Here is a 72,089-nt window from a genome sequence, read left to right on the forward strand (position 1 = left end):
ATAGATTCCTGTCTCACGTTGGTTGAGGTCTTTTATCCATTTCGAGTTTATCTTTGTGTACGGTGTAAGAGAATGGTCGAGTTTCATTCTTCTACATATCGCTGTCCAGTTTTCCCAGCACCATTTATTGAAGAGACTGTCTTTTTTCCATTGTATATATTTTCCTGTTTTGTCGAAGATTACTTCACCATAGAGTTGAGGGTCCATATCTGGGCTCTCCCCTCTGTTCTACTGGTCTATGTGTCTGTTTTTATGCCAGTAACATGCTGTCTTGGTGATCACAGCTTTGTAGTAAAGCTTGAAATCGGGTAACGTGATGCCGCCAGTTTTGTTTTTGTTTTTCAACATTTCCTTAGCAATTCGGGGTCTCTTCTGATTCCATACAAATTTTAGGATTATTTGCTCCAGCTCTTTGAAAAATACCGGTGGAATTTTGATCGGAATGGCATTAGAACTATAGATTGCTCTAGGCAGTATAGACATTTTAACAATGTTTATTCTTCCAATCCAAGAGCATGGAATAGTCTTCCATCTTTTTGTGTCTTCTTCAATTTCTTTCATGAGTGTTCTGTAGTTCCTCGAGTACAGGTCCTTTACTTCTTTGGTTAGGTTTATTCCCAGGTATCTTATGGTTCTTGGTGCTATAGTAAATGGAATCGATTCTCTAATTTCCCTTTCTGTATTTTCATTGTTAGTGTATAAGAAAGCCACTGATTTCTGTACATTGACTTTGTATCCTGCCACGTTACTGAATTGCTGTATGAGTTCTAGTAGTTTGGGGGTGGAGTCTTTGGGGTTTTCCATATAAAGAATCATGTCATCTGCGAAGAGAGAGAGTTTGACTTCTTCCTTGCCAATCTGGATACCTTTTATTTCTCTTTGTTGTCTGATTGCCGTTGCTAGGACTTCTAAGACTATGTTGAACAAGAGTGGTGAGAGTGGGCATGCTTGTCATGTTCCTGATCTCAATGGGAAGGCTGCAAGCTTTTCCCATTGAGGATGATATTTGCTGTGGGTCTTTCATAGATAGATTTTATGAAGTTGAGGAATGTTCCCTCCATCCCTATACTTTGAAGGGTTTTCATCAGGAACGGATGCTGGATTTTGTCAAATGCTTTTTCTGCATCAATTGAGAGGACCATGTGGTTCTTCTCTCTTCTCTTATTGATGTGTTCTATCATACTGATTGATTTGGGAATGTTGAACCAACCTTGCAACCCAGGGATGAATCCCACCTGGTCATGGTGGATAATCTTTGTAATGTGCTGCTGGATCCTGTTTGCTAGGATCTTGTTGAGAATCTTTGCATCCACATTCATCAGTGATATTGGTCTGAAATTCTCCTTTTTGGTAGGGTCTTTGCCTGGTTTGGGGATCAGGGTAATGCTGGCTTCATAAAAAGAGTCTGGAAGTTTTCCTTCTGCTTCAATTTTTTGGAACAGCTTCAGGAGAATTGGTGTTATTTCTTCTTTGAAAGTTTGCTAGAATTCCCCAGGGAATCCGTCAGGTCCTGGGCTCTTGTTTTTTGGGAGGTTTTTGATCACTGCTTCAATCTCGTTACTAGATATTGGTCTATTCAGGTTGTCAATTTCTTCCTGGTTCAATTTTGGGAGTTTGTAGTTTTCCAGGAATGCATCCATTTCATCTAGGTTGCTTAGCTTATTGGCATATAACTGATGGTAATAATTTCTGATGATTGTTTCTATTTCCTTGGTGTTAGTTGTGATCTCTCCCTTTTCATTCATCATTTTATTAATTTGGGCTTTCTCTCTTTTCTTTTGGATTAGTGTGGCCAATGGTTTATCGATCTTATTGATTCTTTCAAAAAACAAGCTTCTAGTTTCATTGATACGTTCTACTGTATCTCTGGTTTCTACCTCATTGATCTCTGCTCTAATCTTGATTATTTCCCTTCTTGCATGTGGAGTTGGTTTGATTTGTTGTTGATTCTCCAGTTCTTTAAGGTGTAGAGACAGCTGGTGTATTCTGGATTTTTCAATGTTTTTGAGGGAAGCTTGGATGGCTATGTATTTCCCCCTTAGAACCGCCTTTGCTGTATCCCATAGGTTTTGGACCGAAGTATCTTCATTCTCATTGGTTTCCATGAATTGTTTAAGTTCATCTTTGATCTCCTGGTTGATCCAAGCATTCTTAAGCAAGGTGGTTTTTACCTTCCAGGTGTTTGAGTTCCTTCTGAACTTTTCCTTGTGATTGAGTTCCAGTTTCAAAGCATTGTGATCTGAGAATAGGCAGGGAATAATGTCAGTCTTTTGGTATCGGCTGAGTCCTGCTTTGTGACCCAGTATGTGGTCTATTCTGGAGAAGGTTCCATGTGCACTTGAGAAGAATGAGTATTCTGTTGTTTTAGGGTGGAATGTTCTGTATATGTCTATGAGGTCCATATGGTCCAATGTTTCATTCATGCTCTTATTTCTTTATGAATTTTCTGCTTTGATGATCTGTCTATTTCTGAGAGAGGCGTAGTAAGATCTCCTACTATTATTGTATTCATATCAATATGACTCTTTATCTTGATTAATAGTTTTCTTATGTAATTGGGTGCTCCCATATTGGGGGCATAGATATTCACAATTGTTAGATCATCTTGGTGGATAGTCCCTTTAAGAATTATGTAGTGTCCTTCTGTATCTCTGACTACAGTCTTTAGTTTAAAATCTAATTTATCTGATATGAGAATTGCTACCCCGGCCTTCTTTTGAGGCCCATTGGCATGAAAGATGCTTCTCCATCCCTCCACTTTCAGTCTGGGTGTATCCTTAGGTTCCAAATGGGTCTCTTGTAGACAACATATGGATGGGTCTTGTCGTTTTATCCAATCTGCAACCCTGTGTCGTTTTATGGGTGCATTTAGGCCATTCACATTGAGAGCAAAGTAAAATGTTTTGAGAACTCTTCAGGAACATGTAAATAAAATGTTAAAAACATGTAAATAAATTCTGAAAGGGAATCAGTACAAATTGGTAAGGTCTTTGATAACTGAAGAGCGATGATGTTATTCACATTTGTAAAAGTGTTAATGATTACGCAGATTGAATACCACTTGTCTATGAGTCAGATTTGGCCACAAATTTGCAACCCCTGATCTAAAATGAGAGAGTCTGATTATGTATTTCTAAAGAAATACATCTAAGTACTAGATTTTGGTTTCTGCAGGAAAAAAAAATCCTTTATGTTCAAAATTCTAATATTTAGTTAAATCTTTTTGTTTTAAATGATAAGTTTAGGTTTTGACTTAATTTTGTTTAAAAATTAAGAAAAAACTTAGTTTTTTAGAAAAATATATGAAGAGTTTGGGGTGGGGGTTTGTTTTGTTTTGTTTTTACTTCACCTATGTCCATAAACAAAGATCAACTGAAAGTAATTATGAATTTGCCAGGAAGCAAGTAGTAGGAATTTGTTCCTTTGCTTTAGTATTTATCTATATTTATATAGATATATTCCAGTTAAAAGAATTCTTAAATCTTTTATTAAGTTGAACCACATGAAATTGCCATTTTAAAGGTCAGAAATAGTTGAATGTCAGCAATCTCCTATATAAATCAAAAACTTTTCTGTAAACTTCTCTGTGCTTTATTTCAAAAGGCCCAGATCTTTCAACAGGCGAGTAGGAATAATACCATTGAAGTGATAATACTCATATGAATTAGTTTGTTTTTATTAGCTGATTCAAACTTCTTGCTTCCTGTTTTTGTTTATTTGATTGCCAACTCATAAGAGAGCCAGGTTTTAGTTGTAGCCTGCAAAGGAAATAAGCCATATCTGCTTACAATGTCAAAATCATTCAAAAGTTATACTCTCTTCAGGGATGCCTAGGTGGTTCAGTCAGATAAGCATTCAACTGTTGATTTCAGCTCAGGTCATGATTCCAAGGTGTTGGGATCAAGCCTGCACCACACTCAGTGGGGAGTCTGCTTGAGGATACTCTCCTCCCTCTGCTCTTCCTTCCCACTCATGCTCTCCCTTTTTCGCTCTCAAAAATAAATAAATCTTTAAAAAATAATTTTTAAAAAGCCCTACTCTCTTCAAAAATGCCTTTTGGGCTCTGAGTGGAAATAATAACACTGACAGGCAAAATACGGTGTGTTGCTCTGAGGTATGAAACATTACCTGTTTGGTGACAACATTACATAACTGCTGTACCCAGCCTCTTCCACCAAATGATTCATCAGTTTCATGAAGTCATTTGTCAACATCATTATCTTGGTCACTACCAATTAGAGTTTGTAGAGCATCCACACAGAGATGACACTGTACTTGGTGCTTGATAGAGTACAAGGAAAACAAAGAGTACAACTTATAAAGTAAACTATCGGAATATGAAACATAACACAAACATACCTACAAGACCAAGCCTACCTGGATCATACATGGTAGAATAAACTCATTGAAACTGAGCTGCACAGTGATTATTTGTGTTGCATCAGAGGATGGAGCAGATGGTTTTTCCACATGAAAGATCCTGAGAAAGGTTCCCAGTTTCCCTGGGGATCATAGAATCAAACTTAAGTTTTGGGATGGCTTTTGCTGACCATTAATCTGAAATCTCCAGGATTCTTCTACAACACCCCTGGCCTGTGAGTGACCACCAAGTCTCTAAAGATTTGGAGAATTTGAAGATTCCAAAGAAGATTCAGTAGGTTAAGTCGTGGGAATTTCAAAGAGTTCTATTAAAAAAAAAAAAAAAAAACCCTGGAACAAAAACACATTTGAAATTATCAGAGGAGAACTGTTGTACAAATGATTTTGCTTACTAGCTTTAATTAGAGACTTGAGATGGGACTATTTTTTACCACTGTCATCATTCTGATTTCAAATTATTCCTTGCTGCATTCTATCTTCTTCCATTCTATCTTGTACTAGATAGAGGCAGGATTAAAAAAAAAAAAAAACCTGAACCAAAATGTCCACTAGTGTCTGTCTGAGAAGCTCACTCAAAGCTTTCTAGGAGATTAAAATAGGGTAGCCCCAGTTGACAAGCAGGTTGTGTGCCCTTAATGGGTGTCCAATGGGCTGTTTGGAAAATAAGATGTATTTTCCTCAGGGACTGAGCTCTTGGTGGTCAGGCACTGAGGCTGGTACAGGACAGCCCACTTACCAGGTGATGCACCGGAAGTAGTGTCACATGCTATCACCTAATAGAACCTAACTTCCATGGGTTACAAGATCTCCCTGGGAAGCCAGGCACATATCCATCCAGTGCAGTTGATCAAGGCTTGCCCTTTGAGCTGACTAGTGTGGGGCAGCAGGAGATATGGGCCTGGAACCCCAACTGACAGTGCAGCCTGTGAAAGGGGAGACACTGGGATGGCATCTGGTGGCCTCTGGGGCTGGAGTGACCTTGCCTCTCCCAGGAGTTTTCCCATCACCCTTTGTTTCTCCAGGCCCACAGACATGCACAGGGTTCCCTTTTTACTAAGGATATGGAAGTTGTCACTTCAGAGAATGCCCTGGCCTGTGGAGGTTTCCTGAGTTTTTATGGCAAATAATGAGGCAGAATGAGATGAAGATGACAGTTCCTCCCTCGCCCCTTGGTACATCCTAGTGCACAGGTCAACAAGGAGGCTTAGCTACAGATTGACGCAAATCCAGGCTTTGGCTATGAAGGGTCTCTGGTTCCAGGGTTGAGGGCACAGACTCAAAGACAATGTGTGGGGCCAGGCCTATACCTCTGCTGCTGGGAAACCACCCCCCACATGGGTGCCAAGGAACAGAGGTAGAAGCAAGTGTTCTTTCCTCTCCTTTCTCTCCCAAGGCCCCACCTTCTTACTGGGCACTGGGAGAAACAGGCCAGCATATGTACCTCCACAGCAAGCTGGCAGATGGAAAGGAGAAAGCACCTCCAGGGGACAGAGTGAGAAAGAATGGTAACATGTATGGCCATCAGTTTCAAGTGGGCCATTTGGTAGAAGACACTCAAGCAGCTTTAGAAAAAATAAAGGCAGCTTCCATATCATTCACTGACTTTAAAAATGTACTTCTATAAACTTATAATGAAAAGATCAATGATCCAATAGAAAATGGGCAAAGGACATAAACAGTCTATTTTAGAAAAAAATACAAATAAGCAATATGAAATGATAACAAAATGCACTAATAATCAAAGATCTGAATCTCAGAAGTGTTGTGCTAAGTGAAAGAACCCAGACACAAAAGAATACAGGCTGTATGATCCATTTCTGTGAAATTCTAAAAAGCAAAGCTATAGCAGCAGAAAGCAGCGATTGCCAAGTGCAGGGCTTGGGAGAGGAGATGGACGGCAAGGGGCAGGAAGGGAACTTTGTGTGGAGTGATGTGGTAGTGACACTACTGGATTCATTTGTTAAAACTTGTCTCCTTAGGGGGAGGAGTCAAGATGGCAGAGAAGTAGCAGCCTGAGACTACATCAGGTAACAGGAGATCAGCTCGATAGCTTATCTAAACATAGCAAACACCTACAAATCCAACGGGAGAGCGAAGAGAAGAAGAACAGCAACTCTAGAAACAGAAAATCAACCACTTTCTGAAAGGTAGGACTGGCGGAGAAGTGAATCTAAAACGACGGGAAGATAGACCGCGGGGGGAGGGGCCGGCTCCCGGCAAGCGGCGGAGGAACGGAGCACAAAATCAGGACTTTTAAAAGTCTGTTCCACTGAGGGACATTGCTCCGGTATTAGAACGGAGAAACCGGCTGCAAAGACAGAGCCGAGGACTGAACTCTCAGCTCGGGGTTACCTTGAACTGGTCGCGGGCTGGGTGAGCTCGGAGCGCGGCTAGAGGCTGGGGATACGGGAGTGATTGGGTCCTGTCCTCTGGGGGCGCACTGAGGAGTGGGGCCCCAGGCTCTCGGCTCCTCCGGGCCGGAGACTGGGAGGCCGCCATTTTCATTCCCGTCCTCCGGGACTCTACGGAAAGCGTTCAGGGAACAGAAGCTCCCAAAAGCGAACCCGAGCCGATTACTTAGTCCGGCCGCCGGTAAGGGCGGTGCAATCCCACCTCGGGCAAAGACACTTGAGAGTCACTACAACAGGCCCCTCCCCAAGAAGATCAACAAAATATCCAGCCAGGACGAAGTTCATCTATCAAGGAGAAAGCAGATTCAATTCCTAAGACAGCAGAGCAATTCCAGAGGAGGAGAAAGCAAAGCACGGAACTCATGGCTTTCTCCCCATGATTCTTTAGTCTTGCGGCTACTTCAATTTTTTTTTCTTTTTTCAATTTTTTTTCTTTTTTCTTTTTTCTTCTTCTGCTAAATTTTTTTAAAAACTTTTACCCTTTTCTTTTTTAACGTTTTTTGACTAGTTCATCTAAATATATATATTTTTTCTTTTTTTATTTTTATTTGTTTTATTTTTTTAATTTTTTTCTTTTTTTTTTTTTCTTTTTTTCTTTTTTTTTTTTCAGAACCTGTTTTTTATCCCCTTCCCCCCCCCCCCCACAATTTGGGGTCTCTTCTGATTTGGTTACAGCGCATTTTTCCGGGGTCTTTGCCACCCTATTAGTAGTTTATTTGCTCCTTCATATCCTCTTATCTGGACAAAATGACAAGGCGGAAAAAATCACCACAAACAAAAGAACAAGAGACAGTACCGAAGGCTAGGGACCTAATCAACACAGACATTGGTACTATGTCAGATCAAGAGTTCAGAATGACAATTCTGAACATTCTAGCCGGGCTCGAAAAAGGCATGGAAGATATTAGAGAAACCCTCTCTGGAGATATTAAAGCCCTTTCTGGAGAAATTAAAGAACTAAAGTCTAACCAAGTTGAAATCAAAAAAGCTATTAATGAGGTGCAATCAAAAATGGAGGCTCTCACTGCTAGGATCAATGAGGCAGAAGAAAGAATTAGTGATATAGAAGACCAAATGACAGAGAATAAGGAAGCCGAGCAAAAGAGGGACAAACAGCTACTGGACCATGAGGGGAGAATTCGAGAGATAAGTGACACCATAAGACGAAACAACATTAGAATAATTGGGATTCCAGAAGAAGAAGAAACAGAGAGGGGAGCAGAGGGTCTATTGGAGAGAATCATTGGAGAGAATTTCCCTAATATGGCAAAGGGAACAAGCATTAAAATCCAGGAGATGCAGAGAACCCCCCTCAAAGTCAACAAGAATAGGTCCACACCCCGTCACCTAATAGTAAAATTTACAAGTCTTAGTGACAAAGAGAAAATCCTGAAAGCAGCCCGAGAAAAGAAATCAGTAACATACAATGGTAAAAATATTAGATTGGCGGCAGACTTATCCACAGAGACCTGGCAGGCCAGGAAGAGCTGGCATGATGTATTCAGAGCACTCAATGAGAAAAACATGCAGCCAAGAATACTCTATCCAGCTAGGCTATCATTGAAAATAGAAGGAGAGATCAAAAGCTTCCAGGACAAACAAAAACTGAAAGAATTTGCAAACACCAAACCAGCTCTCCAGGAAATATTGAAAGGGGTCCTCTAAGCAAAGAGAGAGCCTAAAAGTAGTAGATCAGAAAGGTACAGAGACAATATACAGTAACAGTCACCTTACAGGCTACTAATGGCACTAAATTCATATCTCTCAATAGTTACCCTGAATGTTAATGGTCTAAATGCCCCAATCAAAAGACACAGGGTATCAGAATGGATAAAAAAACAAAACCCATCAGTATGTTGCCTACAAGAAACTCATTTTAGACGCGAAGACACCTCCAGATTTAAAGTGAGGGGGTGGAAAACAATTTACCATGCTAATGGGCATCAGAAGAAAGCTGGGGTGGCAATCCTTATATCAGATCAATTAGATTTTAAGCCAAAGACTATAATAAGAGATGAGGAAGGACACTATATCCTACTCAAAGGGTCTGTCCAACAAGAAGATCTAACAATTTTAAATATCTATGCCCCTAACGTGGGAGCAGCCAACTATATCAACCAATTAATAACAAAATCAAAGAAACACATCAATAATAATACAATAATAGTAGGGGACTTTAACACTCCCCTCACTGAAATGGACAGATCATCCAAGCAAAAGATCAACAAGGAAATAAAGGCCTTAAATGACACACTGGACCAGATGGACATCACAGATATATTCAGAACATTTCATCCCAAAGCAACAGAATACACATTCTTCTCTAGTGCACATGGAACCTTCTCCAGAATAGATCACATCCTGGGTCACAAATCAGGTCTCAACCGGTATCAAAAGATTAGGATTATTCCCTGCATATTTTCAGACCACAATGCTCTGAAGCTAGAACTCAATCACAAGACGAAAGCTGGAAAGAACCCAAATACATGGAGACTAAACAGCATCCTTCTAAAGAATGAATGGGTCAACCGGGAAATTAAAGAAGAATTGAAAAAATTCATGGAAACAAATGATAATGAAAACACAACAGTTCAAAATCTGTGGGACACAGCAAAGGCAGTCCTGAGAGGAAAATATATAGCGGTACAAGCCTTTCTCAAGAAACAAGAAAGGTCTCAAGTACACAACCTAACCCTACGCATAAAGGAGCTGGAGAAAGAACAAGAAAGAAACCCTAAACCCAGCAGGAGAAGAGAAATCATAAAGATCAGAGCAGAAATCAATGAAATAGAAACCAAAAAAACAATAGAAAAAATCAATGAAACTAGGAGCTGGTTCTTTGAAAGAATCAATAGGATTGATAAACCCCTGGCCAGACTCATCAAAAAGAAAAGAGAAAGGACCCAAATCAATAAAATCATGAATGAAAGAGGAGAGATCACAACTAACACCAAAGAAATAGACAATTATAAGAACATACTATGAGCAACTCTACGCCAACAAATTGGCCAATCTGGAAGAAATAGATGCATTCCTAGAGACATATAAACTACCACAACTGAACCAGGAAGAAATAGAAAACCTGAACAGGCCCATAACCAGTAAGGAGATTGAAACAGTCATCCAAAATCTCCAAACAAACAAAAACCCAGGGCCAGACGGCTTCCCAGGGGAATTCTACCAAACATTTAAAGAAGAACTAATTCCTATTCTCTTGAAACTGTTCCAAAAAATAGAAATGGAAGGAAAACTTCCAAACTCATTCTATGAGGCCAGCATCACCTTGATCCCAAAACCAGACAAGGATCCCACCAAAAAAGAGAACTACAGACCAATATCCTTGATGAACACAGACGCAAAAATTCTCGCCAAAATACTAGCCAATAGGATTCAACAGTACATTAAAAGGATTATTCACCACGATCAAGTGGGATTTATTCCAGGGCTGCAGGGTTGGTTCAACATCCGCAAATCAATCAATGTGATAGAACACATTAATAAAAGAAAGAACAAGAACCATATGATACTCTCAATAGATGCTGAAAAAGCATTTGACAAAGTACAGCATCCCTTCCTGATCAAAACTCTTCAAAGTGTGGGGATAGAGGGCACATACCTCAATATTATCAAAGCCATCTATGAAAAACCCACCGCAAATATCATTCTCAATGGAGAAAAACTGAAAGCTTTTCCATTAAGGTCAGGAACACGGCAGGGATGTCCATTATCACCACTGCTATTCAACATAGTATTAGAAGTCCTAGCCTCAGCAATCAGACAACAAAAAGAAATTAAAGGCATCCAAATTGGTAAAGAAGAAGTCAAACTATCACTCTTCGCAGATGATATGATACTATATGTGGAAAACCCAAAAGACTCCACTCCAAAACTGCTAGAACTTGTACAGGAATTCAGTAAAGTTGGTCAGGATATAAAATCAATGCACAGAAATCAGTTGCATTTCTGTACACCAACAACAAGACTGAAGAAAGAGAAATTAAGGAGTCAATCCCATTCACAATTGTACCCAAAACTATAAGATACCTAGGAATAAACCTAACCAAAGAGACTAAGAATCTATACACAGAAAATTATAAAGTACTCATGAAAGAAATTGAGGAAGACACCAAAAAATGGAAAAATGTTCCATGCTCCTGGATTGGAAGAATAAATATTGTGAAAATGTCTATGCTACCTAAAGCAATCTACACATTTAATGCAATCCCTATCAAAATACCATCCATTTTTTTCAAAGAAATGGAACAAATAATCCTAAAATTTATATGGAACCAGAAAAGACCTCGAATAGCCAAAGGAATATTGAAGAACAAAGCCAAAGTTGGTGGCATCACAATTCCGGACTTCAAGCTCTATTACAAAGCTGTCATCATCAAGACAGCATGGTACTGGCACAAAAACAGACACATAGACCAGTGGAACAGAATAGAGAGCCCAGAAATCGACCCTCAACTCTATGGTCAACTAATCTTCGACAAAGCAGGAAAGAATGTCCAATGGAAAAAAGACAGCCTCTTCAATAAATGGTGCTGGGAAAATTGGACAGCCACATGCAGAAAAATGAAATTGGACCACTTCCTTACACCACACACGAAAATACACTCCAAATGGATGAAGGACCTCAATGTGAGAAAGGAATCCATCAAAATCCTTGAGGAGAACGCAGGCAGCAACCTCTTCGACCTCAGCCGCAGCAACATCTTCCTAGGAACAACGGCAAAGGCAAGGGAAGCAAGGGCGAAAATGAACTATTGGGATTTCATCAAGATCAAAAGCTTTTGCACAGCAAAGGAAACAGTTAACAAAACCAAAAGACAGCTGACAGAATGGGAGAAGATATTTGCAAACGACATATCAGATAAAGGGCTAGTATCCAAAATCTATAAGGAACTTAGCAAACTCAACACCCAAAGAACAAACAATCCAATCAAGAAATGGGCAGAGGACATGAACAGACATTTCTGCAAAGAAGACATCCAGATGGCCAACAGACACATGAAAAAGTGCTCCACGTCACTCGGCATCAGGGAAATACAAATCAAAACCACAATGAGATATCACCTCACACCAGTCAGAATGGCTAAAATTAACAAGTCAGGAAATGACAGATGCTGGAGAGGATGTGGAGAAAGGGGAACCCTCCTCCACTGTTGGTGGGAATGCAAGCTGGTGCAACCACTCTGGAAAACAGCATGGAGGTTCCTCAAAATGTTGAAAATAGAACTACCCTATGACCCAGCAATTGCACTACTTGGTATTTACCCTAAAGATACAAACATAGTGATCCGAAGGGGCACGTGTACCCGAATGTTTATAGCAGCAATGTCTACAATAGCCAGACTATGGAAAGAACCTAAATGTCCATCAACAGATGAATGGATAAAGAAGATGTGGTATATATACACAATGGAATACTATGCAGCCATCAAAAGAAATGAAATCTTGCCATTTGCGACGACGTGGATGGAACTAGAGCGTATCATGCTTAGTGAAATAAGTCAATCGGAGAAAGACAACTATCATATGATCTCCCTGATATGAGGACATGGAGAAGCAACATGGGGGGGTAGGGGGATAGGAGAAGAATAAATGAAACAAGATGGGATTGGGAGGGAGACAAACCATAAATGACTCTTAATCTCACAAAACAAACTGGGGGTTGCTGGGGGGAGGTGGGATTGGGAGAGGGGGAGCGGGCTATGGACATTGGGGAGGGGAGGCGAACCATAAGAGACTATGGACTCTGAAAAACAACCTGAGGGTTTTGAAGGGTCAGGGGTGGGAGGTTGGGGGAACAGGTGGTGGGTAATGGGGAGGGCACGTTTTGCATGGAGCACTGGGTGTTGTGCAAAAAGAATGAATACTGTTACGCTGAAAAAATTAATAAAAAGGGAAAAAAAAAACAACAAAAAACTTGTCTCCTTAAAATTGACAAATTTTATTGTTTGTAAATGATACCTAAAAGCCGACAATAAAATGATTTTAAAGCCTACTTGTGTAAAAAGCAAATATTTAAATAATTTTAGATTTTTTAGCCTAAAAAAGTCTTTAGAGACCATCTGGTGTAACTTCTTCCTTTTATGTCATAGAAGTAAGGAAATGGAGGTCCACAGAGAGATAATATCACTTATTCAAAATTATATTGCCCGCTAGTGGTAGGACAACAACCCAGCACCCAGTCTTTTTAGATTTCTTTCTGTTCTGTCATCCTCCCCAGCACATTTAAACAGCAAATGTATCATGTCATCACACAACTCACAGGCATCATAAAATACTTTTTAGCTACATAGTAGTTTTAATTCTTAACACACCCCCATGGTGTTCAACCAGAGAGGCGGAACCAGTAAGAGGTATATATAGTAAGAGATTTACTGCGAGGAATTAGTTCATGCAATTGTGGGACCAGCTAGGCAAGTCCAAAATCTGTAGGGCAGGCCATGAAGAGAAACCTGCTAGAACTCTCCAGCACAACTAAGCCTATAGGTGAGATTTCTTTTTACTCAAGAAGGATTCAGTGCTGCTCTTAAGATCTTTCAACTGATTGCCTATCAGGCCCACCCAGGGTATCTGGGGTAATTTCCCTTATTTAAAGTCAACTGAGCTGGACTTTTATCAGCACAGCCAACACCTAGATTAGTGTTCAATTGAATAACTAGGGATTATAGCCTACCCAGATTGGCACATAAAACTGACCATCACATCCATGTAATAAACATGATACTACCACTTCCATTTTTCCACCAAGGGAATGGAAGCACAGAGTACTTAAATCATTTACCTAAGGGCACACAGCCATCTAACACTTGGCTTTTCAGTTGTAAAATGGTTACCAATTCCTACCTCTCATGATTTTTGGGAGGAATAACTAAACTAAATCCATTCTAACTGTGTCCATAAAGTCTCTGGCACATTGGGTTCTCAATGTTGTAAAACAGCAATCAGATCACATTTTTCTTATAAATGAGACGATTTACAAATTCTGAGGAAATGGACATTTTCATTTCCTATAGGTGGGAATATACATTGGAATAACTTTCTTCAGTAAGTAGTTCCATTTTCAGAAGTTAGTTTTATAATATTTGCATACACTCATAAAAACATATGTATAAGGGGCACCTGGGTGGCTCAGTTGGCTAAGCATCTGCCTCTTGATTTCAGCTCGGGTCATGATCTCAGGGTTGTAAGATCAAGTCCCATGTCAGCTCTGTGCTGGGCATGGAGCCTGTTTGAGACTCTCTCTCCCTCTCCCTCTGTCCCTCCCCCATATCTACCTCTCTCTCTCTCTCTCTCTCTCTCCTTTCCTCTCTCTCTCTCTTCCCCTCTCTAAAAGAAAAAAAGATACATGTGCAAAAATACTCATTGCAGTAGTGTTTGTAAATGAAAGATAAATCTAAATGTTCATCGTTAAGAGAAAAGGAAAGCACTAAAGTCATTATGATATGGGTGAATACTGGAATGCTCTATATACTGTCATGGAAAGATACCTATGCTATAGTAATAGCTTAAAATAGAAGAGTTTATACTATTTGATGCTATTTATGATCTTAGACATTTTGCCAGTTCCTTTGGTGGTGGGCTGGGGATGGATTTCAAGCCAATTCTGCTAAGATGAACATTTTGCCTCCTGAGAAGAACTCTAACGTAGTGATGTTTTAGTTAAAACTTCAAAGTTTGCTCCACATGCCTCCACCTGTTCTCTCAGATTGGAATACCAATCCTTGTTTTCTCTGTGAATGCAGGAGGACCTGCAAAGTTAATAATGAGGTCACCACAGGAACACTTTGGGCAGAGAGGTAGATAGACTCAATGGCACAATGAGGTGACTCCTTGAAAACAGAGGCCAGACACCAGGTCTCAACAGAATGAGCTAGAGCTGAACTAGGTGATAGATAACAGGTCCTAGAGTTTGGGCAGAAATACCCAAATCCACCAGGCACATTTGATCTATGATGAATATGATGCAGCCTTGGTTGGAATGTCTTTTATTTCATTCAGAAGTCATTCAGGACTTCTGCTTTTCTTGATGAAATCTAGAGAAGAGGCTGCTGTAGTTTCTCAGGCTCCCCCTGTCAGGGGGATGGGATGCTACATGGAAACCTCACTATAAAATAACAAACTGCCAGATTTCCACGTCAATGGCAAATAAAGAAAGTGCAAGTCCAAAGGTATTATCCAAAGGTACCTACTGCTTCATTGGATGTAAGCTTCCCCAGTGCAGGGAGTGCATCAGTGTTTGCTCCTCTTTGATTCCTCAGCACAGGACTTGACATAAAGGGACTCAGTAAGGATTCATAGAATGAATGCATGGCAAAACATCATTTCCTGAATTCAGCTGATGAAGCAGCAGAAGGCAAGCTGAGGACAAAGCTCAAGCTGACACCCCACAACCCCCTCTCCCACTCCCAGGTGGAATATGTGTGACATTCCTCAGGGAAACCCTGGCTGCCCTAAAGCTAAGGGAAGGAGAAACAAATGGTTAACTTTATAGAGATTATAGTCTTGCAGGACTTGAGTATCTTTCAATTTACAAATGTCTTAGTGATTTATAAGAAAAAAGCATTCTCATCAATAATCTAACTTCCCAAAAGGAAATGTAGATGAAATTAAATGTCCTTTTAATCTGCAGCTCACTGACAAATACTGAGGCAGTCCAAGTATAATGGTCCTCCAGAAAGCGCCCAACTGGGTTTTTTTAAAGATTTTATTTATTTATTTATTTGTTTGAGAGAGAGAGCACAAATGCACAGCAAAGGGAAAAGCAGGCTCCCCACTGAGGAAGGAGTCCAATGTGGGTCTCAATCCCAGGGCTCTGGAATCATGACCTGAGCCAAAGGCAGAGGCTTAACTGACAGAGCCACCCAGGCATCCTCCCAACTGTCTTAATGTTAATATGCTTTGCCTTAGGGAAAAACAACCTTAATCTGACAATGGCAAGGCCTCCAGTATATTATAGGTCCATGAAAGTTCTTTTGAAAACTTCCCTTTTCCTTATCTCCCCCCAACTGCCAAGTATATAATCAGTCACCCCTCACAAACCCCTTTGGCACAGCAGCTTTCTGTCCAGGTCCTGTCCCCATGCATTAATAAGATCACCATTTTGCACCAAAGGTGTCTCAAGATTTCTTTTTTGGTTGTCAGCTCTGGACCGCACCCCACCAAGCCTCACCTACATTCCAGTACTACATCACAGACATCATACTATCATTATCCAGAGCCCCTGCCCTTCCCTAATGCCTTATATAAAGTCCCCAGGAAGAACAGAGTGCAGGTCATTTGCAAAGGAAGAAATGGAGAGGACACCCAGTCCCACACACCTGGCTAGAGAGCTGGTGGTAAGGGCAAGGGCCAGTCTTTTGTGCCAGTCTTGGCTCAGGTCTGAAGCTCTCAGCCAGTGCTGTGCAAATTAAGCTAAACTCCTCAAGACCCTTGTCTTATACCTACCACTTTTCCTCAGGTGGAATGGAAGCATATTTTACAATTCTATCACTGTTCTTAGAGGATTTCAAATGCATTCATCAGTCCAAGTGAATCCCTAAAGGGGAGAGCTTCCTAGGACAATAAGGTAAAAAATTTAAAGAAATCTGGCAGAGGACCATCTGCAATGGGAAGAATGGAAGCTCCCATGGTTTTATGGTTATTGAGAACTTTCCCCTGAATCAAGTTACACACTCCTTTAATGCCTTACAGTAGGATTCTAAATATGTAAGAATGGTCAAAGCCATAAGCATGGTCAGTACACACTTATCTCAATGACAACAATTTTTGCTGCCATGTTAGTGTGACTTTGGGTTGAATTATTTTGCAATAATTCATTGTGCCATTGAGTCTATCTACCTCTCTGCCCAAAGTGTTCCTATGGTGACCTCATTAGTAATCTTCGCAGGTCCTCCTGCATTCACAGAGAAAACAAGGATTGGTATTACAATCTGAGAGAACAGGTGGAGGCATGTGGTGCAAACTTTTGTATATTTCTCAGTAATTTTTGGTTGAATTTTCAAGGGACAAATTCTATAAATGGCTGCATATAACATTCATGTTATCTCATTTCATTTTTAATACAACCTTATGAGGTCATTAGTATTACCCACATTTTATAATGCGTGAAACCAGGGCTTGGAGAAAGTAAATTATTTGTGCAAAGTTTATGCCTACTGAAGATGAGATTGGAGTTATCTACATTCCAAAGACAGGGCAATCAGGTGGTAAATTGGGTTCAGACGTACTGAAAATTGTTATTGGTCTGTCACTTTTCCATGGACTGTTTTAATGCAGATATGGTTGTAACATTGAAAGATTTTATAATAGAAGCTTTGTGATGTTCTGTAATTTCAGTGTTCAAAGTTTAGTATTTACAGCAGACATCCTTATTTATCAGCTCTCCTACCTACTTACCAAAATAATAAACAAACAAAAAATCATTAATGGTTTTTCATCATTTCTTCAATCCAAAAAGGTAAAACAAATGAAATTCAGGTAAGTACCCAATTTTTTCCCTTTCACAAATTGGGCAAAACTTCCAAATCATCTGTTTTTATTTATTTATTTTTAAAGATTTTATTTATTTATTTGTCAGAGAAAGAGAAAGCACAATCAGGGGGAAAAGCAGACAGAGGGAGAAGCAGGCTTCCCACTGAGTCAATGTGGGACTCGATCCCAGGACCCCAATATCATGACTGTGGCTGAAGGCAGATGCCCAGCTGAGTGTCCCTAAATCATCTGTTTTTAGATGGCAAACTCCCATTGTGCTTACAGAAAGCTTTCTTCATTGTGCTCAGCAGGGGGAAATACAACAATATTACACCAAATGACTTAATTATGGTAGTATTCTTGGAAATCGCTGGATTAAACACTTGATTAATATGAGTCCTATCTCAACGCTCATTTTTACCATTTCTCTCATGCACCTCCAACTATATCTTTTTCTCCTCAATGAACCACTAGGGTTCACCATGAAGTGGAACAGCAGAAAAGGGTCTCTACTCCCTGGGATCAGGAAAGCAATAGTAGCCACTTGGTTTACCATCCCAAGGGGCCACTCACAGGGACTATTTTCACTGCCCTGGTGAACTCCAGCAGAGTTATAGAATCCACAAGCACCCTAAGGATTGGGGTGCTCAGGACTTAAGAGACACTTGATGGCTAGTTTCTGTGTTAGGGATCTCTACGCTGCCTGTGGCATTTCTAAGCATCTCAAGGACAGTGAAAAGGATCTAGGATTTCTGTATCCTGGGAGCCAGAGAAGTTTTCCAAGTATACCTGAGACCCACTGAGTCTGGGCCAAGTGTAGGGTCTTCATGGAGTTTAATCAAATTGGCAATGATTCCTTTCTTGGTCAAATAATTGCCATTTTGCAGTGATATTTACATTTGCAGTGATATCTATCACATTCTGGGGAACCTCAGTACTATAAAACAAAGTCTTTGTCCCTCAAGACACTTTAGTTGGGGAGACAAGACATGTAACTTAGTTTTGCTTGTCGTCCTGATACAACTAAAACACTTTTCTCACGTCATTCAAATGATTTTTTACTTCCATTTCCCTCTTTGAATTTAAGGGAAAACTCTTCTTTACTACTTTCCAAATTCTTTCTATCAAATTCCACTTACTTTCCACAGAGTCATGCAAACCATCACTGGATACCATCAGTGAGCATTGCATGCCAATAACTTCTATATTGAGCTCATGGAAATTTATAAACTGGGAAAGTGTTTGCAGGGGGTAGGGCACTGTGCAGAGGGATGTGTAGATTTAGAAGACAACATGCCATTTCCACAGTGTAGATGCTAATTAGCTTTGGAATTGCCACCTTATGTGATCTTGCTCCCTGGATGAGAAACCTGGGATGATAGGAAGGAAACACTCAGGCAAGACAACCAGACTCCAAGCCTTACTAATTCAGTGTGTAGTGTGGCTACACACTGGGGGGAGCTGGTCATTCTGCATCGTGCCTGATTTATCCTCCTAGAATAAAAGAATATCATCTGGGCATAGGATTCTGTTAATAATAAAATGTATTTAAAAGAAGTAGTTGTTGGGGCGCGTGAGTGGCTCAGTGGGTTAAAACCTCTGCGTTCAGCTCAGGTCATGATCTCAGGGTCCTGGGATGGAGCCCCACATAGGGCTCTCTGCTCAGCAGGGAGCCTGCTCCCCGCCCCCCCCCGCCCCCTCTCTGCCTGCTTCTCTGCGTACTTGTGATCTCTGTCTGTCAAATAAATAAAGAAAATCTTAAAAAAAAAAAAAAGTAGTTGTTGCTTCCTTGGATCAGGACTGGCTATTCTATTCTGAACTCTTACATGCTATTTCATCGGACCATTCATGAAGACCAGTGATCTTATAGAAAAATCAGATTCTTTATGTTTTTTAAGATTGTATTTATTTATTTGAGAGAGAGAGAGCGTGCGTGTGCATGAGCAGGGTGAAGGGCAGAGGGAGAAGCAGAGTCCCCACTGAGCAGACAGCCTGATGTGGGACTCCATTCCTGGACTCCATGATCATGACCTGAGCTGATGACAAAGGCTTACCTAACTGAGCCACCCAGGCACCCCAAATTCCTTATTCACAGAGTGAGTTAGTTCTCAAAAATAAAAGCTGGGTTCTTTGGTGGACACTATGGATTTGAGGATTAAGTTTAGACATACTCAAGACTACAGTTACAGGTCTGCTTTGAGGACAATGAAACCAAGATAAGAAGGCAGCAACTACTGGGTGGTGGGTGGTGGGTGGTGGATAGCAACAGGCAAGGGCAGAGAGGGAACACAGGACAAAAGAGAAAACAAGGGTAAACCACCAGCGTGGTGTCAGTAACTCAGCAAAATTACCAAAGCTTCTATTTAAAATATTTCCCTGATTTTGATTTTGAAGGAATTATATAGCAAATTGGGGATGTTTGATTGCACAGGTTTATTTCCTTTTCATGGTCTCAAATTTTTTAAGAAGAATGCTTTTTTTCTATGTGTGTTTCTAGAATTAGCGAATGAATGAACCTCACTTTTTTAATACCTGAGCTTCTCAAAACTATTAATCACTGAAGCATTGTCATCAGAGACAGGCTTCAAATCTTACAATGAATTGATCACAGCTAAGGTAACAGAGCTTTTGTTTTTGAGAAATGATTAAGCAAGGAAACACTCAGGAGGCACAGGACAAAACATCTTCCTGGAAGCTGGTGGGGCAGGAAGATGTGGAGGCCCAGCCTAGTGAGGGCAGCAATGCCTTCTGCATGGCTCACCTGTCTTCCTCTCCTTTCAGCCTGATGACAGGTAAATCTACATCGAAGTCCAAGTGGTAGCCTAGCCCTAGGGAACTTTGACACTTTATCTCACCATGGCCTCTATGCTTACTTTCCACTTCTCCTGCTGCCCCCTGTCACCCAGAACCCAGATTGCCAAGTAAGTGATGGGGGCTAGGGCTGAGGGAAGAGGGCAAAGTCCCCTAAAGCCAGCTTCCTTTCCTTTTCTAAACTCTGCTGTCCTAAATTACATTTAAGTTCTTTCTTCACTATAGAGAAGAACCTGAATCACCTTTGATTTTTGTATACCCCATGCTGTGACCATCTTCATCTATAAAATGGGGTATACAATAGCACCCCTGTCCTAGGGCAGTGATTCTCAAAGTGGGTCCTCTGACCAGTAGAACCAGCATTGCTTTGGAATTTCTTAGAGAAGCAAATTCTCAAACCCCTGCCAGACCCACTGTATCAGAAACTGATTCAGAAACTGATGGAGGTCAGCAATAAGTTTTCCCAAGCCCCCAGGGAATTCAGATGCTCACTCAAGTTTGAGAACCACTGTCATAGAGTTGTTGTGAAGAATAAATGACAGAGCAGCTAGAACATGCTCAGAACGGCACCTGACACCCAGTGTTATTTAGCTGTTGCTATCTTCATTTGGTCAATATCATCATCATCTTCACAATTACCATCATTGCAGTTATCTTTTCTAATAATACTTTAGTTTCCAGGAAATTGGTACTCTCCTATGGAGATGCTTTTCCTGTGGAATAAACCCCTGGCACATGTATGTGCAAGGTGACTCTTAGTAGCACAAATGATATTACCATAGGGAGGGGATCTTACTATAATGATTCAGGGTATCATGGGGGGAAAATTTAAGAACATACATTTGTAAGGAAAGACTTTATTAACAGGAACAGTTGCCATAGGGAGATGCTCAATGCCCAAACCAGAAATGTCTTCAGGAAGGGATGAGGGAGCAATGCTTTCACATGCAGAGATGCTGGAATAGATGGCTGTGGAAAGAGTAAGGGGGGTGGGGAGGAATAGGTAATAAAAGCGGCTGTGTGGGAGTCTTGAAACAAAAAACTGTGTCAAACATTGCACTAACAGGAGAGTCAAGGCAGGAAATGTCTGTAGTAAGGGACATGAACAGAGTGGGAAGTTCACACAGTTTAGAGCATAGCTGTCCTAGTCAAGCCAGTCTATATTAAACAAAAAGTTGATCAGCCTTATAAAAAGAAACTAGTTTTTATTTATGTCATGTTGCAGTTGACTAAATAATGGCCCCCAAAGATATCAGATCTTAATCCTTTGAACCTGTAAATGGTACTTTACCATGGCAATATTTTGCAAACGTGATTAAGGATTGTGAGAGGGAAAGATAACCTGGATTACCTGGATAGGCTGTAAATGCAATCACAAGGGTTCTTGTAAGAGGGAGGTAGAGGGAAATTTGACAGAGACAAAAGAGGAGAAGTCAATGTGACAAAAGAGGCAGAGATGGGGTGATGTGCCACAGGCCAAGGAGTGACTAAAGCCACCAGAAGTTGGAAGAGAACAGGTTCTGCCCTAGAGCTCCAGGGGGAGCACAGTCCTGTAACAACTGATTTGCAACTTAGGTGATGTGACTTTGTACTTCTGCCCTCCATAACTGTGAGAGTACAAATTCCTGTTGTTTTCAGCCACCAATTTTATGGAAATGTGTTGTAGCAGCCATTAGAAACTGATACATCTTGTTTCATGAAACGACTGGTTTTTTTGTTGTTGTTGTTTTGGGTTTTTTTTGTTTTGTTTTGTTTTGTTTGTTTGTTTTTCAGATTTAAGGAAGAGATTCTCTGGCAACCAAAGGAGAGTTTGTGGATTATCTTCTTGGTGGTGGGGAAAATCCCACAAGGTCAGCTCTTTTGTTACGTACTATATCAAGATGTTTTGCCATAATCTCATTTAAATGATATTGGTCATAGCTGTGCTCATATGCTGTAAAATCAAGATTATTGTAGTTAATCTCAGATTTTAAAATGGAAAGGCTGAGCTTCAGTGAAGCTGTTAGTGAAGTTACATGTAGAATGTGTCAGGAGAGGACAGTGAGCACAAAGTAAAAGTTTAACTAATTCTTGTTAATTGATTTACTTAAGGAATTGCTATTTAACTGTATAGGAAAAACAAGGTTACAGAAGCTCAAAAAATTATTTCATAAGTGGTTTCATATGAACATCTATCATAAACAGGCTCTTTTTCATGAAATTATAAATTGTAATAAATAATTCTACAAATGGACAGTTGTCTGGACAATGTTTTTAAGAATAAGTCTTAGCTCATCGAATTTAAACAAATTGGAGCAGTTATTATTTTGGGGAGAGTTGTTAAGTGGCCCCAGGGTCTTGAATAACATTAAGTTAGATTGTTTAAAATTTCCAGAGATAAAGTAAAAAATTACATCCTGTTTTACTGGTGAGCCAAAGAAATCTAGACATGCACATAAGAATATATTTTCACAAAGACAGCATTTAAAATAGGAATTGGGAAATTCTAACAACTGAGTTTTATCAAAGTCAGAGAGAGCTAAGTCTTGGTCGCTTGACTAAAATGTGACTATTTTAATATTAGCACCCATCTAAGTTGTTTTGCAAAGGAATAGCAACAGAATAAGAAGAAAAGGAACACAGTGGTTAGTAATACACATTTCTGTAATGCATATTTAACAGATTATGTATAAGTGTATGTTATGAGTTGGAGCAATATCTTCCACTCTCTTGCTTAAATGGCTATCTCCTATAATTCTCCTAAATTTAGATATTTCTTGATTTAATTTTAGGTTTTGAGCATAACTGCAATAGAGGCCATTTCACCCTCCATTGATTTTGTATCACATTCCAGCAAGCAAAGATGATGCCATTCTTTGGAGCAGCACCTGCCAGGCAGCCTTCCGCCAGACTATTGCCTAAAGTGCAGGCATTCACAGGGCAGCAGGTTTTTCCACCCTGTGCAATCTTAAAGAGCTGTGACCCAAGGGCAACTGTAAAACCCACATGTCCTAGAATAATTTAAATTTCTTGTGATTGACTGAGTTAACAAACAATGGCCAGACTTTACAGGACAAAGAACTCTGACCCACAAAAGAAACCTCTCAGGCAACTGTCACTTAACAATCAGGTCTTGCTGAATGGCTATCAGTTTCTCTTTACCTCCTCTTCCAAAGCAAGACCAACCAGAGAAATCCAAATATTCTCCCCAAACCAATCACATAAAATGAGATTCCATTTCTAGTTATTTCTCCTCCAGCTTCCCCATGACAACAGCCTCTTACAGGAGCCTCTCTCTTTTTTCATAATTAAAGTTTTCTTCACTCAGGCTGTTTTTGAATGGTCTCCTTTTTGTATTATGTGGGTGGTCTTCATTTATTTCCACATGTATTGACCACCATGATTACTTTTTTTTTTTTTAAGGATAAAACAAAAAACCAAAGACCAGCCATATGCAATATACTTTTGTAACTACTTAAGAACTTGGGGCCCTTAGCTGTGTGTGAGATGAAAAGGACTCTCCTTTTAAAGGACATAAAATGAAATTTGTAGTTATTGTTGACTTTTAAAAATATTTGTCTGATTTTGCTTCTACAAAGACTTAATTTAATTTTAACTAACTACAAATTGGCATGCACTATGACTCCATTTCTGTAAAAAGAAAAACATATATATAAAGATATGCCTAGAAAAGAGGAAGGAGAGGATAGGGGTGTTCATTTTCTAAAACATACTTTCTACAATGAGTGTTTCTTATGCAATTAAAAAAAGAAAATTTTAGAAGCATTTCTGAATTAATTTCCTTAAATCTCTACATACAGTTGACCCTCGAACAACACAGTTTGAAATGTGGATAGGGGTGTTCATTTTCTAAAACATACTTTCTACAATGAGTGTTTCTTCTGCAATTAAAAAAAGAAAATTTTAGAAACACTTCTGAATTAATTTCCTTAAATCTCTACATACAGTTGACCCTTGAACAACACAGGTTTGAAATCTGGAATTCAGTTACATCCATATTTCTTTTGATAAATACACTAGAATACTGTAACTGTATTTTTTCTTCATTACTATTTTTTGTAACATTTTCTTTTTTCTAGCTTACTAATAAGAATACAATATATAATACATACAACGTACAATATATGTTGCCCTCCCCCGCAACATCCCCGGGCCCACCAAAGCAGGTCCCAGCTGCCCTGGGACAAGTTGAGACCGAGCCCAGTCACGCGCTGGGAGTCCCACGCATGGAGGCCCTGCCCCACAGGCCGCCGCAGCCAATCGCCGGCGGGCAGGCGGTAAGGGCGGGGCCGAGCGGACAGAAATCCAGAGACCTTAAAGGCTGAGTCAGGAGCAACTGCGTCAGAATCCCAAGCCTCGGCTATTTGGAAGGGCTACGTGCGTCTGTGAAGTGCGCCTGCGCAGCTGTGGACGCCGTAGGTCAGCGTCTCAGTGTGGGGACCCACCGCGTCGGGGACAGGGACTAAAGGAGGGGGTCCACCCCGGGGCTCGGGCGAGGGGCGGGTGCGACCCGCGTAAATAAGAGCATCTGCGTCTTTGGAGGTGAGGCGGCTGAGTCGACGCTGCTTGGATCCTGGAAGCCTTGAGGTGGGAAGTCGGGGGAGGACGGTTTGGGGAACGCAGGGAGGCGCTGAGACCACTGGGAGGCCCTGGGCTGTGCAGGAATCGGTCCGCCTCTGCGCCGTGGCGGGCACAGGTCCGATAGCTGGGCCGCCGCGGGACCCGGCCTGGCTAAGGAGTTACATGGCAGCCTGAGTTACGCACTGGCTGCGGGGCCCGGCACTCCTTGCACGGCCGTGCATCAACATCCTCTGGAAGCTGAGAGCATCGAGCCGGATGGAGAGCGCTCCCCCCGCCCCGCCGCCCGGCAGGCCCGGCCCCGCCCCGCCTGGGACCGTGATCTGAGCCCTGGCAGAGCCTTGGCCCCAGGTCGGGGTCGGGAACTGGGGGCTTGGGACTCCTTTGTGCCTCGTGACCACGTCCTCGATTTAGGGGAGTGAATGGGAGTGTTGGCGGCAGAGGCCAAATGTGGGGAGTGCGCACTCCTGCCCAACTTCTTGGGAAGGCCTTCCAGAAAGTTTTTAGTGCAAGAAACGGCGGTTCGAAGATCTGACCCGCGACGTGCTGTACATTAGTCTAAAGTGTGAGGTGGCTACCTAAGTCTTGGGGGTTCCTTGCCCTTACTTGCAATCAGGTGTCCTGATAAATAAGATTTCCTGGGTCACCTCGGTATTTTCAGTAAATAACTTGGACCAGCAGTTTCTTAGTTGCTCTAAGATTCTGAGACTCCTATCAAAATCTAAATTGTCACTGCGCTGTTACAATGAAGTCAGTTTCAATTCCTACAGCACTTGTCAGCCTGTTTTTCAGTTGATGTCTGAATCATACCTCCACTGTTTAAGTCGTTGGCCTGTTTTTCTCCACCCACATCCATAGCTTTCTTCACAGACCTGTAAATATTTGGGAAGATGATTTAAGTGTTTTTACTCCACAGCATCTCAGGACAAAATAGGATGGCTTCTTAAAAAGGATCCATCTCAGTATTATGCCTCCATCAGAAAGGATGAATACCCAACTTTTGTAGCAACATGGACGGGACTGGAAGAGATTATGCTGAGTGAAATAAGTCAAGCAGAGAGAGTCAAGTATCATATGGTTTCACTTATTTGTGGAACATAACAAAGAACATGGAGGACATGGAGAGATGGAGAGGAGAAGGGAGTTGAGGGAAATTGGACGGGGAGATGAACCATGAGAGACTATGGACTCTGAAAAATAACCTACTATGGACTCTGAAAAATAACCTGAGGGTTTTGAAGGGGCGGGGGCCGGGGGAGGTTGGGGAACCAGGTGGAGGGTAATAGAGAAGGGCAAGTATTGCATGGAGTACTGGGTGTGGTGCAAAAACAATGAGTACTGTTACACTGAAAATAAACTAAAAAATAAAAAGAATCCATCACATTGAATATTCATTTCATTCTCTTTACTAGGTTTTTGAAACATGAATCCTTCACTCTTCCTGACTGCCCTTTGCTTGGGAATAGCCTCAGCAGCTCCAGAACTGGACCAAAGCTTAGATTCACAGTGGTACCAGTGGAAGGCAACGCATAGGAGATTATATGGCATGGTTGGTAACATGAAACTGTTCAGAGGGACCAGGAGAGAAAGGCCCTCCTTGCTGGGAGTTTATAGGTAGAGAGTAGCATCCAGAGGTCAGCTTTTACCAAGGCAGTAACTTAATGGCACCCATTATTGAGTATAATATGGGCATAATTCCTGTTGTATTGTTGGAGAACAGCTCCAGCAGAAATATAAAGCCATTCCTGGCTATAGTTTTTCTCCCGATCTGTCTGCAAATCCATTTGGTGAGGATGGGCTCTGTTTTAAGTAGAAATAAAGGTAAATTACATACTTGCCTCTAGAATGAAGAAGGTTGGAGGAGAGCAGTGTGGGAGAAGAATATGAAAATGATTGAATTGCATAATCGGGAATACAGCCAAGGGAAACATGGCTTCACGATGGCAATGAATGCTTTTGGTGACATGGTGAGTGTAGCTTGGATTGCTGAACTTTCTGTGCTTCCTCTCTGTACTTCAGCAGAATAACCTCATTTTTTCAACATTTTACTTACTTTCCTTAAGACCAATGAAGAATTCAGGCAGGTGATGAATGGCTTTCGAAACCAGAAACACAGGAAAGGGAAAGTGTTCCAAGAACATCTCTTTGCTGAGATCCCCAAATCTGTGGATTGGACTCAAAAAGGCTATGTAACTCCTGTGAAGAATCAGGTATGATGATATTAGGTCTCCTTCTAAGAGTAAAGCCAAAAAGAATTAGTGTCCTAGCTTTAGTGGACTGGAATGACATCAGTTTGCTTTTTTGTTTTAAGAATATTTAGGTATATGGGCTATTGTTGTCTTGTAAACTGATAACTTTTTTATTTTCAGGGTCAGTGTGGTTCTTGTTGGGCTTTTAGTGCAACTGGTGCTCTTGAAGGACAGATGTTCCGGAAAACTGGTAAACTTGTGTCGCTGAGTGAGCAGAACCTGGTGGATTGCTCTCGGTATCAAGGCAATCAGGGCTGCAGTGGTGGCCTGATGGATTTTGCCTTCCAATATATTAAGGACAACGGAGGCCTGGACTCAGAGGAATCCTATCCTTATCTTGCAAGGGTAAATGGAGTTCCTTATCTTGTTATTCCAGCCCTCCTCTTGAAAGTTGTATTGAACATTTTCAAAGATAACAGGCACTTTATTCAGCATTCACATTTTAGACGTAAACTGACAGAAAACGGCCACTATAAATTATCAGCTTTTGCACAGGTTCTCTGAATAGATGGTTAGTGTGTAGCTCTTCTTATTTCTATGTAACTTGGAGACTTTATATACCATTATGGACATAATCTCCATAGTGTAAGATTTCTTACGGACAGGTAGACTTGGGTTTCACTGAAAAAAACATACTGCTGATTTGCCCTTTCAAATCAGCCAGTACTGTTTTGCTGTTGACTTACAAGAGTTGACTTGGAAATCATTAAGCTGCAAACTATGGGACCAGGAAGGGAAACAAACTATAAAAGACTCTTAATCTCAGGAAACAGAGGGTTGCTGGAGGGTGGAAGGGGAGGGATAGGGTGGCTGACTTACGGACATTGGGGAGGGTATGTGCTATGGTGAGTGCAGTAAATTGTGTAAGACTGATGATACACAGACCTGTACCCCTGAAGCAAATAATACATTATATGTTAATGAAATTTTAAAAAAAAATGCAAACTGCTGAGTCCTGAGGTCCTAGAACTCATGATCAGCTTCTAGTGATCGTTTCTTTCCCCTTTACCTTTAAAAGGACACAGATAGCTGTAACTACAAGCCTGAGTATTCTGTTGCCAATGACACTGGCTTCGTGGACATCCCTCAACGAGAAAGGGCCCTTATGAAAGCCGTGGCAACTGTAGGACCCATCTCTGTTGCTATTGATGCAGGCCATCAATCGTTCCAGTTCTATAAATCAGGTAGGTGTTGATATTTTTACTGTAGAAATTTAGGCAAGCAAAATTGGAAAACACTGCAGTTGACTTTTTGGTTTGGAGTCCTGCTTTCCAAGACTGTAGAATTTTGAGTGAGCCTTTAATAATAGTGATGTTTCCATTTGACATACTTTAGGCATTTTCTCATGACAGACTCTTCTTAAATATTTTTAAATGGCTATGTAATTCCATAAATACAAATAATTGACATAACTACTGTCCAATTGTTGGACCTTTTTTTTAAAAACATGTTTACTTAGAACTGTAAAGAACCCAGTGGCACAAGTGTTGTGTTTGTTTTGTGCTACTTCCTTTTAAGAATAGAAAGGATTATGTTAAATAACAGGAGTGGCTAAATCATCTTAGCCTTTGTAACTAGATCTTACCTTTAGAAATCTTTGTATTTTTCCAAGAAGAAAATATCTTGGATTTAGTTTAATTTTGATTCCTAGTGAGTTGAGTTTGACTTTTCCTTTTTTTATGAGCCATAACAATTTTTTGGTAAATATTTAAGTGTTTGGAATTCGTTTATAACATTTAATTGAATTTTGAGATGTCTTTCTTAACTGGTAGATAGGGTGAGTTACTGTCATGTGTCCCTTGGAGCTTCTTACCCTGACATTGAATTTTATTCTCCTAGGCATTTATTTTGATCCAGATTGCAGCAGCAAAGACCTGGATCATGGTGTACTGGTGGTTGGCTATGGCTTTGAAGGAACAGATTCAAATAACAATAAATTTTGGATTGTCAAGAACAGGTATAAAACTCCAAATGTTATATATATTAAATTGAAAAGGACATGCTTGTTTGGAATCAGTATTTGATTTCAAGTCCAAAAAAGTTCAACTTCGAAATCCCAGAAGTCTTTCCCCCACTTAAGAGTGAACATGCTGATATTTTTATAAAAGTAAAACCTGCTGATGTTTGATTACAAGATTCTGTAGCAAGAGTGTTGGAATTACAATGTATTTGTAACATTACATTTCTAAATTCTAATTTTTTTTTTTACTCATAAATAAATTGGGCCCCAAGAGTTTCAGATAAAGTATGTTGCACTTATAGAGTTAAGGGCTAGTTTCCTTTTTCTGTGTCCAGTTTTTCAGCAAGATACACTGAGCACAAATAACGGCTGACTCTTTAAGTTGGAAAGATTTTCCAAGAGTCCAGTGGGCTCTGTGCATCCTTCCTGTTATCATTTGGGGTCCTGCCATTTTATGCTACTTTCCAACTCTCCAAAGCTTTGAGGGTTGTCAGGATCTAAGTTTTTGCCACTAAAATTCTTTAACTGAGATGAGTTATAAGATAGCATGTAGAAATAGATTGGTATGTTGGAATTGTACCTCTGCTTCAGTTTCCTATCTTTAAATGTTAAGAATTCATGGGAATTAGCATGCTTGCTAGTATATGTAACAGTAATTAGAATAGTGCCTGGTAAGTGGAAAGTCCTATTTTAATTATTAACTATTATTATTAATGAAGTTAATGTGTACTTGATTCTTTGTATAAAACAGAAAATACGCTCTTCTTTCAGTTGGGGTCCAGAATGGGGCTGTAATGGCTACGTAAAAATGGCCAAAGACCAGAACAACCACTGTGGAATTGCCACAGCAGCCAGCTATCCCACTGTGAGCTGATGGACCAGGAGATTAGAGGACTTGAAGACAGCGTATCTGGGGGAATTTTATCTTAAAACTGACCAAACCCTTATTGTATAAGATAAGACACTTGAATCGTTGAGGATCCAAGTTGTGATTTGAATTCTGTGACATTTTTATAAGGGTAAAACATTACCACTACTTTAATTACTGTTATAAATAGCTTTATAATGTTGAAGTCTCATTAGTTAATTCTAAAACTTTTGAATTTTCATTTTTTCAAAGAATATATAAAACTTTACCTTTTAAAATAAAATTCAATTCAGTATGTAGAGGTGGAACTTCTCTGTTTTCCATTCACTTTTTGTGTAGTCGGGAAATATAACTGGGTTATAAAAGACATAACTGAGTACGCTGTGGTACATTAGGAGGACACTGGGTGGCCCTCAGGATCTTAAAACTACGCAGATTTTGTGTCAGCTGCCCATTGGCTCTGTTGACCCAATCCTTGAATCTGGCAAAATACGACAGTCTGGAAGGACAAAGGTAAATTGTTTCAATAAAGTTTTAATAGTTTAACAATTCACGCTTTAAAATAGTGAATAGATATGCAGATTCTTAGGTTTTAGATACTAGAAAAGGAGATCCACTTGATTCAAGATGCTTAAAACCTAATAAGGTTATGAGATAAAAAAATCTCAGAGCCAGTTACTGAAGCAATCTCTTTGAATTGGTGGTGAAGACCATGTCACTAGTTCGCAGATGAATGAGGATAGATTCTGGATTACCAAATCTGTTTTGTCTTTTTTCTGCCAAGATGGCTTTCCAAATAACTCTTCTAGGAAAAGCATTATTTAGCAAAAGTAAATTTTATGGCTGTGATGAACCAAGTCTCAGATGCTTGGTAAGAACTGGAAGAATGTGTTAAAGAGCCACTAGAGATGAATATGAGCTACAAAAATAGTCCCCCAGCCTGGGAAGATAGATGAGTGATCACTAGGCCAAACTTGGACTTAGCTGCCTAATCTCTGAATTAAAAATAAACTTAGAACAAAACAGCCTAACCATATGGTTGTATACAGGCAGTAAGTACAAATAAAACAATATTTTTGTATACTGAAACGATGGAACAGAAATATGCCAACTTTTGGGTGGATTATGAATGATCATTTTCTTAACCTGTTCTGTAAAAAAACTTAACTTTTAGTAGGGGAGAAATGTAAAAAGTATATATACATTCTGCAAGCTAAAGAAACATGTATATATGCATTCAAAAATTTCATGCCTCTCATCAAATAAGAAAATACAATGAATAAACTGGTGAAATATTTAATCTAGCCATAATCTATTATGAAGAGAATGAGAGATGGAGTACAGCTAGACACCTTTTATCCCAAAACTTCAATAATCTTTGTCCATTGGCCATTTTTGGGAAAATTAAATTTACCACACAAGTTTTCTCTGAGAAAGGATTCCTTCCTCTTGCAACAGGAGGTTAACTCAGAATGCTGTCTGCTCAACTGAAAGTGTGAGGGCTTTTTCTAAAAAGTTTCAAGTCTGTCAAAGCAGAGGACTCCTTAGACGTCTAAACTACTTGATGTTTTTGTAACTTCCAAAAACCTTTAAGTTTGTGAAAAGTACCAAACCACATCCATCATCTGAAAGAATTTCAAAGGAGCCAATAGACTTGAAATAAAGAGCTGGAAACAAGTTTTATCACTATAAAAATCTAATCTGAAGAACAGACTACCAGTATTTACTTGTCCAAATGGTTCCTTACCCTAGTTAAAGGAAATAAGGAAGGGTGAGAAAATTTGGCAAATTATGAAGGAGGAATTGGCTTATGTGGGTTTGTAGCTATGACTCTTGGGCATGTTGTTAGGGGAGGAAAAGTGCTCAGAGTATAGAAGTGCCCCCCGCCCAGCTCCCACTGTGTTTCACTTTTCATGGCTTCAGGCAACAGCAGTGCTGAAGCAAAAGATCCTTTTGACAGATGAGCAGAGGGTCAGTAACCTAATGCTGTATCGCAATGCCTGTCCTTCAACTTATCACTAGGCACTCTTATCCTACATCAAAAGAAGGGTGAGTACAATAAGATTTTGAGAGACCACATTCACATAACTTCATTATAGTTTTAAAGATTTATTCATTTTGAAAGAGTGGAAGGAGGAGCAAAGAGAATCTTCAAGCAGATTCCCCAGTGAGCATGGAGCCCAACTTGGGGCTTGATCTCCGAACCCATGAGATCACCACCTGAGCCAAAACCAGCATCAGACAACCAACTGAGCCACTCAGGCTCCCCTATAGTATAGTACCATAACCATCTATTTTAGTGTTAATCCTGTCCTATACCTCATTTATAAATTAAAGCTTATCATTCTGCATGTATATATAGGAAAAAAAACAGTACAGTTGACCTTTGAATAATGTGGGGTTTAGGGGTACCAACCCTACCCCCCACCTTATACAGTTGAAATTCTGTGTAACTTGATTCTCCAAAATCTTAACAGCCCGCTGTTGACCAGAAACTCCACCAATAACAACACATTTTGTGTATTATACAGACTCTGTACTTTATAATAAGAATGTTAAGTCATAAGGAAAACATTTATACTAATGTAAAAGAATTCACATGTAAGTGGGCCTACACATATGAGATAAGCTATATGCTTAAACCATTGGTACCACACTTGTATATAACTTACTTTAAATAAAATCTTGAGATAAGAGTCTATGTAAACTCATGTGGAAGCATATTGGAGGGGTGCTGGAATGGCTTGGCTGGATGGCTGCCTCGGTTTCAGCTTAGGTCATGATCTCAGGGTCCCCATAGCAGGGAGTGTGCTTGAGGATTCCTTCCCTCCCCCAACACATGTTCTCTCTAAATCTTAAAAACAAAGCAAAAAAAAAAAAAAAAAAAAAAACTATTGGAATACTCCTGTGCTTAACTTAATCAAAACTATAGTTTGTATATGTCTTTCAAGTGACATTTTCACTAGGATAAAAGGGTTAATAACCTTGTGTAGAAGCATGTGGAGTAGCTTTATGTTTAACTCATTAAAACTATACTGTATAGGGGCACCTGGGTGGCTCAGTGGGTTAAAGCCTCTGCCTTTGGCTCAGGTCATGATCCCAGGGTCGTGGGATCGAGCCTGGCATCTGGCCCTGCTCAGCAGGGAGCCTGCTTCCTCCTCTCTTCTCTGCCTGCTTCTCTGCCTACTTGTGATCTCTGTCACATGAATAAATAAAATCTTAAAAAAACAAAAACTATACTGTATAAAAAAAAAGTGGGCCTGCCCAGTTCAGACCTGTGTTTTTCAAGAGTGAAACTTGTATAGAGGGTTTGGTACCATCTGCAGTGTCGGGCATCCATTGGAGGTCTGGGAATGTATTAACCACAGAGAAGAGGAATCTCCTGTAATTAGGCCATTTGGTGCACACATTTCCATCCCCATCTCCAAAGTATATTTACAAAATCTCGTCCTATTTCTGTTAGTGATTTTTAAAAGATTTTATTTGACAGAGAAGACCTGAGAGAGCACAAGCAGTGTAAACAGCAGAGGGAGAGAGAGAAGTAGGCTCTCTGGTGAGCAGGGAGCCTGAGGTGGAACTCGATCCCAGAACACTGAGATCATTACCTGACCTGAAGGTAGATGCTTAACCGACTGAACCACCCAGGTGCCCCTTTATTAGTAATTTTTAATTGATGAAAGTTACAGTGATAAGACCACATTTATGTTTTGTCTATAAAATTTGAAATTGGTGTTATTTCCTAAACTCAGTTACTTTTTGACTGATATAAAAATCTAAAAAACTGGGGCTCAGTCATTGGGCGTCTGCCTCTGGCTCAGGTCATGATCCCGGGGTTCTGGGATCAGGACCCACGTCTGGCTCTCTGCTCAGTGGCAGACCTGCTTCTCCCTCTCTCACTCCCCCTGCTTATGTTCCCTCTCTCACTCTCTCTCTCTCTCTCTCTGTCAAATAAATAAATAAATAAATAATCTAAAAACCTTCTGCGGTTTTAAGAAGCAATTAATAATACAAAAATATGTGTGTGTATCTCCCATCACTTAACTTTAAATACAAAATTTCCCAAATGTTCATGATCATCACTCTTTTTAAATGAGTTAATGAGAAACTATTACCAAGAACTGTCTTTTTCTCAGGACTATGTTTTAAAACTTTTGTAATTCGTGTATTTACTCATTCAGCAGTACTGTTGGCTCTGGGGACTCAACAGCAAAAAAAAAAATAGTCACAGTCCCTCCCTTTTGGAGCTTACATTGGTAGTGCTGAGCCCGTGCATAACCTTCATCTGTCATCATAGCCACTTTGTTCATGACCTCCCTGGCAATGATAGCAGTGGCTAGGGAAAGAAGCTGACTGGTAGCCATAGAACAGGTCATTCTATCCACTTGATTTACTGAGGTTACCCCTTGGTGAGCATTTACATGGAATGAAAATATAGTCATGCTTTTTGCTGATTCAGAGAGCTCTATCCACATACCTCTTCTCCAGATCTCCCCTTTTTTTTTTTTTTAAGATTATTTATTTGAGAGAGAGAGTGGTAAGCACAAGAGCAGAGTGAGGGGCAGAGGAAGAAGCAGACAACGCACTGAGCAAGGAGCCCGAAGCAGGACTCCATCCCAGGACTCTAGGATCATGACCTGAGCCAAAGACAGACACTTAACTCACTGAGCCACCCAGGTGTTCCTTCTCCAGACCTCTTGGTCAGCAATTTTCTAATCATGACTCTTCCAAGTCCCTGAGAAGCCAGTCCAACCATGGCCACAGTTCATGAATCAGTGTATAATTGCATGTCTGGCTGTTTTTCCTTTCAAGCAAAATGAACAACCAGATGCTCAACACTTTGCTTACTAGGAGGATTTCCCTTCACCACTGTCCTTCAGGGACGCCCAGAAAGGGGTCATAGACCTGCAGTTGTCTACTTCAGTTAGTGCCTACATATCATGTAGAACCATCTGAAAACCAGCCCCAAGTTTTCTCTGCCTCAATCAACTGATTTTAGAGAACTCCCTGTGAGGCCACAGTTGGAGGCTGGGAGAAAAAAGGTAGGAGTGGGGGCTATGAGCATTTGGGCAGCTTCCTAATGGAACTTGCGCCCTGAGGGCCTGCTCAGACCAAATCTCACATGTACCACTTCTACTGGATAATGGAATGCTGCTATGCACATTTGGCTTTATGGCTTGGTGGATCAGGTAACACCTGGTTCATGATAAGCAGCTCATGAACTTGGCAGCCTGTTTGTAAACAGTTATACTCTGCTAATACCCAGTGGCCAAGCTAAAACCTGTTTTCAAAAGGAGAGTAGTTATCTCCAGAGGATGTCATGACTTCATTCCAAAATCCTAAGAGTTTGCTTTGTTATTTTCCTATTGGGGCCTGCCAATGGTTTGAAACCACATCTCTTTCTGCTACTGACATTTCAAGTATCATTGGATCTACAGAATCATATGGTCCAAGTGGCAGAGCAGCCTACATAGCAGCCAGGACCTGTTGCAGAGCCTTCTCTTATCCTGGGCCGTACTCAAAACTAACAGTTCTTTTGATTACTCAGTAAATGGACCAGAGTAGCATACTCAAATGAGGAATATATTGCCTTCAAAATCCAGAGAAGCCCACTAAGCATTGTCCCTCTTTTTTGGTTATAGGTGGGGCAAGATGCAACAATTTATCCTTCATCTTAGAAGGTATACCTTGACGTGCTCAACATCACTGAACACCTAGAAATTTTACTGAGATGGGAAGCTCCTAAATTTTTGTAGGATTTATTTCCCAGCCTCTGACATACAGATGTCTCAATAAGACCAGTAAGTCTAGAGTAGTTGATATTTCCTGTTCACTAGTTCTATTTAGCATCCATGTAATGGACTGCTATATGATGTGGAAAGAAAAGGCAATCAAGATTCCTGAAAACTGAATTATGATGTATGGCTGGGAGTTGATACAACCCTAAGGTAGTGAAGGTGTTTTGTTGCTCTTGCCAGCTAAAAACAAACTGCTTCTTGTGTTCTTTACTAATAGATGTGAAGAAAAAAACCATTTACCAGATCAATAACTGCATACCAGATAATAGGGGATATGTTAATTTGGGGAAGCTATGTAACCAGATCTGGAACAGCAGCTGCAGTTGAAGTTAGCGTCTGGTTAAGCTTATGATCAGTCATTGTCATTCCTCAAGATCCATGTGTTTTCTTCATAGGCCAAATAGATGAGCTGAATGGGGATTTGGTGGTGAAAATCACAATTCCTGCATCCTTCGAGTCCTTGATGATGCCAATAATCTCTGCAGTCCCTCCAGGAATGTGTCATTGCATTTGGTTTATTATTTTGCTAGGTAGAAGCAGTTCCAGTGAGTTCCATTTGGTCTTTCCTGCTATAATAGCTTTCACTCTACAGATCTGGGGATTCTGACAGTTTCTGAGAATGTCAGTTCCATTTATTCATTCTGGAACGGGGGGGAAACACTATACTGGACCCACTGTGAGATGGACCTGAGCAAAAACTCCACTGATCACCATTCCTTCATAAGGACCTACTCTTATTGTGGTCCACAGTGATATTTTGGGTCTCCTAGAATTAGTGTCAGTTCAGAGCCAATATTGAGTAGTTCCCAAAATGGCCAGTTGTATTCTTTTCTTCAATGCATAGTCACCTTGGGAAAAAAGTTATGTATCTCTTTGGAGAAGTCTGGTAGAAAAAATGAACAGTAAAAAGGTATAAACAGTATAAAAATCAACAACGTAGTGAGGACCCAGTTTCTCTTTCATTTAAGGGTATGGAGTCAGTAAACTCTCTCAAGTTTTAGAATTAAATGAGGATCTGAAAAAAATTTTAAGTTCAAATTAGACTTCTCCTGACTTGACCTAGAACTCTTCTGCTTATATTGACCAAATAAGAATTTAGTAGACAGTTATTCTAACTCTACTGCGTGGACTCTGCTGTCTACTATGGTAACTATGGTGTGTTCCAATTAGGGGGGACTGGAGGTGAAAGAATTTGACTGAGACAGAACAAAGGAGAAGTTTATTGAATTCACTTCAAGGGAAGAACAGGCAGGACAGCAAAGGAGACTGCCAGTGGGCAGTGGTGAGGGGCTATAGAGGGTGGAGTAGGGCAGTATGGGAATGTATAGAATTTTCCTGTTTTTGGTACCTGTGTCTAGTTGTAAATAGCTCATTTGTTAGTTAGGGCCTATGGATGTGTCAAGCTGGGTCATTTAATGAGACTGTTTGCATCAGCTCAGTAGTCACTGTGGGCCCATCTGCCTTTCTCAAGTTTCCGTTCGTCATGTGTATTGCCTAAAATCAGCCTCTACATCCACCTTATCTTTCGTGATTAAGTGCCACCATTTGGCTCCTACCCCCCAGGATCCAATTATCCCCGTTGTATTTAAGAATCCCACTTCAGTGGTGGCAGTTTCCACTGTAATTTCTAATCTGTAGAGAAGAATGACCACAGAGCTTTTCAAGGATACTGGGACTTCCCTCAGAAATTTATTTCTTGCAGTCATAGGGGAGTAGGGTGAGTGAGCAGTGTTTCGTAACAAATCCACTCTAACATTTCAGTCTCCCAAAGCCTTTGAATACCTTCTTCTACAATATACCAAAGCATCTCACCTACATTTTGTATAGGCATATGAGTGCAGAAATACTGATTCTGTCTTTGGCCCTACATCTTGTTCAAGTCCCTGCAATGACCTCCTTCAGGGCTACTTGTTCCAGGCCTCTTAGAAGTTAATGTATCCCGGGATGCCTGGGTGGCTCAGTCGGTTAAGCCACTGCCTTTGGCTCAGGTCATGATCCAGAGTTCTGGGATCAAATTCCTTATCAGGCTCCTTGCTCGGTAGGGAGCCCGCTTCTCTCTCTTCCTCTGCCTGCTTGTGCGTGCTCTCTCTCTCTCTCTGACAAATAAATAAATAAAATCTTAAAAAAAAAAAAAGTTAATGTATCCCCTGACCAAAATGCAGGAAGACTTGTTCTGATCTTCCTTAATGTTGCTTAGATAACTCGTAGAGATATCATCATTTCTTCCTCTTCCCTATTTTGGTGCACAGATGATCTGTTAAACGTTGAATACTCCAACCCCACGATGATTTCTGCACATCCTCTTGCTCTATAAATCTGTGGATTAAGGTCCTGGCATTGCAGAGAATAGCTGTGTAGCATCTGGATCATCATTCACCCAATCTCCACATCAGCAAAACTGCATGTAAATGGTATGGAGAGGCTTGCTTCATTTTTTGGTCTTAAAGTGCCTTCTCAGTTTGAAGGATACTTTACTGTTCCTCCTCCATCTTCTAACATTCTGGCATTCTAACATCTCTAACAGAGCCAGGCAAGAGACCTAAAGCAAGCAGGGATAAAGGGGCTCTGCCAGGGGAAAGCCCATTGTCTATGAGGGAAATCCCATTGTCAGGAGGGAAATCCCATGCTGGCCAGCCACTGCCATGTGAAGAGATTCAGCTAGATTTTTTGAGCATTTTGGAGCAATGCATGAGTACAGGGATACCCTGAAATGACCCAAGGGATTGTTAGATATCCTATCCAAAATGGTAGGGAAACGGACATGGAGAAGGGAAAGTAAACAAGCTATTACAGCAGTAGGTTGGCTATTACTAAGTAGGTTATAAGACACTGTGGAAGAAGAATTATAAATAAGGAGAGAATTAGAACAGACTAGAGAAGCATTGACTTTGGAAAAGGATGCACAGACCACATGTTTTCTAGTATGGATATTATGTCCAAAGGAATTCAACAGCAGGAGGAATGCCTAGAAATTATGACGTATAGGATGGCAAAGATGCATGGGTGCAGACTACCATACACTAAAATGAGAACTATCATATCTCAACAGAACTGGGACCTTAAAGCAGAGGATCCCAGGAAATAATGACTCCTCTCATGAAGAGGACATTATCAAGAAGGAGGAAAATGTTCTACAGTCACACCCTTTTATTCAAACAAAGACCCATTTATGAGCCTTGAGATAACCAAAAATAAATTCCAGCAAGACAGAAAATGATGGAGGGAATATTCTGCTGGTGAATTAGAACTAATAAGGTGCTTTAAGTAAAAGGGCCAAGAAGGGGTAACAACTTGGGTGTTACAATGGTGCGATATTGGGGCAGATGGTATGTTAGATGGGTCTGAGATGCTAAAAATGGCCTCAATCACTGCTCAACCTGCCTTGCTACAAAGGTTATATGTGGCAGGCATGGGTGAGCGCTTAGCTAGTATAATTAATTGAATAAACTCTACCATTAAGATGACCTGGCCTAATGAATGGTATGTTCCCTCCCCCTCCTTGCACTAGACCTCTATGGAAGAACTACAAGAAATTATATGAGAACTGGGAATGAAACACGCCATTCACACTCAGCATTTCAGATCACCAAAGAATTATTTTCTTCTTGTATGAAAGACCATATCTTACTCAGCCCTGGGGTTGAGTAAGTTATGTTATGGGGCTTTAGTATCTGTCCTTGCACCTATGGGTAGTCAACCCACTGGTATAATAGCCACTGTGGTGGCTGACTTACATAAAACCAAAAGAATCAGGCATGGGGTAAATCAACGGGTTGCAAAACAGAAAAATGAAGGACACTGCCAATAATAAAATGGCAGAAAGGGGAGCCCATCAGGATCTTTAGTAAACAACTGTGGCAAGATCTAGTATTACCTGCGACCCTGAGAGGAAATATAGACAATCCAACTGGCTCTTGCTAAGCTATGGAAGGTGTTGCCTAAGGGAAAGCAGTTTACTTCCTTGAAAGAAGCCTCAAAGAAAGTGAGATGTGTTACTGAGAGCCCCTCTTGTAAAAGAGGAATGGGGGGGGTTAACTTCTTACCACTAGAGACTAGGGGTTAGGCCAATGTTGCCATCTAGTAAGTACAATAGGGGATGACCAGAGGCCCCCTGTTGAATTAACCATTTAATTAGTTTCACACTGACAGACTATACTAGCTCTAATAGACGCTGTTGCTGAATGTACACTTATCTATGAAAACCCCTCAATATTTCAGGGAGAGATAATAGTAATTGATGTTATGGGAAACAAATTATCAAGGTCAGATGATTGGCAAGCTTCTTCCATGCTGTTTTCTGGTGCATACTTACCCCATTCCTGAGTATATTTTGAGCATAGATGTTTTACAGGACCTGGATCTAATGACAAGTACAAGCAAATTCAGGTTGTGTATTCAAGTAGTGAAATCCATCATTGTGGGTCCTGCAAAATGGGATTAAACTATACCGCTGCCAGTTCCCTGGAGGATAATAAATATAAAACTATATAAGCTACTTGGGGAGCAAAGTGAAATCACCACCAATAGTAAAGAATTAGAAAAGGCAGGGGTGATCTGACCTGCTCAAAGTCCATTCAGTAGTGTGGTTTGACCTATTAAAAATCTAATGGGGCCCTGATAGCTGCGCCCTCCCAATACCTGGGCACCCCGAAAGCGGGGGCCGCGATGGTACCAAGCGGGGGCTCGACGTGGAGCTGACCGGGGGCTGAGAAGAGTCGGGGCGACGCACGAAACCTTTCCGCTGATTTCCAGCCGTCAGGGTCACGCCTCTCTCAGGACGCCCTGAACACCGCGTCCCCCAAGCCCCGGGCCCCCTGCGGGAATGTTCAAAAATGGGTACCAGGGAGGTGCATTTTTTGAAATCTTTAGTGCCCAGGGCAAAAATCCTGGAGCAAAATGAAAGATCCTTGGCAGTCCGTCTGTGATTTGGAAAGAGTTTGATAAAGAAGTTAAAAGTTTTGTGTTTATCCTGGAAGGCAGCAGCCAGACAAACAAAATTCAGTTACCAAAGGAGAATAAGCAAATCCTTGGACCGATCCGGAGGTTTATCGTACTTCAGATTTACATACCCCTGGGACAAGACTTCTCTACTGAGTTGCTAATTACTGATTTAGGGAACATTAAAAGAAGATTGTACTTATCAACGGTCCATAAGGAACTGTCCTCAACTCCTCTTCATGCAAAAATCCCACGCTTCATGATCAAGCGCAAAATTTGGTGCAATCTATGCATAGACTTGGTAGCATTTACCAGTGAAATATTCAAGGGAGCAGTTTTCCAGTCCTTGGATGGAATTATTGTCTCAGCTAACTGTAAGCTGCGGAAGATCTTCACTATAAAATGCAAGCCTCAAGACACTGCCGATAAAGATGGTATGTTCAAGTTGCTACTATGAAGATTTTTAAATTCTCCAATGTGTTTAAAATTAGACATACCTTTGGGGGCGCCTGGGTGGCTCAGATCATGATCCTGGGGTCCTGGGATCGAGCCCCGCATCGGGCTCTCTGCTCAGTGGGGATCTTGCTTCCCCCTCTCTCTCTGGCTGCTTCTCTGCCTACTTGTGATTCCTCTCTCTGTCAAATAAATAAATAAAATCTTTTAAAAAATTTTTAAAAAAATCTAATGGGACCTAGTAAGTGAAAATAGATTAAAGGGAACTCAATAAAGTTACTCTACCCATCCATGCCATGATGCCTAATATAGCCTTATTTTTAGAAAAAAAAATCATGGCATCCATTAAGACAGATCATTATGTACTAGACCTATCTAATCCCCTTTTCGGTATTCTATTAGGACTTGAATCCCAAGACCAAGTCACCTTCACATGGAACAGGAGACAATGGAACTTTCAGGCATTGCCCCAATGGTACCTCCATAGTCCTACAATTTGTCACAGGACGGTAGCTTGAGGTCCAGAAAAATGGATATTGCCAGAGGAAATGGCCTTTGATATCACATAGGTAATTTTAAGTTATGATGATAAACCCTTCCTGTCTCAAGCAGCTGCATCATACGGGTATACTTAAAGTTACAAATATGGGGGGTAAACAGTGACAGGTCAGTCAGGATCCTGGGCATCATCTGTGTGCGTGAGGCAGAAGTGATGCCAAAGGCAGTCATTGATTAAATATAAACCCTCCCAATCCCTGAATTACAAAATTTTGTTGGTTTATTGGATTACTGGAGACTTTTTAATCCCCCATCTAGCACATTAAGACTTTTCTATGCCCTGCTTAGGAAGGGACCCTGAAGGGATTGGGTTGTTAACCAAAAAGAGGCTTTTTTTTTTTTTTTTTTTTTTGGCTTTTTAAAAGTAAAACTAGTACAGGCTCTGGGGCTATTGATGCCAGATGTGAGTTGTGAATTAGATGTGAGTTCATATCCAGAAGGGTTTGGCTGTGGCCTGTGGCAATGAAAAATGGGAAATGAATCCCATTTGGATTCTGGTCTCAGTTATGGGAGAGAGGAGAAACCACACATAGTCCCCTTAAGATACAACTGTTAGCTATTTATCTTGCACTGCAATAGACAGAAGGACTGACAGCCACCTGCCTGTGACAGTATGGATCTCCCCGTCAGTAGGAGTACAGGTTAACTACATGTTCAGCAAACCCAAGAGTGCCTGTGCCCAAGTAAGAACCTTACAGAAATGCCACACTTACCTATAGCAGAGGAGCACTTACAATCCCAGTCTGCTATCTCATGAATTGCACTCATTACTAGGACTGGTCACTTAGGTTGACCCAGCCAACTTCCAAAGTCGTTGACATTGTTTCTCCCCTCCCCCAAGTACAGGAAAGGGTAGGCTCAACTCCAGTGAACAACACATGGTGCACTTATGGTAGTTGCAAAGGAAAGCCCCTACTTGGCATTTCTCTGCCATCTGTCTGGATTTTGATGTACTTGTGTTTGAAGAAGGAAACAAAAGTAGTCCAGTGCACTGACTGAGAGTGGTATGGATTGTGCTAACACATGACCCCATGCCCATTGATTTGGCCAATGACAGCTGGAGAGAGTGGAATGGAAGCCACAATGGCACAGAATAATCTGGGTTGGATTGAATAGACTCCTGTGAGGAGCAGAACTATGGCAAGATGATTGGGAATATGCATGAAACTCAGTGCAGCTGCCCAAGTATGGCATGTGTGTGCACACTCCCCATCCACACTGCAGTTGTGAAGGAGACGTTCTAGCCTAGGCACAAGCCCTTTTGCTGGAGGAAATGCTGACCCTGTCTGAGGTACCAGAATGGTGCACAATAAACTGGGACACTGAGGTTCCAAAACCACTTGGGAAATAGTAAAGAGATTACATTTGCCTTTAAAATATTCCATTCTACAGGCTGCTGACTAAGAGTGCCCCCAGAGCCACCTCAGGTGATGTTGAGGCATATTGGACAGACTACATGCCCTATATCTTGCTGGAAATGGATTACATAGGCCCTTTCCTGGCATCGAAAGACCACAAGTATGCCTCACTTTCATAGGACTTGTACAAGCAAGTGAAAGGGAATAACAAAACTACAGAGCATATAGGGAACATGGACTCAGATAGACAGAGATCAAGGAACACATTTTATCAGCCATGAGACCCAAGTATGGGCAGAGGTCCCGGATATATTATGGACTTTCCCCCTGTCATCCAATCCCACTTCTGCAGGCCTAATTTAGAGGGTGAATGGACTAATAAAAACACATGAAAGACTGTCACCAGAAGGCTCCCTCATTGGATCATCTGGAAGACTAACAGAGGCCACAGCGGGACAGACATCAGCATATGAATGCCTAAGCAATGACACCCCCACAGCTTGGGTGTTAGTGCAGCAGGCATCAATCAAGAGGTCTGAAGCCTTCCAGGCTGAAGGAGGGACTCATTTTGTGTTTGCTACAAGACCTCCCACCTGCTGAAACACCCCTTTACCTTCCTCCCCTCTAACTCCCCATGACTTGATGTTCTAATCCCCTGGGGTCAAGGGCTCAAATCTAGTATTGTTATTAACCCCTTATTCTATTTTGGTCAGGGCCCAACACACAGGCAAATATCTGCTTCTGACCCCTGATGCTGGGTACTGAGGGAGAGTTGCTAATTACTATGTGTACCAACCGAGGTGCCTCTGTACATTATAGACACACCTCTGATAATATTAAGGGACAAAATATAGGGTATCATCCCCCAGGGATGATAAGCCAAGGGCACTGGCTCAAAGGGACCAGAGTGTTACTTGGTTACTAAATGAAGATTTGCCATATCTATTGTCTGTGAAACATTTGTCTTATTGACCCTAGCCTCACAATTGCTGGTATTCTTTTCTGTTGCAACAGGAAATGTCTTCCTGTCATGGGCCACGAGTTACATTAAAATTCACAGTCACCCTGACTGTTGGGTCTGGAGAAATGACCTTTTGACTCGGTCACTGGGAAACCACAGTTCTGTTTTTCCTTTGGTCTCATAGGTATATGAATGTTGCTGCTGTGGCATAGGGATGCAAGTCACTTCCCGATATCTGGCTCCAGGGTCATCACAGAAGAATGGCATATAAAGATTGTATGGGCCATGAAGATATTGGGGGTAGAGTGTAGGAATTCTGACAGCACTGGGTTCATTTTTGGCCTTCCATCTTGTTCATGTCCACACAATGATCTCCCTTGGGGCTTGGAGTTTCCAGAACCCTTGGAGGTTAATATATGCCCTCACCAGAATGGAGGAAGGTTTGTGCTGATCCTCCCTAAAGTTGTTTAGATTACTAGTAGAGATAACATAGTTTCTTCCCCTCCCTACCTCTGGCACACAGATGTTCATCATGAGGTCTCTGAAATGTTATACCCTTTGACCTCAGTACAATGACATCTGCACAGCCCCTCACTCTATAAAATCTGTGGCTTAAGGTCCAGACTTTGCAGAGAAGAGCTGCACAGTGCCTAAATGGTCATCAGTAATTAACCCTGAATAAAACTGTGTAAATATTACAGAGTGATCTACTTCATTTTCTGGTTCCAAAGTGCTTTCTTATTTTGGAGGATACTTTACTGTCTTTCCTCTACCTTCTCACAGTAGACCACCTTTTGGTCCATATTTCAGCCTACCAACCAAAAGACTAGAGATTATTCTAACCCCCAAGCTACAATTTTGAATTCAGAATCTCTGCCTTGGGTACATATCAATACATTTAGTCTGATCTAATTTTGTGTTTCTTCCACCACTACCCCACACCCTTAATATCCATTCCTACTTATATTCTCCAGATTTATGTCTGTATAAATTGGAAAAATCATGCAGTTCTTTTGGAATATAGTGTACCACCTCATGGGTCACAATTCGTACCTCACTTTTCATAAATAGACTTAAGTCTAGTTATAGGTTTAGATACAAAGAGTGGTGGAGCCAGGTCCTGAGGAGAATCAGCAACACCTAACAAGGAAATTATACCTGGGGAGGCCATTACAGGGGATGGATGCCATTGCCTGCATTTCTCAACAAAGCCGAGTTAACCTCAGACTAACCTGCTTTCCTGGCAAAGACCAAGCACTATTTAAGGGTACAAAATCCCCAGATTCATCAGGATGTGCCCATATACCCATATTCCAAATTTCAGGGCACTCCTTCCCAATCAGTGCTCTCATTTTAAAGCCCTTATCCTTTGACATTAGGAATTTGATTTGCATTTTAATTCAGCCACTTGCAGGGATGAGACTTTGGGTTTGGTTTTTTCTTAGCTCTATGGCTATAAGTGGCAAGAATTTCTTTCAGAGCAGATCTAGAAAATTTCAGGTTATTTACACAGCACTCGAACCAGGAATTTGGAGCCCTGTGCTCCTCCTTTCTTCCCCACTTTGTCTACTGAAGTTTTAAGCAAAGAGCCAATTTCATATTCATTTGTTTAACCAAAATGTTCTAATGTATCAAATACATGGTCATCCAGAACCTCTCATTTGCTTTGATTAGAAGTATCCAATGGTGATCTTTTATACATGTCTATTGCCACATCCCGCCATGGGCAGTCTGTATAACTGGAAATGAGTCATTAATGCCCTTAAATCTGATCAGATTAGAGCATCAATGTCTTTGTCCTTGAGTAGATCTCCCTCAATGATCTTTATCAGCATTTAAATAAAGCACTAAGACACTTAAGGGAAATTTTCACACACACACACACACACACACACACACACACACACACACCCATCCTACTCCACTAAACCATTCCAAATGCACATGAAATGCAAATAAGAGCTATGTTTCCTATAGAAATGCAGCTCTGAAACAAATCTCCTGGGCCCCTGGTGACCACCAACACCTCCTATGAGAAAATGATTGTCAAAGCTGCAGCGACACAATTTTCAAGGATGGTCTATTAAATAAGACTCTTGGCTGAAGTAACAGAAACTAATTTTAAACAGTTATGCAAGAAGAGGACTACGTGGCTGCAGACAAGCCTGGAGCCAGGGCTTAAAATATGTCATGAGCACCTCATTGCTTCCCATGACTAGGATCTGCTACCTGCACATTGGACACACTGCCAGTCAGGCCCTCCCTCTGATCCTCTTTAGAGGAAAATGTTTTCCACATTGCAGGCAGGGCTGGTGTCACTGGGCCCTGCCTGGCCACACGCCTTTATCAGGGTATGAAGGGTGGTCCACCCAACTAAACCAAATGGATTGCTATTGGAAGAGCAGCACTTCCACAGGAAAACCAGGGCATCATCACTAGGTAGGCACATGTCCATGACAGAGAGTGTATACTCTGAATAAAAGAGTCAATGTTGAAAAGAAAAAAGAGAGAAAAGGATTTCCAAACACTAGACAGATGGAATCTAATAGAATGAAATTTATTGTGCATAAATATAAAGCTCTATGTTGAGATTAAATATTGTATGTGTGTTAAACTTTAAGAATGTGTGTATATATAACAATTACAGGATGAAGGGAGAAGTGATTTAATAGTGCCATTAAAAATATTAATTTATTGGTACCAATAATTTTGACATGACTAAGAACATGACTTGGGTACCCCAAAAGTTTGCAGCAATGGAATTTAAGGGTGGAGTAAAGAAGAAGATAGTGATGTCTATTTCTACTTCATGATATCATCTCTAGAATATTGTGGTGGAGCTGGCAGCCACATTTTAAGAAGGGCTCTGGTAATCATCCAGGGAAGGATGAGTATCTAGCAAGGAATGGTATGTTCCGGGTGAAGGGAAATGCTTACTGCTGTGGAGGTGTAACTCAGAAAGGAGGCTGTAAAGTGGATTATATAGAATTCCTGTTTTAAATAAGAAGGCCGGTGTCTTCAGATTGGCTGACCAGGTATACCTTATGGGCCTCTGCAAAACTCCATGGCTGTACTCAGGAAGCACAAGTTAGGCTGAAAACCTCAAGTGAATTTCTGGAACAGTCTTAGAAAGGGCTCTTGAGGATCAGAAGCTTCTGGAATTTCTAGTACTGGGATTTTTTGGACAGCAACAATCCTGGGCAAGAAATGAAGCATCTATGGCCCCTAGAGATTTCAGGGGGTCTGGAGGTCATAGAAGTTTGTTTTGCTAGTGGGTTCCATGCACCACTGAGGCTGTCAAGCAGTGCTTGCCACACACAAGTCATTTCAGCCCGGTCTCTAAGAGCAAAAAGTGGCCTCAGCACCTATAGGAAGGTAAGGCAGCTGCACTGCAGACACAGGGTATGGCTGTTTAAGTTCTGGACCACAACCAAGCATGTGTTCTGTTAAACTCAGGCACTTCACACCTGCTAAATAGAGTTTTACCAAGGGAAAGAGTGTGCTAATGATATTTCTAACAAATACACTGGCTATTTGTTTTCATATTATTCAATCTATTTTGCTTGAGAAAAAATGAATACAATTTTTTAAAATTTATGTCTACTAGTTCTATCAATTGCTGAGAATGGGTGTTGAAGACCCCAACTACACAATTATAAATTTATGTTTCTCTTTTTAGCTCTTAGGGTTCATTTCCTGTATCTTAAGGCTGTATTATTGGTATGTACACATTTGGGTCTGTTATGTCTTCCTGAATTGATCCTCTTATCATTATGTAATGCCTCTCTGTGTTTCCAGTAATAATCTTTACTCTGAAGTCACTTTATTTGATATTGATAGAACCCCTCCTGTTTAAACTGATTCAGTTTTTATCCCTTTACTTCCAATATACCTATGTCTTTGTATTTGAAGTGAGATTCTTGTAAAACAGCATATTTTTGCATCAGGTTGGTTTGTTTGTTAATCCACTTTGCCAATTGGTTTGTTGTTGTTGTTGTTGTTAATCCAGTATAGAATACTTTCAGGTGTGTAATATGGTGATTCAGCAATTCTGTACATTATTCAGTGCTCATCAAGATAGGTGTATTCTTCATGATGGAGTATTATGCCTCCATCAGAAAGGAAGAATACCCAACTTTTGTAGCAACATGGACGGGACTGGAAGAGATTATGCTGAGTGAAATAAGTCAAGCAGAGAGAGTCAAGTATCATATGGTTTCACTTATTTGTGGAGCATAACAAAGAACATGGAGGACATGGGGAGATGGAGAGGAGAAGGGAGTTGAGGGAAATTGGACGGGGTGATGAACCATGAGAGACTATGGACTCTGAAAAACAACTTGAGGGTTTTGAAGGGGTGGGGGGTGGGAGGTTGGGGAACCAGGTGGAGGGTAATAGAGAGGGCATGTATTGCATGGAGCAATTGGTGTGGTGCAAAAACAATGAGTACTGTTACGCTGAAAATAAATAAATTAATTAAAAAAAAAAAGATAGGTGTATTCTTAAACCCCTCTCTTATTTCACCCTTCCCCCACTCACCCGCTCTCTGATAATCATCAGCTTGCTCTCAATAGTTACAAGTCTGTTTTCTGGTTTGTCTCTTTTTTTTCTTTGTTGTTCCTTAAATTCCATATATGAATAAAATCATATGGTATTATCTTTTTCTGACTGACTTAATTCACTTAGCATTATACTTTCTAGATCCACCCATGCTGTAGCAAATGACAAAATTTAATTCTTTTTTCATGGCTGAATAATATTCGTGTGTGTGTGTGTGTGTGCGTGCGCGCGCACACACGCACATGCCACGTCATTTTATCCATTCAATACTCAGTGGATGCTTCGGCTGCATCCCTATCTTGGCTATTGTAAATAATGCTGCAATAAACATGGGGTGCCTTTATCTTTTCAAGTTAGTATTTTTGTATGCCTTGGTTAAATGCCCAGTAGTGGAATTACTGGGTCATATGGTAATTCTATTTTTGATTTCTTGAGGATTCTTCATAATGTTTCCACAGTAGCTATGCCAGTTTCCGTTCCCACCAGTGGTGCATAAGGATACCTTTTGCTCCACATCCTCACCAACACTAAATGTTTCTTGCTTATTGATTTTAGCCATTCTGACAGATGTGATTTTGATTTGCATTTCCCTGATAATGAGTGATGTTCAGCATCTGTTCATGTGTCTATTGACCATCTGAATATCTTCTTTGGAGTAATGCCTATTTGTGTCTTCTGCTTGTTTTTAAATTGGGGTTTTTTGGTGTTGAGTGATAAAAGGTTTTTTTATATATTTTGGATGTAATTCTATATGGGATATGTCATTTGCAAGTATTTTTTTAATTTAATTTTTTTATTTGTTTATTTACAACATAACAGTGCTCATTGTTTTGGCATCACAACCAGTGCTCCATGCAGTACGTGCCCTCCCTATTACCCACCACCTGGTTCCTCAACCTCCCACCCCCCCCACCCCTTCAAAACCCTCTGGTTGTTTTTCAGAGTCCATAGTCTCTCATGGTTCATCTCCCCTTCCAGTTTCCCTCAACTCCCTCTCCTCTCCATCTCCCCATGTCCTCCATGTTATTTGTTATGCTCCACAAGTAAGTGAGACCATATGATACTTGACTCTCTCTGCTTGACTTATTTCGCTCAGCATAATCTCTTCCAGTCCCGTCCATGTTGCTACAAAAGTTGGGTATTCTTCCTTTCTGATGGAGGCATAATACTCCATTGTGTATATGGACCACATCTTCTTTATCCATTTATCTGTTGAAGGGCATCTTGGTTCTTTCCAGTTTGGCGACCGTAGCCATTGCTGCAATAAACACTGGGGTACAGATGGCCCTTCTTTTCACTACATCTGTACCTTTGGGGTAAATACCCAGCAGTGCAATTGCAGGGTCATAGGGAAGCTCTATTCTTAATTTCTTCAGGAATCGCCAACTGTTCTCCAAAGTGGCTGCACTAACTTGCATTCCCACCAACAGTGTAAGAGGGTTCCCCTTTCTCCACATCCTCTCTAACACACGTTGTTTCCTGTCTTGCTAATTTTGGCCATTCTAACTGGTGTCAGGTAGTATCTCAATGTAGTTTTTATTTGAATCTCCCTGATGGCTAATGATGATGAATATTTTTTCATGTGTCTGATAGCCATTTGTATGTCTTCGTTGGAAAGTGTCTGCTCATATCTTTGGCCCATTTTTTGATATGATTATCTGTTTTGTGTGTGTTGAGCTGGAGAAGTTCTTTATAGATCCTGGATATCAACCTTTTGTCTGTACTGTCATTTGCAAATATCTTCTCCCATTCCGTGGGTTGCCTCTTTGTTTTGTTGACTGTTTCCTTTGCTGTGCAGAAGCTTTTGATCTTGATCAAGTCCCAAAAGTTCATTTTTGCTTTTGTTTCCTTGGCCTTTGGAGACATATCTTGAAAGAAGTTGCTGTGGCTGATATCGAAGAGGTTACTGCCTATGTTCTCCTCTAGGATTCTGATAGATTCCTGTCTCACGTTGGTTGAGGTCTTTTATCCATTTCGAGTTTATCTTTGTGTACGGTGTAAGAGAATGGTCGAGTTTCATTCTTCTACATATCGCTGTCCAGTTTTCCCAGCACCATTTATTGAAGAGACTGTCTTTTTTCCATTGAATATTTTTTCCTGTTTTGTCGAAGATTACTTCACCATAGAGTTGAGGGTCCATATCTGGGCTCTCCACTCTGTTCCACTGGTCTATGTGTCTGTTTTTATGCCAGTACCACGCTGTCTTGGTGATCACAGCTTTGTAGTAAAGCTTGAAATCGGGTAACGTGATGCCGCCAGTTTTGTTTTTGTTTTTCAACATTTCCTTAGCAATTCGGGGTCTCTTCTGATTCCATACAAATTGTAGGATTATTTGCTCCAGCTCTTTGAAAAATACCGGTGGAATTTTGATCGGAATGGCATTAGAACTATAGATTGCTCTAGGCAGTATAGACATTTTAACAATGTTTATACTTCCAATCCAAGAGCATGGAACTGTCTTCCATCTTTTTGCATCTTCTTCAATTTCTTTCATGAGTGTTCTGTAGTTCCTCGAGTACAGGTCCTTTACTTCTTTGGTTAGGTTTATTCCCAGGTATCTTATGGTTCTTGGTGCTATAGTAAATGGAATCGATTCTCTAATTTCCCTTTCTGTATTTTAATTGTTAGTGTATAAGAAAGCCACTGATTTCTGTACATTGACTTTGTATCCTGCAACGTTACTGAATTGCTGTGTGAGTTCTAGTAGTTTGGGGGTGGAGTCTTTGGGGTTTTCCATATAAAGAATCATGTCATCTGCGAAGAGAGAGAGTTTGACTTCTTCCTTGCCAATCTGGATACCTTTTATTTCTCTTTGTTGTCTGATTGCCATTGCTAGGACTTCTAATACTATGTTGAACAAGAGTGGTGAGAGTGGGCATGCTTGTCATGTTCCTGATCTCAACGGGAAGGCTGCAAGCTTTTTCCCATTGAGGATGATATTTGCTGTGGGTCTTTCATAGATAGATTTTATGAAGTTGAGGAATGTTCCCTCCATCCCTATACTTTGAAGGGTTTTCATCAGGAACGGATGCTGGATTTTGTCAAATGCTTTTTCTGCATCAATTGAGAGGACCGTGTGGTTCTTCTCTCTTCTCTTATTGATGTGTTCTATCACACTGATTGATTTGCGAATGTTGAACCAACCTTGCAACCCAGGGATGAATCCCACCTGGTCATGGTGGATAATCTTTTCAATGTGCTGCTGGATCCTGTTTGCTAGGATCTTGTTGAGAATCTTTGCATCCATATTCATCAGTGATATTGGTCTGAAATTCTCCTTTTTGGTAGGGTCTTTGCCTGGTTTGGGGATCAGGGGAATGCTGGCTTCATAAAAAGAGTCTGGAAGTTTTCCTTCTGCTTCAATTTTTTGGAACAGCTTCAGGAGAATTGGTGTTGTTTCTTCTTTGAAAGTTTGCTAGAATTCCCCAGGGAATCCGTCAGGTCCTGGGCTCTTGTTTTTTGGGAGGTTTTTGATCACTGCTTCAATCTCGTTCCTAGATATCAGTCTATTCAGGTTCTCAATTTCTTCCTGGTTCAATTTTGGGAGTTTGTAGTTTTCCAGGAATGCATCCATTTCATCTAGGTTGCTTAGCTTATTGGCATATAACTGTTGGTAATAATTTCTGATGATTGTTTCTATTTCCTTGGTGTTAGTTGTGATCTCTCCCTTTTCATTCATCATTTTATTAATTTGGGCTTTCTCTGTTTTCTTTTGGATTAGTGTGGCCAATGGTTTATCGATCTTATTGATTCTTTCAAAAAACCAGCTTCTAGTTTCACTGATATGTTCTACTGTATCTCTCGTTTCTACCTCATTGATCTCTGCTCTAATCTTGATTATTTCCCTTCTTGCATGTGGAGTTGGTTTGATTTGTTGTTGATTGTCCAGTTCTTTAAGGTGTAGAGACAGCTGGTGTATTCTGGATTTTTCAATGTTTTTGAGGGAGGCTTGGATGGCTATGTATTTCCCCCTTAGAACTGCCTTTGCTGTATCCCATAGGTTTTGGACTGAAGTGTCTTCATTCTCATTGGTTTCCATGACTTGTTTAAGTTCCTCTTTGATCTCCTGGTTGATCCAAGCATTCTTAAGCAAGGTGGTCTTTAGCTTCCAGGTGTTTGAGTTCCTTCTGAACTTTTCCTTGTGATTGAGTTCCAGTTTCAAAGCATTGTGATCTGAGAATAGGCAGGGAATAATGTCAGTCTTTTGGTATCGGCTGAGTCCTGCTTTGTGACCCAGTATGTGGTCTATTCTGGAGAAGGTTCTATGTGCACTTGAGAAGAATGAGTATTCTGTTGTTTTAGGGTGGAATGTTCTGTATATGTCTATGAGGTCCATCTGGGTCCAATGTCTCATTCAATGCTCTTATTTCTTTATTAATTTTCTGCTTCGATGATCTGATATTTCTGAGAGGGGCATATTAAGATCTCCTACTATTATTGTATTCATATCACTATGACTCTTTATCTTGATTAATAGTTTTCTTATGTAATTGGGTGCTCCCATATTGGGGGCATAGATATTCACAATTCTTAGATCATCTTGGTGGATAGTCCCTTTAAGAATTATGTAGTGTCCTTCTGTATCTCTGACTACAGTCTTTAGTTTAAAACCTAATTTATCTGATATGAGAATCGCTACCCCCGGCCTTCTTTGAGGCCCATTGACATGAGAGATGCTTCTCCATCCCTTCACTTTCAGTCTGGGTGTATCCTTAGGTTCAAAATGGGTCTCTTGTAGACAACATATGGATGGGTCGTGTCGTTTTATCCAATCTGCAACCCTCTGTCGTTTTATGGGCGCATTTAGGCCATTCACATTGAGAATGATTATTGAGAGATAGGTTTTTATTGACATCGTGTTGCCTTTGAGGTCTTTCTGTCTGTAGATTGTTTCTATAATATATTAAATGATATTCTTAGGATTTTTTCTCTTATATAATATAATCAATGAATAATATATTCAATGATATTCTTAGGATTTTTTCTCTTATAGGACCCCCCCTTAATATTTCCTGCAGTGTAGGCTTGGTGATTGCATAGTCTTTTAAGCCTTGCCTGTCTTGGAAACTCTTTATCTCTCCATCCATTTTAAATGTCAGTCTTGCTGGATAGAGTATTCTTGGTTGCATGTTCTTCTCATTTAGTACTCTGAATATATTTTGCCAGCCCTTCCTGGCTTGCCAGGTCTCTGTGGAAAGGTCTGATGTTATTCTAATGGGTTTTCCTCTGTATGTAAGGAGCTTCTTCGTCCTAGCTGCTTTTAAGAGGGTCTCTCTTGAAACATAATTCCCCATTTTAACGATAAGGTGTCGTGAGGACTTTCGAGATTCTAAAATCTTGGGAGGAAATCTCTCTGCCTCTAGTACATGAACGTTGTTTCCATTCGTGAGATTGGGAAAATTTTCATAGACAATTTCTTCCACTATATCTTCTAGACTTCTTTCTTTTTCTTCCCCCTCAGGGATTCCAATAATTCTGACATTGGAACGTTTCATGGCATCATTTATTTCCCTGACTCTGTTTTCGTGGCTTCTGAGCTGTTTGTTCCAGGCTTCCTCCTGATCCTTTCTCTCTACCTGTTTGTCCTCCAGATCACTAATTCTATCTTCTGTCTCAGTTACCCTAGCTTTTAGAGAATTTAGATTGGATTGGAACTCATTGAGGGCATTTTGAACATCATCCCTGGTGGCTTTCAGTTCTGCCCTAATCAATTCTGTTTGGTCATCCATGGCTTTCTCCAACCTAGCTATTGCCTGGATAATTGTTAGTCTGAATTCCTTTTCTGACATATTGTCTATGTCGATAGCCATTAGCTCTGTTGCAGAAGGCCCATCCCCTGTATTTTTCTTCTGTTGGGTATTCCTCCTCCTAGTCATTTTGGTAAGAGATGACTGAACTGATGCAGCTGGACTTATCGATTGTGGTGCAGTCAACGTGCATCCTGGAATGCTTCTGTGCAATCAGGATTCCCCACCCAAATGAGAGAAAAAAGAAAAGAAAAAGAAATAGAGAAGAAGAAAGAAAAAAAAGGGAAAAGAGAAAAGAAAAAAAGAGAGAGAGAGAGAGATAGGAAAAAAAGGAAGATAAAAGGGAAGGCTGAGCCCAAATGGGCCACAAGGTAAGATTTGTGAAGTATACAAACAAAAATAGACAAACAAAAAGAGTGATAAAAGTCTATGACAAGAGAAAAAAATTATATATATATATATATAAGCAAATAAAAGGGTAGAACCTCATCAGAAAGAACCCCAAGTATAAGATTTATATATTATCAGGACAAACACAAATTCACAGAAACACTGACAGAAGGAAAAATTGGGAGAGTGGTTATAGATTCTCAGTGTGGGTGAGGAAGGTTATTTTGATTCTTCCTGAAGGTATCTTGATGTTTTTGTTAAGGGACTCTACTTTCCTAAGTTACAGGGGGATTAGAAACTGGTTTGCCTATAGGGGTAGCATTGATTGGGGAAAGGGGATTACCTTGAAGTTTAACTCTATATGTATAGTAGAAAATAAAAATTAAAAAAGAATAAACTAGACTAAACTAAGTTAAAATTAAAAAAGAATTAAAAAAATAGAAAAGCAAAAGAAAAACACGGGTGTATGTATCAAAAAGTTCAGGTTAGAAGGTTATTAAAGAATTTGATGTACTGGACATCTCAGTATGGTGGTAAATAGGTTAAAAAATTATCTGTATGTATAAAAAAAAAAAGAACCAGAATATTGGTAAAGAGTTAAAAATAAAAGTTGTATTTATGAAGTAGTGGTGGTTGTTCTCTTGTAGTCTTTTTTTTTTTTTTTCTTCCTTCCTGGTTGGTTTTCTGGGGGAGGGGCCTGCCACGTGGGTTTTCAGACAATGATGTTCCCTGAGTTAGGTCCTCCCGCTCCCCTCAGGGGGGTGGGCTCTGAGGAAACTGTTTTTTTTTAGGCTTTTGTTCTCTGGGGGTTTTTATGTTCTTTCATCTGCTTTCTCTCGCCTTGACAGCTTTTGATGGTTTTTGGAGGTTTAGAGGAGAGCAAACCGCATCCCGACCTCCCTCTCAGAGAGAAGCCTCAGAATGTTTTGCAAAAGCTGCTGGCAGTGTAGGTTCTGAGTCACTGTCCCTGGGGATGCAGGAGCTCCTTGTTGTACCCAAAACCAGGGCAGCGGTGGCTGTCTAGGCAGCTCCAGACCGCCAGAGAGGTTCAGAGTAGAGATCGCACACTGAGATGTTCCCACTGTCCTGGGCTGGGAATGTCTGGTTTTTCCGGATGCCAGAGCTCCAGGCTAGTGCCTATGAGCACCTATCCCAAGGGAGGGTATGGGACGCGCGCGTTTCAGGATTGCCGTCTGGCCAGGTTCCCAACCCCTCACGGGAACCAGACCCCACTCGTTCTCGGGTGTGCTGGCGTTCAGGTGCACTGGCGGCTCAGGGACGGAGACCTGATTTCTCTGCCGCACTCTCTCTGGCTCAGCACCAGGGGAGGCTGTCCTGGGTCCGGGGACTTAGGTCCCTGACCCTAACCGCCCAGGTTCCCACTACTACCCCCCATGATCCTTTGCTCTTTGTTTTTTGAGTGCTTTCAACCAGACTCCAAGTTAATGCTGGTCCCCAGATGCAGGGCAGTCTCGTATTGGGGTATTACTTTCCAATTGGTCACCTCTGGTGGCTCCCTCCCCCTTTTGTTTATCTTCCGATATCAGTCCGACGCTCCCAGTCTGCTTTACCTGCCACTGGCATCTTCTGCTCCTGTAGAGATCCAGACATGTATAATTCTGATCTCAGGCTGATTTTATGGGTGGTCAGAATTCTTTGGTAGGTAGTCAGCTCACTTTAGGGTACAGGTTGAAAAGGCGCCTCCTCCTACTTCCCCGCCATCTTGACTCTCCCCTTCCATTTGCAAGTATTTTTAATGGGAATTCAAAAGTTTTCTTTTAGTTTTGTAAATTGTTTCTTTCATTGTGGCAGAAGGTTTTTGTGTTCATGTAATCCTAGTAGTTTATTTTTGCTTTATTTCCCTTGCCTCAGGAGATATATCTAGAAACATGTTGTTACTGCCAATGTCAAAGAAATTACTTCCTGTCCTCTCTTCTAAGATTTTTATGGTTTTATGTCTCACATTTACGTCCTTATCTATTTTGAGTTTATTTTTGTGTACAGTGTAAGAAAGTGGTTCATTTTCATTCTTTTGCATGAAGCTGTCCAGTTTTCCCAATGCTGTTTGTTGAAACAGCATTGCATATTTTTCCCATTGCATATTCTTGTCTCCTTTGTCGAAGATTAATTCACCATACTATATAATTGCAAGTTTATTTCTGAACTCTCTATTCTGTTCTATTGATCTATGTGTCTGTTTTTGTGCCAGTACCATACTGTTTTGATTACAGCTTTGTGGTATTATTACCAGGTGGTAGATTGTGAAATTACTTGGTTCTTATCTTCTCGATGGGAAGAATTCAGTCAAGAGACCTGATAAAGAGTGAAAGTAGCAAAAATTTTTATTTAGCAAAAACTGAAAAAAGAGACAGAAGAGTGGGCTGATTGGAGGATGGTGATCACATACTGAGTTTCTCACTGCATTCTTTTATGGGAGGTTATTTTGTCTCTGTCCTCCCACCTTATTGTTATTCCACACTTGGATCTACCTTGGTTCCCTCCCCTCAAACCTCTTAGGCAAATTTGTGTTAGTCATCTCCCCAGGAGTGCCTAAGCACAACCCACTGGGGAGGCCCATTGCAATGCAAATGGAATTATAATGATATTATAATAGCTTTAGGGTTACTAGTAAACAAGGTCTTTCTTAAGTGCATATGCTTCAGAGTTGGGGAAGACCCTATAGCCCATATCTTCTGCTTATCAGCCTGTTCTAAATTGGCAGAAGTGTTGCTATAAGGGAGATGGGGCAATCTCTGGCACAGATTGTGTGGTCCCTGGCAATTGTCCACTGTCATCCTCCTTTTTCCCTTCCTGCTCATGACTGTCTGTCTACTCTAACAGTGTAACTTGAAATGTAGGATTGTGATACCTCCACTTTTGTTCTTTCTCAAGATTGCTTTGGCTAGTTGGGGTCTTTTGTGTTCCCATACAAATTTTAGGATTATTTGTTCTTGTTCTGTGAAAAATACCATGGGTATTTTGATAAGGATTGCCACAAATCTGTAGATGGATTGAGTACTATGGAAGCTTTAACAATATTTGTTCTTCCAATCCATGAGCATGTAATATCTTTCCACTTGTTTGTGTCGTCTTCAGTTTTCTTCATCAGTATTTTATATTTTCATAGTAAAGGTAGTAGAGGTCTTTCACCTTGGTTAAGTTTACTCCTAGGTATTTTACTCTTTTTGGTGCAGTTGTAAATGGAATTGTTTTCTTAATTTCTCTTTCTGCTACCTTATTATTACTGTATGGAAATGTAACAGATTTCTGTATATTGATTTTGTGCCCTCACAAAACCTTACTAAATTCCTCTATCAGATCTAGTAGTTTTTTGGTGGAATCTTTAGGATTTAAATTAAATTTTCAGTATATGTCATCTGCAAATAGTGAAAGTTTGACTTCATTACCAGTTTGGATGCCTTTTATTTCCTTTTCTTGTTTGACTGCTGTGGCTAGGGCTTTAAGTACTACATTGAATGAAAGTGGTGAGAGCGGACATTTTTGTCTTGTTCTTGACCTAAGGGGAAAAGCTCTGTTTTTCAGCATTGACCATTATGCTCCCTGTGGGTTTTTTAATTTATGGCTTTTATTATGTTAAGGTATGTTCTTTCTAAACCTACTTTGCTGAGGGTTTTGTGAAGAATGGATGTTGTATTTTGTCAAATATTTTTTCTGCATTTTGAAATGATCATATGGTTTATATTCTCTCTTGTTGATGGCTTATATCACATTAATTGATTGCAAATATTGGACCACCCTTGCATTTGGGGACTAAATCCCACTTGATCATGGTGAATAATTTTTTAATGTATTGTTGGATTCAGTTTGCTAATATTTTGTTAAAGATTTTTGCATCTATGTTCATCCAAGATATTGGCCCATCATTTTCTTTTTTCATAGTGTCTTTATTGGGTTTGGTATCTAGGTAATGCTGGTCTCAAAGGATGAATTTGGAAGTTTTCCTTCCTCTTCTATTTTTTTGGAATAGTTTAAGAAAAATAGGCATTAATTCTTCTTTAAATGTCTGGTAGGGGGCACCTTGGTGGCTCAGTTGGTTAAGTGGCTGCCTTCAGCTCAGGTCATGGTTCCAGGGTACTGGGATCAAGCCCCGCATCAGGCTCCCTGCTCATCAGAGAGCCTGCTTCTCTCAATCCCTCTCTGCTCTGCTTACTTGTGCTCTCTCTATCTCTCTGTCAAACAAGTAAATACAATCTTTCAAATACATAAATACATAAATAAATGTATGTCTGATAGGACTCACTTGTGAAGCTGTATGGGTCTGGACTTTTGTTGTTTGTTGGGAGTTTTTTAAATGCTGGGGATGAGTCTATTCAAATTTTCTATTTCTTCCTATTACGGTTTCAGAAAGTTATGTATCTAGGAATTTACCCATTTCTTCTAGGTTGTCCAATTTGTTACCATATAATTTTTCATTAAACTCTTATAATCCTTTATATCTCCATAGTGTTAGTTGTTATTTAGTCTCCTTTATTTTTTATTTTGTTTCTTTGAGTTCTTTCTTTCTTTCTTTTATGAGTCTGGCTAAAGACTTATCAGTGTTGTTGGTCTTTTCGAAGAACCAACTCCTGGTTTCATTGATCTGTTCCACTGGGTATTTTTAGTTTCTATTAAATTTATTTCTGCTCTAATCTTTATTTCTTTCCTTCTACTGGTGTGGGGATTTGTTCACTTCTTTTTCTATCTCTTTTATGTGTAAGGTTTGGATGAGATTTTATTTTTCCTCTGGAAGTAGGCCCATCTTACTAGAAACTTGCTCCTTAGAACAGCTTTTGTTGCATCTCAGACTTTTTGGACCATGTGTTTCCATTTTTATTTGTCTCCATGTATTTTTATTTCCTCCTTGACTTCTTGATTGACCCATTCATTGTTTAGTTGCATGTTATTTAACCTCCATGTATCTTTGCTCTTTTCATATTTTTTTCTTGTGGTTGATTTGTAGTTTCATAATATTGTGTTCAGAAGAGATGCATGGTATGACTTCAATTTTTTTGAATGTTGGGACTTGTTTTGTGGCCTAATATGTGATCTGTTCTGGAGAATGTTCCATGTGCGCTTGAAAAGAATATATATTCTGCTATTTTAGGATGAATAGTCTGAATATAGCTGTCAGATCCATCTAGTCCAATGTGTCAATGAAAACCACTATTTCCTCATTGATTTTCTGGTTGGATGATCTAATCATTCATGTAAGTGGGGTGTTAAAGTCCTCTACTATTATTGTATTACTATTGATTACTTACTTTATGTTTGCTGTTAATTGCTTCATATAGGGGCGCCTGGGTGGCTCAGTGGGTTAAAGCCTCTGCCTTCGGCTCAGGTCATGATCCCAGGGTCCTGGGATCGAGCCCCGCATCAGGCTCTCTGCTCAGCAGGGAACCTGCTTCCCTTCCTCTCTCTCTGCCTGCCTCTCTGCCTACTTGTGATCTCTGTCAAATAAATAAATAAAATCTAAAAAAAAAATTGCTTCATATATATATGGGTCCTCCCATGTTGGTTGCATAAATATTTACAGTTATTATATCTCCTTATTAGATTGTTTCCTTTATGATTGTAGTGTCCTATGTCTCTTGTTATAGTTTTTGTTTTAAAGTCTATTTTGTATGGTACAAGTATTGCTACCCAGGCTTTCTTTTGACATCCATATGCATGATAGATGTTTCTCCATCCCTTCACTTTCAGTCTCATGCATATTTTCAGTCTGAAATGAGTCTCTTGTAGGCAGTATATAGATGCATCTTGGTTTATTTATCCTATATCTTTGGATTGGAGCATTTAGCCCATTTATATTCAAACAAATTAGTGATAGGTATGTACTTCCTGATATTTTGTTGCTCGTTTTATGGTTGTTTTTGTAGTTTTTCTCTGTCCCTTTCTTCCCTTGCCCTCTTCTCTCACTACTTGCTGACTTTCTTTAGTGATATGCTGGGATTCTTGCCCTTTTTTTTTTGCATGTCCATTATTGGTTTTTGAATTATGGTTTCCATAATGTTTGTATATAACATCTTCTGCATATAGCAGTCTATATTAAGTTAATGGTCATTTAGGTTCAAACCTATAATTTTACTCCTACCCACATTTTAAGTATATTGTAACATATTTAAATCATTTTATTTTGTGAGTCCCTTGAATGATTTTTATAAATATACTTATTTTTACTGCTTTTGTCCTTCCTACATTTGTTACTGCTGTTTATGGCCCTCCCTTTTCACTCACAGAGTTTCCATTAACATTTCTTTTGGGACTAGCTTAGTGGTTATGAACACCTTTAACTTTCATTTCTTTGGGAATGTCTTTATCTCCTTTTCTAAATGGTAGCCTTGCTGATAGAATATTTTTGGTGGCAAGTTTTTTTTTTTTTTTTTTTTCCTTTCAGCACTTTGAATACATCATGCCACTCTCTTTGGGTCTGTAAAGTTTCTGCAGAAAAGTCAGCTGATCCCTATGACCCTGCAATTGCACTGCTGGGTATTTACACCAAAGATACAGATGTAGTGAAAAGAAGGGCCATTTGTACCCCAATGTTTATTGCAGCAATGGCTACGGTCGCCAAACTGTGGAAAGAACCAAGATGCTCTTCAACGGATGAATGGATAAGGAAGATGTGGTCCATATACACAATGGAGTATTATGCCTCCATCAGAAAGGACGAATACCCAACTTTTGTAGCAAAATGGACGGGACTGGAAGAAATTATGCTGAGCGAAATAAGTCAAGCAGAGAGAGTCAAGTATCATATGGTCTCCCTTATTTGTGGAGCATAACAAATAACATGGAGGACATGGGGAGATGGAGAGGAGAGGGAGTTGAGGGAAACTGGAAGGGGAGATGAACCATGAGAGACTATGGACTCTGAAAAACAACCAGAGGGTTATGAAGGGGCGGCAGGGGGGTGGGGGGGGGTGGGAGGTTGAGGAACCAGGTGGTGGGTAATAGGGAGGGCACGTACTGCATGGAGCACTGGGTGTGATGCCAAAACAATAAACACTGTTATGCTGTAAATAAACAAATAAAAATAAATATTAAAAAAAAAAAGAAAAGTCAGCTGAGGGCATTATGGGTTTCCCTTGTGTGCAACTGTTTTATTTACTCTTGCCTTATTTATTTATTATTTATTTACTTATTTTATTTAAATTCAATTAGCAAATTTGTAAGTACATCATTAGTTTTTGATATAATGTTTAATGATTCATCAGTTGCATATAATACACAGTGTTCATCACATCATGTGCCCTTCTTAATGCCCATCAATGAGTTACCCCAACTCCCCACCCACCTCCCTTTCCCCAACCGTCAGTTTGTTTCCCAGAGTCAAGAGTCACATATGGTTTGTCTCCCTCTCTTATTTCAGTTTTTCCTTCTTTCCCTTATTGTCCTCTGAGCAATGGGTGAAACCAATTGTCTTTCTCTGATTGACTTTTTTCACTTAGCATAATACCCTCCAGTTCCATCCATGTTGATATAAATACTTAGATATTAATCTTCTAATTGCTGAGTAATATTCCTTCGTATATATGAACCACATCTTCTTTTTCCATTCATCCATTGAAGGACATCTCAGTTCCTTCCACAGTTCAGCTACTGTGGACATTGCTGTTATGAACATTGTGGTGCAGGTACTTCTTTTCACTACACCTGTATCTTTGAGGTAAATACCTAGTAGTGCAATTGCTGGGATGTAAGGTAGGTCTATTTTTAATGTTTTGAGGAATCTCCATACTGTTTGCTAGAGTGGCTGTACCAGCTTGCATTCCCACCAACAGTGTAAGAAGATTCCCCTTTCTCCACATCCTCACCAATGGTTATTGTTTCATGCCTTGTTAATTTTAGCCATTCTGCCTGGTGTAAGGTGGTATCTCATTGTGCTTTTGATTTGTATTTCCCAAATGACAAGTGATATGAAGCATTTTTTTTCATCTGTCTGTTGGCCATTTGTATGTCTTCTTTGAAGAAGTGTCTGTTCACGTCTTCTGCCCATTTTTTACTTGATTATTTGTTTTTTGAGTGTTGAGTTTGAGAAGTTCTTTGTCCGTTATGTCATCTGCAAATATCTTCTCCCATTCCATAGTTTGCCTTTTAGTTTTGTTGATTGTTTCCTTTGCTGTGAAGAAGACATTAATCTTCATGAAGTCCCTAGAGCTCATTTTCTCTTTGGTTTCCCTCGCCTTTAGCGATGTGTCTTGCAAGAAGTTGCTGTGTCCTCCTCTAGGATTTTGATGGATTCCTATCTCACATTTAGATCTGTCACCCATTTTGAGGTGTGTGGTGTGAAAGAATGGTCCAATTTCATTCTTCTGCATGTGGCTGTCCAATTTTCCCAGCACCGTTTATTGAAGAGACTGTCTTTTTTCCATTGGATATTTTTCCTGCTTTGTCAAAGATTAGTTGACCATAGAGTTGAGGGTCCATATCTGGGCACTCTATTCTATTTCACTGATCTATGTGTCTGTTTTTGTGCCAGACTATGCTGTCTTGGTGATCACAGCTTTGTAATATAGCTTGAAGTCAGGCATTGTGATGCCCCCAGCTTTGGTTTTCTTTTTCAACATTGCCCTGGCTATTTGGGGTCTTTTCTGGTTCTACAAATTTTAGGATTGTTTGTTCCAGCTCTGTGGAAAATGTCAATGGCATTTTGATAGGGATTGCATTAAAGGTGGAGATAGCTCTAGGTAGCATAGACATTTTCACAACATTTATTTTTCCAATCCAAGATCATGGAATGCTTTCCCATCTCTTTATATTGTCCTCAATTTATTACATAGGTGTTCTGTAGTTCTAGAATACAGATTCTTTATCTCTTAGGTTAGGTTTTTTCCTAGGTATCTTAGGGTTATTGATGGAATTGTAAATGGATTGATTCCTTAATTTCTCCTTCTTCAGTCACATTGCTAGTGTATAGAAATGCAACAGATTTCTGTGCATTGATTTTGTATCCTGCCACATTGCTGAATCACTGTATGAGTTCTAGCAATTTGGGGGTAGAGTCTTTTGGGTTCTTCAAATAAAGTATCATGTCATTTGTGAAGAGTGAGTTTGACTTCCTCATGTCAATTAGAATGACTTTTATTTCTTTTTGTTGTCTGACTGCTGGGGCTAGGACTTCTAGTACTATGTTGAATAATACTGGTGAGAGTGGGCATCCCTGTCATGTTCCTGACCTTAAGGGAAAAGCTCTCAGTTTTTCCCCATTCAGAATGATATTCACTGTGAGCTTTTCATAGATGACTTTTATGATATTGAGGTATGTTCCCTCTATCCCTATATTTTGAAGAGTTTTAATCAAGAAAGTATGCTGTATTTTGTTAAATGCTTTTTCTGCATCAACTGAGAGGATAATATGGTTCTTGTCTTTTATTAATGTGTTCCATCACATTGATTGATTTGCAAATGTTGAGCCCAACTTGCATCCCAGGAATAAATCCCACCTTGTCGTTGTGAATAATCTTTTTAATGTACTCTTGGATCCTATTGGCTAGGATCTTGGTATTTTTGCACCCATGTTAATCAGAGATAATGGTTTGTAATTCTTCTTTCTGATGGGGTCTTTGTCTGGTTTGGGGATGAAGGTAAGGCTGGCCTCACAGAATGAGTTTGGAAGTTTGCCTTTCCTTTCTACTTTTGGAAACTGCTTCAGTAAAATAGGGAAGATTTCTTCTTTAAATGACCAGTAGAATTTCCCTGGGAAGTCTCCAGGCCCTGGATTCTTTTTTGGGGGGAACTTTTTGATTACTGCTTCAATTTCCTTGCTGCTTATTGGTCTTTTCAGATTGTCTATTTCTTCCTTTTTCAGCCTTGGTAGTTTATACGTTTCCAGGAATGCATCCATTTCTCCCAGATTGTCTAATTTGTTGGCATATAGTTGCTGATTATAATTTCTTACAACTATTTCTATTTCCTTGGTATTAGTCATGATCTTTCCCTTTCATTCAGGATTTTATTGATTTTGGTCCTTTCTCTTTTCTTTTACATAAGTCTGGCTAAATGTTTAACAACCTTATTAATTCTTTCAAAGATCCAGCTCCTAGTTTTGTTGATCTGTTCTACTGTTTTTCTAGTTTCTATTTCATTGATTTCTGCTCTAATATTTATTATTATTTCTCTTCTCCTGCTTTGTTTAGGTTTTATTTGCTGTTCTTTCTCCAGGTCCTTGAGTGTAAGGTTTATTTGTGCATTTGGGATTTTTGTAATTTTTTGAGAGAGGCTTGAATAATTATGTACTTCACTCTTACACCTCTCACTTACAGTATCCCCCTTAATATTTCTTGTAGGACTGGTTTGGTGATCACATATTCTTTCAGTTTCTGTCTGTCCTGGAAGTTCTTTATCTCTCCTTCCATTCTGAATGGTAGCCTTGCGGGATGAAGTATTCTTGGGTGCATGTTGTTCTCATTTAGTACCCTGAGTATATCATGCCAGGCCTTTCCGGCCTGCCAGGTTTCTGTGGACAGGTCTGATGTTATTCTGAAGTTCCTTCCTCCATAGGTAAGGAATATCTTCTTTCTAGATGTTCTCAGAATAGTTTCTTTTTGTCTAAGATTTGCAAGCTTCACTATTAAATGTCAGGGTGTTGATCTATTTTTATTGATTTGGGGAGGAGTCCTCTCTACCTCTTGGACATGAATGTTTCCTTCTCCAGATTAGGGAAGTTCTCAGCTATGATTTTTTCAAATATACCTTCTGGCCCTCTCTCTCTCTCCACCTCTTCAGACACCACAATAATTCTGACATTTTTTCTTTTCAGGACATCATTAAATTCTCAGAGCCTTTCTTCATGGGTTCTGAGTTGTCTTTATCTCTTTATCTCTTTTCTTCAACTTCCTTCTTTTCCATCAGACTGTCCCCTAGATCACTTATTCTTTCTTCTGCTTCATTGACCCTAGCTGTTCAAGCATCCAATTTAGATGGTATCTCATTCTTAGCATTTTTAAGTTTAGCCTGATTTGATCTCCTTTCCACCCTTAGAGATTCTGTATCATTATTTATGCTTTTTACATTCCTAGCTATTCACTTTATATTTGCTCTCCTGAATTGTATCTCTGACATCTTACGTATACCCATATCCATTAGCTCTGTGTCTGTCATAGACAGGGCATTGCCTCTGATTCTTTTCTTTGTTGTGAATCCCTCTTCCTTGTCATTCTGTCCAGCAAAGGATGGGTGAGCGGATAAACAACAACCCAAGCAAAATTCACCCTAGAAAAAATCTGAAGTGGCCAGAAGCTACCACAGAGTGCAAACAAAGCTAAGATGTTTCCCAAAAAAAAGAAGTGAGGAAGAGAGACTCTAATCTCTCAGGCTGGACAAAGTAGGGTGATCTGGTTTTTCCTTATTGAATTTTGGTCTGTGTATTAGAAGACACTACATCCTGAAATTGCAAAAAAAAAAAAAAAAAAAAAACCAGAACGTATAAATAAATCAAAACAAAATGAAATAGAGTGAAAAAAGAACTAGAATGAGGCATAAATATATATAATGTGGATGTGAAAAAAGTTAAAAAGTGACTAAAAACATAAGTTGGGAAATAATAATCTATTAGAAATGTGAAAAAGGTAAAAACAAAAAAAAAATAATGTAAAATTTTAGCCTGAAAGATAAATGAGTTGTGTGAAAACACCTGGAGCTCAATATGTTATTTCCCCTGGTGCTGGAATTTTAGTCCTGTATCATTCAACCATTCTTTGAATCTGTCTTCTGGAGGAGAGTCCTGTTACACTGCCTCTCAGGTGTCTTTACCTGGAGGGAGTTGCCCCCACCCCTTGTCAAGGGAATGGCCTTAAGGTGAACTGGCCGTCAATGTGGCTTCTGTTTCATGGTAGCTTTCTGGGCCTCTTCAGAGAGTCAGAGCAAATATGGCCACTCTGGGATCTCTGGCCCAGAGCTTCAAGATCATGCCCTCACCCCCCACTCCAATAGACCCTCCAGATAAAACCATCTCCACCTCTGCATACCCTAAACTCCACAGATTCCTGCGGTTTGTGCCCCCTTCAATTCTCCAGGGGGTTTCCCCTTAAGCCTACAAGCATCACTGACTTCCATGTCTTTATGATTGGAAGCAACCATGGGCTTGGATGTCTACTCTTGCTAATTTTAAAATTCTCTCTTTATCACTACTTTTTGCCATTTTAATTACTTTCTGTCTTGGTGTGGACCTCCTTGAGTCAGTTTTGTTGGGGGTTTTTTGTGCCTTTTGAACCTGGATTTACATTTCCTTTTCCAGATTGGTAATTATTCAGCAATTATTTCTTTACATAAATTTTCTGCCCTTTTCCTCTCTCTTCTGGGATTCCTCTAATGTGAATGTTTTTACACTTGATAGTGTCAGAGTTCCCTAAGTCTAATTTGATTTATTATTATTTTTTTCTCACCTGTTCAATTTCATTTCTTTTCATCAGTCTATCCTCCAGGTCATTGATCTGTTTTTCTCCTTCCTCCAGTCTATTATGTATTCCATGTGGTATATTTTTAATTTGTTTCTGAGTTCTTTATCTCTGATTGATTCTTTATGTTTTCTATCTCTTTATGTTTTTCTATTTCCTTAAGGGCCTCACTGAGGTTTCTCACTCTTTTCTAAAGTCTAATGAGTATCTTTATGACCATTACTTTGAATTCTCTATCAGGCATATTACTTATCTCCATTTCATTTTGATCTCTTGCTGTGATTTTATCTTGTTCTCTCATTTGAGACATATTCCTCTGTCTCCTCATTTTATCTAACTCTCTGTGTCTGTTTGCATGTGTTAGGAAAGTTATCTATGTCTCCTGCTCTTGAAAGTAGGGGTCTTATGAAGAAGAGGTCCTGTAACACCTTGTGGTGCAGTGTCCCCTTGTTACCAGAACCTGGCACTTCAAAGGTGTCTCATATGTGAGTTTTGTGCACCCTGCTGTTCTGGCTGAGGTGCTTTTACCTTAAATCCAGTCATCTTCAATGGCTCTCCACCTCTTGTGGTATGGGAAGGGGTTGGTACCTGTGTCATTATTGGAGTAGTCTGGGGTCAGCTTGGTTTTCAGTTGAGTCAGACCAAGGGTTTGCCAGAGATGAAGTAGCCTCAAACTCTACTTTCCATATGTTGTCTCCTGAGAAATTTTCATTTGTTTGTGGGGCCTGCAGTCAGACCAAATGTTTGCCCCCTTCCCACTGCTTGAGCTGCAGTCTGATTGTTGCATGTGGTTATCTTTCCCTCTCCATGGAGTAGGAGTCACTTCAGAGGGAACTGACCCCTGTACAGACTAGAACATTACCAGGTTTTCAGTATCACTTTGGATGGGCTCCAACCAAGAGCATATTAGAGGGGGCAGAGCTATTGAAGTGAGGAGTGGGAGGAGGGAAGGTCATGAAGGAAGAGCTGCATGCTCAGTGTTAGCAATGTTTGTGCAGGTCTGTTGTGGGAACTGAAGACTGGCTGGAGGGGCTGGTCTGAAGGAACATAGGGCAGGGCACATTGATAGCAAGTTAGGTAATGTCAGTGCTGAACTGAGTCCTGCAGGTGGCAGTGTGTTTATGCTGGGGGGCAAGATACCAAAATGGTGTCTGCCAGCTCCTTTGTTCTGGAAATCTCCCAATGATCCTAACCCTCCAGCACATCTTTGGAGATGAGGAAAGAAATCCCCCTACTATATGACTCAGACATTTTCAAACTGCTGCTTTGAGGCTGTATTTCTTTGGGGTCTTTGTTGTACTAGCTCTTTAAGAGTGGAAACTCAGTTTCCTCTCATCCTCCCAGCTTTCCCAAAGCCAAACCCACTGATTTTTAAAGTTCTAAATTTTAGTGGATTGTACAAAATTGGGAAATTCATCTTTCTCATGTGGGCTCCTGGTGTGGGGAGCTTCTTTCTGCTCTTAGTGTCTGCAACATCTCTCCCTCCCATGGACAGTCCTGTGGGCCATTTAGCTCCTGACTGTGTCTCTGCCTTTCTGCCCTTCTTCCATGTGGCTTCTTCTCTATATTTAGCTGTGGAGAGTCTGTTTTGCCTGTTTGGGGGTCATTTTCTGGGTTATTTACACTGATGTGAGTGTTGTCTAGTTGTATTCATGGGACAAGGTGAGTTTAGAGTCCTTCTACTCTTCCAGCTTTCCCAGAAGTCCTCTCTTTTAATCAGTGCATTTAAACTATTTACATTCAACATTATTCTGATATATTAGGACTGATATTACCATTTTATTATTTGCTTCTGTTTGTTAAATATGTTTCTTGTTCCCATTTCCCTTTTCTTACTTTAATATGTGTTATTTGAACATTTATTAAGATTATACCTTAATGGGATACCTGGGTGGCTCAGTGGGTTAAAGCCTCTTCCTTTGGCTCAGGTCATAATCCCAGGGTCCGGGGATCGAGCCCTGTGTTGGGCTCTCTGCTCAGCAGGGAGCCTGCTTCCCTTTCTCTCTCTCTCTCTGCCTGCCTCTGCCTACCTGTGATCTCTGTCTGTCAAATAAATAAATAAAATCTTTAATTAAAAAAAAGAAGAAAAGATTCTACCTTGATTTACTTAGAGTTTTCTGAGTATATAGCTTCATATAACTTTCCTAGCCATTGCTTTAGGTGTTGCAATATATATATATATGAACTTACTATAGTGTACTAATATTGACATTTAACTCTTTCTAGTGAAGTATAAAAACCTTACCTCTATTTGGGTCCCTTTACATTCACACACACTTTTTAAATATAATTGTTGTATTTCCTCCTTATATTTCAAACACCCCATGAGGTGGTACTATAACTTTTGCTTCAACAATCAAATATAGTTTAAGAAATTCATAAAAGCTTGAATCATCTTGTGTATTTACCCCTATTTTTACCTATTTTGATGTTCTTTCCTTTCTGAAATTCAAAGCCTTTCTTTTAGAGAGTTTTCTTTAGCCATTTTTTATTTTTATTTTTTTAAAGATTTTATTTATTTATTTGAGAGAGAGAGAGAGAGAATGAGCAGGGGGAGGGGCAGAGGAGGAAGCAGACTCCCTGTTGAGCAGGGAGCCTGATGTGGGGCTCAATCCCAGGACCCTGGGATCATTACCTAAGCTGACTGAACCACCCAGGCACCTCTCTTTAACCATTTTTTGAGTAGTAGGTTTGCTAGCATGAAATTCTTAGTTTTACTTCGTCTGATAGTGTTGTGATTTTTCCCCTTCATTCTTGAAGGATATTTTCACTGGATACAGAATTCTGGTTTGAAGTTTTTTCCTTCAGTACTTTCTTATGTCCCCAAAGTTACAGATTAGAAATGTGTTGTTATTAAAATATTTCTCTTTGGATGTTTTCAAGATTTTTTTCTTTGTCTTTAGTTTTTAGAAATTTAATTATGGTGTGTCTTGGCATGGATTTCTTTGAATTTATTCTGTTTCAGATCATTTAGCTCTTGAATCTGTAGATTTATGTCATTTTCCCAATTTCAGAAGCTTCAGCCATTTTTTCAAATTTATTTTTTCAGTTCCACTCCATCTCCTCTCTTTCTGGATTTCTGACAGCAATATTAACCCTTTTGTTTTTGCCCTAAGGGTCCTTGAAATGTTGTCATATTTTTTTTTTTTTAGTCTTTTTATTTTTTTCTGTTGCTTGCATTGGGTAAATTCTATTGATCTGTCTTCAGATAGTCAGAATCTGTCCTCTGTTATGTCACCTCTGCTATTTAACTTATACAACAAATTTTTCATTTTGATTATTATATTTTTCAGTTTCTAATTTGCATTTACTGTCTTTATAATTTGTCTTTCTTTCATTAGATTTTCTATTTTTTTATTAGTTTCCAAAAAATTTTTGTTGCTTGTTGAAGCATTATATTGGCTTCTTAAAAACACTTGTCAGATAACTCTAGTATCTAATTTATCTTTTTTTTTATATTTATTTTTATTTGTTTATTTATAGCATAACAGTGTTCATTGTTTTGGCATCACACCCAGTGCTCCATGCAGTACGTGCCCTCCCTATTACCCACCACCTGGTTCCTCAACCTCCCACCCCCCCACCCCCCTGCCGCCCCTTCATAACCCTCTGGTTGTTTTTCAGAGTCCATAGTCTCTCATGGTTCATCTCCCCTTCCAGTTTCCCGCAACTCCCTCTCCTCTCCATCTCCCCATGTCCTCCATGTTATTTGTTATGCTCCACAAATAAGTGAGACCATATGATACTTGACTCTCTCTGCTTGACTTATTTCGCTCAGCATAATTTCTTCCAGTCCCGTCCATGTTGCTACAAAAGTTGGGTATTCGTCCTTTCTGATGGAGGCATAATACTCCATTGTGTATATGGACCACATCTTCCTTATCCATTCATCCGTTGAAGGGCATCTTGGTTCTTTCCACAGTTTGGCGACCGTAGCCATTGCTGCAATAAACATTGGGGTACAAATGGCCCTTCTTTTCACGACATCTGTATCTTTGGGGTAAATACCCAGCAGTGCAATTGCAGGGTCATAGGGAAGCTCTATTTTTAATTTCTTCAGGAATCTCCACACTGTTCTCCAAAGTGGCTGCACTAACTTGCATTCCCACCAACAGTGTAAGAGGGTTCCTCTTTCTCCACATCCTCTCCAACACACGTTGTTTCCTGTCTTGCTAATTTTGGCCGTTCTAACTGGTATCAGGTGGTATCTCAATGTGGTTTTAATTTGAAGCTCCCTGATGGCTAGTGATGATGAACAATTTTTCATGTGTCTGATAGCCATTTGTATGTCTTCGTTGGAGAAGTGTCTGTTCATATCTTCTGCCCATTTTTTTGATATGATTATCTGTTTTGTGTGTGTTGAGTTTGAGAAGTTCTTTCTAGATCCTGGATATCAACCTTTTGTCTGTACTGTCATTTGCAAATATCTTCTCCCATTCCGTGGGTTGCCTCTTTGTTTTGTTGACTGTTTCCTTTGCTGTGCAGAAGCTTTTGATCTTGATGAAGTCCCAAAAGTTCATTTTTGCTTTTGTTTCCTTGGCCTTTGGAGACATATCTTGAAAGAAGTTGCTGTGGCTGATATCCAAGAGGTTACTGCCTATGTTCTCCTCTAGGATTCTGATAGATTCCTGTCTCACGTTGAGGTCTTTTATCCATTTCGAGTTTATCTTTGTGTACGGTGTAAGAGAATGGTCGAGTTTCATTCTTCTACATATCACTGTCCAGTTTTCCCAGCACCATTTATTGAAGAGACTGTCTTTTTTCCATTGAATATTTTTTCCTGTTTTGTTGAAGATTATTTGACCATAGAGTTGGGGGTCCATATCTGGGATCTCCACTCTGTTCCACTGGTCTATGTGTCTGTTTTTATGCCAGTACCACGCTGTCTTGGTGATCACAGCTTTGTAGTAAAGCTTGAAATCGGGGTAACGTGATGCAGCCAGTTTTGTTTTTGTTTTTCAACATTTCCTTAGCAATTCGGGGTCTCTTCTGGCTCCATACAAATTTTAGGATTATTTGCTCCAGCTCTTTGAAAAATATTGGTGGAATTTTGATCGGAATGGCATTAAAAGTATAGATTGCTCTAGGCAGTATAGACATTTTAACAATGTTTATTCTTCCAATCCAAGAGCATGGAACAGTCTTCCATCTTTTTGTGTCTTCTTCAATTTCTTTCATGAGTGTTCTGTAGT

At 40.1% G+C, this 72,089-nt stretch overlaps 2 protein-coding genes across 4 annotated transcripts; both read left to right on the forward strand.

Annotated features, from left to right (window-relative positions):
- Positions 1 to 24,393: 24,393 nt before the first annotated feature.
- On the forward strand, positions 24,394 to 29,802 carry LOC123953569 (procathepsin L). Of its 3 annotated transcripts, none has more exons than XM_046023956.1 (8): positions 24,394 to 24,506; positions 26,078 to 26,214; positions 26,510 to 26,632; positions 26,729 to 26,875; positions 27,035 to 27,259; positions 27,933 to 28,098; positions 28,754 to 28,871; positions 29,646 to 29,802. In XM_046023956.1, exons 2-8 carry the CDS (start codon positions 26,089 to 26,091, stop codon positions 29,746 to 29,748), a joined length of 1,008 nt encoding a protein of 335 aa, XP_045879912.1. In that variant the 5' UTR covers positions 24,394 to 24,506; positions 26,078 to 26,088; the 3' UTR covers positions 29,749 to 29,802. The 3 variants fall into 3 exon arrangements, with proteins under 3 accessions (XP_045879912.1, XP_045879913.1, XP_045879911.1); XM_046023957.1 differs by having other exon boundaries at positions 24,495 to 24,629; XM_046023955.1 differs by lacking the exon at positions 24,394 to 24,506 and adding an exon at positions 24,513 to 24,674.
- A 10,557-nt stretch (positions 29,803 to 40,359) lies between these two features.
- On the forward strand, positions 40,360 to 40,932 carry LOC123952591 (protein CFAP20DC-like). The gene is given in 1 exon segment (XM_046021851.1): positions 40,360 to 40,932. A coding segment is annotated over 1 exon segment (573 nt).
- The last annotated feature ends 31,157 nt before the right edge of the window (positions 40,933 to 72,089 follow it).

Source organism: Meles meles, chromosome 11, assembly GCF_922984935.1.
Source record: "Meles meles chromosome 11, mMelMel3.1 paternal haplotype, whole genome shotgun sequence".
Classification (NCBI taxonomy): domain Eukaryota; kingdom Metazoa; phylum Chordata; class Mammalia; order Carnivora; family Mustelidae; genus Meles; species Meles meles.

Bases quoted from the DNA above. Each gene is read 5' to 3' on its own strand.
- LOC123953569 (XM_046023956.1), top strand. From the start codon at position 26,089: ATGAATCCTTCACTCTTCCTGACTGCCCTTTGCTTGGGAATAGCCTCA. The intron at 26,876-27,034 runs GTATGATGATAT...TTTTATTTTCAG, and splicing joins TAACTCCTGTGAAGAATCAG to GGTCAGTGTGGTTCTTGTTG. The intron at 27,260-27,932 runs GTAAATGGAGTT...TACCTTTAAAAG, and splicing joins CCTATCCTTATCTTGCAAGG to GACACAGATAGCTGTAACTA.